At 35.8% G+C, this 72,089-nt stretch overlaps 3 protein-coding genes across 6 annotated transcripts in view; 2 read left to right on the top strand and 1 right to left on the bottom strand.

The window, feature by feature from the left end:
* The first annotated feature begins 17,893 nt into the window (after nt 1–17,893).
* Nucleotides 17,894–37,998, top strand: LOC132286864 (putative GATA transcription factor 22). 4 transcript variants are annotated; one of them, XM_059789273.1, is made up of 10 exons: nt 17,898–18,208; nt 18,300–18,402; nt 20,750–21,065; nt 21,654–21,836; nt 28,162–28,290; nt 28,376–28,489; nt 28,841–28,930; nt 31,904–31,962; nt 36,941–37,091; nt 37,186–37,998. In XM_059789273.1, the coding sequence occupies exons 3-10, from the start codon at nt 20,763–20,765 to the stop codon at nt 37,261–37,263; spliced, it is 1,107 nt and encodes a 368-aa protein (XP_059645256.1). In that variant the 5' UTR covers nt 17,898–18,208; nt 18,300–18,402; nt 20,750–20,762; the 3' UTR covers nt 37,264–37,998. The 4 variants fall into 4 exon arrangements, with proteins under 4 accessions (XP_059645258.1, XP_059645257.1, XP_059645256.1 ...); XM_059789272.1 differs by lacking the exon at nt 18,300–18,402 and having other exon boundaries at nt 17,899–18,208; XM_059789275.1 differs by lacking the exons at nt 18,300–18,402; nt 36,941–37,091; nt 37,186–37,998 and adding an exon at nt 32,545–36,934 and having other exon boundaries at nt 17,894–18,208.
* Nucleotides 37,999–39,924: 1,926 nt separating this feature from the next.
* Nucleotides 39,925–43,473, bottom strand: LOC132283023 (28 kDa ribonucleoprotein, chloroplastic-like). Its single transcript, XM_059784891.1, has 4 exons — nt 42,911–43,473; nt 42,498–42,599; nt 41,153–41,434; nt 39,925–40,299 (listed from the first exon to the last, which is right to left on the bottom strand). The coding sequence occupies exons 1-4, from the start codon at nt 43,376–43,378 to the stop codon at nt 40,234–40,236; spliced, it is 918 nt and encodes a 305-aa protein (XP_059640874.1). The 5' UTR covers nt 43,379–43,473; the 3' UTR covers nt 39,925–40,233.
* Nucleotides 43,474–69,425: 25,952 nt separating this feature from the next.
* LOC132285933 (cytochrome P450 724B1) overlaps nt 69,426–72,089 on the top strand; it is a 4,068-nt gene continuing 1,404 nt past the window's right edge. The window contains exons 1-8 of the mRNA XM_059788170.1: nt 69,426–69,721; nt 69,876–70,200; nt 70,342–70,494; nt 70,756–70,995; nt 71,105–71,191; nt 71,294–71,372; nt 71,461–71,567; nt 72,049–72,089. The exon at nt 72,049–72,089 is cut by the window's right edge and continues 78 nt beyond it. Of these exons, the coding sequence (XP_059644153.1) occupies nt 69,507–69,721; nt 69,876–70,200; nt 70,342–70,494; nt 70,756–70,995; nt 71,105–71,191; nt 71,294–71,372; nt 71,461–71,567; nt 72,049–72,089 (1,247 nt within the window). The 5' untranslated portion in view covers nt 69,426–69,506. The remainder of the gene's footprint in view (nt 69,722–69,875; nt 70,201–70,341; nt 70,495–70,755; nt 70,996–71,104; nt 71,192–71,293; nt 71,373–71,460; nt 71,568–72,048) is intronic.

The raw sequence follows: 72,089 nt of genomic DNA, 5'->3' as shown, positions 1-72,089 counted from the left end.
GTGACTGTATTTGCTAAGCGCGATCAAGCCCTAAGCCTGGAACTGACGAACAACTGAAAAATAAGAGTGGGTCAGGCCCACATGCAAGTTCTATCCTACTACAATCCATACAGAAACCCGATACGCAGATACATCCTAGATAGCTCGGCAATAACTAAAATAGTCCATGTAGATATAAATGCACACTATAGGATGCTCACTAGCCTATAGTGTAGTTCAGCCTGAATAGAAGGTAACATGTAAATCACACATTACGGTGTGCATGTGCACCTAGACCTATTAGGGAACATCAGCTATATCTAGTTACTCATCCTTGGCAATATACTCACCCTAACCATGATCCTGAGATTCAAGCTCATATCACGATACCATAAGTATATATATAAATCTTTCCTAATACAGAAAAATAAAACAAACATCCGATATGTCGTTCAACTGTTTTAGTTGACAAGACATGCATCTATGTAGGATTTAACTGTTTTAGTTAATCCATTCCGTATGTATGAATAGGTAGGACTTAGCGTTTTGATCTAATCCATTCCTAATATGCCACCGTCCCATACCGGTGCATATAATGCATATGATTCATAAATGATACACACTCTTTTGAACATCAAATACATCCAGAGACAAACATAATAGAAATCAAATATAGATAAGATCCTATTATGCATCCAATATATGATTATAATCATAGAACCTCCGTTTAAATTGCTAGAGTAATGATAAATAATTTAAACTATCCATATCCATCTAATTGACAAAACAGAATAAGCAGTTTACCAATTATAATCCAGAACAATATAATGATAATCAAAACCATTACTGAGTACATTATAATGAAATTCTTAGACGTAAATTTCATATAAATCCATACATCCAAAAATTGATGAAATCTAATAAGTTAAAACATCAATTAACTCCATATAAGCATACTACAGATTCAGATAGTCAATTATGCTTATCAAGTGCTTAAACATGATTAATACTGTTTAATCATACATAAACAAATTGCTAGAATTATACTAAGCAATTAAATTCTTTATTCCATATTCAACATGCCAGTTTACTGTTAGAACTCATGCTGTTCCACTCCTAAGTATACTAATATAACCCTGCTTCTAAGTATTTTCAAATGTCTAAAACAATTATTTAGACTCTTTACTGCAATTTAAAACAGCTTAAAAATACCCCAGACGGCCAAACAGTACCCCAAAAACCAATTTCTGTAAGTTCCGGGGCGAGAGCAGGCTCCCAAACATTGATAGCCGCCTCTACCCTCGTGGGAGCCGGCTCCCTTCATGTGGGAGCTGGCTTGTTCTTTTAGAAAGCCAGCTCTCTTCTTCTTAGAGCCGTATTCTTCAAAACTGCTCATCTTCTTCGCCTTCGACGAAGTTCATAACCTCCGTATTGTTTTATTTAACTACCTAGGGTTCAATTTATGTCCCAGAATTTATTATATGCAAGTGTCATACATCATCGACATGACTTATAACCAGTTTAAAATCAACTAAATCATGATTTAAGCAAAAACATGCATAAACCATTAAACCTTTTAATTCAATGCATTTAAATTAAATACAACCATGCTTATAAGATCAGTTTTAATGTTAATTTAAAACCCTGGAGACTACCTAGACATGCACAAAACACATGTTTAAGGGAAAGAGTTAGAATAGAGAATTGCTTTTAAGTTTCGGTTTGAAACCTTAAACCACCGTCTCTAAGTTTTTCGACAGATTCTAGACTGCCGTTCAACATCTCTGTTGTTCTTGGTTCGATCCAGAAACAATCCATTCTTAGTTCAGCCCTTATCCATAGCCAAACCCTAACTTTCCTCCCTTTATTTTCCTCTCAAACTCTCTGTATTTCGTCGCCTCCACTGCTACGTGACTTGGGTTCTAAAAACCCTTAGCAGACATATACAAGTATTCAGATAGGCTTATACAAACACAACCCTAACTCTAATTATATTAAGAGATAGAAAAAGAAAAACAATTACTTATATAGCTAAGTCGGCTACTACATAAAAATATAAAACCTATAATTATTATTAATAAAATAGTATAAATGTAATTATTAATAAATCCTTATAGTTAACTTAATCCTATACACACACATATATATATATATACATGTATATCCATCCATGGGTAATAACTGTACCTATAAAATCCCATATCCAAGCCCAACTCTGTTTTAAAATATTTAATTTAACCATTCAATTAAAACTAATAAATCAGTTAAATAAATAAAACAAATAAAACAATTTATAACATTCCACATAAACATATAATTGAAGTAAATAACAAAATCAATTAAACAAATAAATCAATTAAGCAAAAATCCAAATAATTCAAATAATTCAATAAAAATTCAATAAACACATTAATTAAACTACCAAAACTATCCTTTTAAAATTAGGGGTATTACATTTTATATTTTTTATGTAATAACCGACTTAGCTATATAAGTAATTGTTTTTCTTTCTCCGTCTCTTAATATAATTAGAACTAGGGTTGTGTTTGTATAAGCCTATATAAATACTTGTATAAGTCTACTAAGGGTTTTTAGAACCCAGGTCACGTAGCAGTGGAGGCGACGAAATACAGAGAGTTTTGAGAGGAAAACAGGGAGAGGAAAGTTAGGGTTTGGTTAGGGACAAGGGCTGAACCAAGAAAGGATTGTTTCTGGATTGAACCAAAAGCAACGGAGGTGTTGAACGGGTAGTCTAGAATCTGTCGGAAAACTCAGAGACGGTGGTTTAAGGTTTCAAAACTGAAACCGAAGGCAAATCTCTATTCTAACTACTTCCATTAAACCTATGTTTTGTGCATGCCTAGGTAGACTTCAGGGTTTAAATTAATGCTAAAACATATCATTTATACATGTTTAAACTGTATTTAATTTCGTTGAATTAAACTGTATTTAATTTCGTTGAATTAAACTGGTTTGGGATTGCTTAAAGGTTCTAACTGAATCCTGCTGTCGTTACTTGTAAGCTTTGTTTAATTGATGTCGTTGATGCATATCGATGTTTTATAAATAATTTTGGGACATTGATTGAACTCTAGAACAAGTAATAAAAACATTACAGAGGCTCTGAACATCGCCGGAGGCGAAGAAGACGAAGGAAATCAGACTACGACTCTTAAGGGAGAGAGAGCCAGCTCCCTCAAGGCAAGAGCCGGCTCCCACATGGAGGGAGTCGGCTCCCAACTCCTTAGAGCCGGCTCCCATTGTTTTGGAGCAGTCTGTCAACTCGTGAGAGCCTGCTCTCGCCCAGAAATGCGTATAAACTGTTTTTAAGGTTCTTTTTGGGCTGTATGGAGTATTATTAAGCTGTTTAAACTACACTGAATGTTGTAAATAGCTGTTATGGACTTATAAAAATATTGGGAAGCATTATTACGATAATGTATTAAGAAATGGAGCAACATAAAGTGAAAGAAAAGCCTCCAAGTGGAATACTGTTTTGTTAATTTATTTGTTTACTGAAACTTAGCAAATCTCTTGTATATGATTCAATAATATTTATTCATATTCCAATAGTGTTATAAGTGTAAGGAATTATCTGAAAATAGCTGTGCTTGAATTGGATTAAATTGATGTTTTTAATATATTATAAACTGCTTGTTCAGTAATGATTTTGATTATCATTATATTATATATTCTGAATTATAATTGATAACTGCTTGTTATGTTTTGTCAATTGTTGGATTTATTGTGTGTGTATGTACCTGATAAGCACCGAATATTGCATATTCAAGCGCCCCTTCTTGCATTAATTAAGTCCATTATTAGAGGATAATGTGAAGTTTTAATTCAATTGTGTATTTTCTTTCAGATTTCAGGTTTTGTGCCCGAGAGTGATCAAAGAAACGGTCTTAACATCATTTGTGTTGAATTGCAAGTGCCGTAACGGGGAATCACCTTTTTTATTAAGCCTCTTCTATTACCATTTTTGTGGCAACATGGCTTAGTGTTTCATAAGGGGCGTGTGTTTTCGCTCCAGCCCGAAGAAGACTGCAAAAAATTTAGAGTTGAAGTGCAGCTGCAGCCTCCACGGGCACCCGCGGAGCTCCCGCGATGCGCTCGCCAACCCCAAACTCTCTGGCCTATTTCGCGGCAACTTGCACAGCAGCTGCAGGAGCCCCCGCGGGCGCCCGCCAAACACTCCAGAGACATCCTCGCGAGTCGTAGCTTCCGCAGGCGCCCGCTGACCCTCTGCAGGCAGTTCACCTGCCCCTCTTTTTCAGCACTTTTGTTCCCTTATCTTCATTTTATGTGGTGGAGAATGAACCAGAGGGGGAAGGTCGAGATTTTCAGCATGGGGAGTAGGTTTTGAGTGTATATAGGAGGATATCTCATGATAGATGAGATATATCTCATCTTGCAAGATTTCTAGAGAGGGAAGGAGGAGGAAAAGATGGAGTTCTGGAAGCCACAACAAAGGAGCTCGAAAATAGGGATGGAGACCAAGCTTCTTCCTTCTTCTAAGGCTCCCATGGGTAACTAAACCTCCATCTAGGGAGGTGATGAAGCCCCTCCCTTGTAAACATGTCCTAGTATAGTTCTAATTTGGGGATTACAATGTATAATCTTTGGTCTTTTCATGGTCTAAAGCATTTTGCCTCTTGTAATGGATCTTCATGTATTTAAATGATTAATGTTGAGTCAATTATCTATCTTAGATGGTTTATTCCTTTAATCATATTGCTTGCACTCTCATGGTGACAATGGTAGTGAGATCATGGAATAGTTTTAATGGCATGGAGTTGGAGAACTTTAATAGATCATTGCTTAGGTGATGCCTTTGATGGTTTATGCTTATTTCTTACCTTCATGTGCTTCATCATTTTATCTAGGGCTTGATAATCTTTCATTCAAGTAAATGTGGTTAAGTTACACCTTAGTTAGGTAGTCTAAACATGTTCACCTTTGATAAATCATGCTTGCTTGAGATTTAATGTGCATTTTGTTGATTATATGCCAACTATGTGTTGCTATATATTTCTTAACCATCATATATTATTTTTCCCCCCAATTTAGCTCTAATCTAACATGTGTATAGGGATGGAGGCGGATTCACTTCCCTAGTCATCTTTACTTATATTTCATCTCCTTTAAATTCTTGTAAGCTTTTAATTTATGCACCTTAATTGCAAAGCTTAAGTGACAACCAACAAATCCTCTATGAACACCCCTATCATTCTAAAAAGACTCTAGACACTTAGGTTGCCATATATTAGCGCAGTCCCAGTGGTTCGACTTACCCGACCAATAGCCCTATTTTACAATGATTCGTGCTATTGCGAAAGTTGATTTATTATAGATCGAATTCTCAACTGATCAGTACCGATATGGGACAGTGGCATACTAGGAACGGATTAGTTCAAAACACTAAGTCCTACCTATTCTGGAATAAGTTAGATTAACTATAAAAGTTAAGTCATACTTATATATATGCATATGCACCGGTAGTGGACGGTGGCATATTAGGGACGACTTAATTCAAAACACTAAGACCTACCTATTCTGGGGATGGATTAGTTCAAAACACTAAATCCTACCTATTCTGAAATAAGATGGATTAACTATAAAAGTTAAGTTCTACTTATATTTATATCAGGTCAATAAACATTTGAATGACATACCTGGAACGGATTTATATATATATATATGCTTATGGTGCCATGATATGAGCTTGAGTCTCAGAATCATAGTTAGGGTGGGTATATCGCCTAGGATGGATAACTGGACATAATTGTTGTTCTCTGGTAGGTCTAGGTATACATGACCACGTTACATGCGATTTGCATGTTACCTTCTATTCAGGCTGAGGCTACACTATAATATAATGAACATCCTAAAGAAAGAAGACGCTAGAATAGAAAAAGATAATCCAAGATTGAAGCGTCGGTTTCGTTTCGAAACCTTCAAGCAAGTTCTTTTCTAACTTTGCTCTTAGGACCGATAAGTTTATCACCTTGAGTATCAATGTTTAAAATTAATTTATTTGTCTAAAAAAAAATCATGATTAGATTAGAATGAATAAAAGCATAAATTGTTATGGTTGATTTTGGGATTATTGGATTTTAATTAATATACATATGTGTTGCATAAATCTTATTAATCAATTTATTGGGTGATCTATGACCCAATAGGGTTAATTAGGGTTCCTAGAGTTTCTGTAATTTTTTGGGAATTTTTTGCTATTTTTATATATTTTTTAGGAATTTATTAGAATTTATTTTCCTATATTTGTTAAAAAAATTATTTATATATATACTGTGTACATACTGGGAGTGTATCGGCGCATCAATAATGATGCAATCCAGCGCGGCGTGATGCATGGTGTTACTGTGCACGCGGGTTGTGAACAGCTGAGATGGCTTGATGATGAGGCGGCAGCTCTGGTGTAGCGCGGTACATAGAGCTTCAGTGCTCCACTGATCAGAGACCGTAAGATGTGGTTTAATCAATAGATATGATCCGGTGTGATGCGGATCACCCAGGTGTGGTACACTCAAGTTTTGGAGGGTTGAGAGAATGATTCAGTGCTTCGTGGCTCACAAAAACGGAGAGAAGCAGCCAACCAAAAGATGCCACGTCATCCAGAGGAGTAATCAGGCGCGTGGGTGCTAGTGGAGGCGCGTGCAGAAGGTTTGGGTGCGTTTGGCAGCGCGTGGGGGCGCGTGAGGGGGTGTTTGAGGCCTCGAAAAGCTCTTATGGGGTCCAGCGAATTCTTAGAATTTATTTTTAAGCCTTTTTAGGGTTGGAAGCAACCATTAAAGGATGCGTTGGTGGTGTTTTGAGAGCCGTACAATATCATTACGATATTTAATGGGTTTAATCTATATTTAATTATTGAATGGGGATGGAAGGAAGTGTATATATATATATATATATATATATATATATATATATATATATATATATATATATGTATATATATGAATTAATTAATATAAATATGTATATATATATATATATATAAATAATTTTAATAGTCAATGATTATTAAGGAATGTGTTATACACACACACACACACGCACGCACATATATATATAAAATAATATATATATATGTATATATCATTTAAGATAATTAATGTTATTATTCTTATTTGGTATATCATGTTTTTCTAGGAGTATGATTGATTAAATTATAATAGATTGGGTATTAAATTTATCTTATGCATATAATATGCATGAGATGGCTATGTATGAATTAGTTTATTGTTAAGTTTAAAGTTGATACGTAGTTGAGTTGTAGGTATGGATGAGTTGTCATAGGTGTAAATATATTGCCTGAGTATTGTATGAATAAAATACATACATAGGAAGCATGGATGAGTTGCTAGTTTATTAGTATAAATATATATACTTGAAGAGGCATGGTTAAATTGTCAATGTATAAATAAATATACTTGTGAAGGCATGGTTGAATTGCCAATGTATAACTAAATATACTTAAAGGAGGCATGGTTGAATTGCCAATATATAAATAAATATATTTGTAATGGCATGGTTGATTTGCCAAAGTATAATTATACTGCTATGTGTTAGATGATTAAAATATATCATCTATGGTTATTGTATGGATAAGTTGGATTAGGATTAGATATTCTTAAATTTGAATAGTCTAATACTTACATGTTAATGTATTATTTTATACATATTAATAAAATAATACTGGTGGTAACATGGATGATTTGTCAGAACCTAAATATTGGCTGTGTGATTTAAATACTTAAAATCATTATTGGTTTTGAAATTAAATATAAGGTTCCTTTAATTATATGTTATTGTTAAATTATTAAATTGCTATCTAGGATGGAATTAAGATTAGAGGAGTTCTTCAAAAAGAAATTTGGATTGGACTAGGTGTGAAGTATTTAATCTTTGATAATGGTTTTGGAATTAATGCACTTAGCTATAGATATTATTGTTTATATATATATATATGTATATCATGGTAGATTAAGGTTAAAACTTTATTGGGTTTGGTTTGATCAGAGATGATCTACTTATTGGTTTTCAAAGGTCTGGTAGAGAAAACTTGCTCGTAGGGTTTAACCCACGATTTATTTTTCAGGTTATTAGAGGTTCCAGTCTCGAGATTGAGGATCCGCAGCTGGGAGACTGTCATTCATCTATTCATCTTGTGTATTTTTAAGTAGTATTAGATTATTGAATAATGTTTTAAGGGGTCCTTAAGTTATGGGATTCCCGAGTTGTAATTGTTGGAAAAATCATTAATTAATTTTTATTTATTAGTTTTTCTTCAGCGTATTATTTATTCTTTTATTTCATTTTGTACTCTGTGTTTGTTTGAAATACTTTAATTGTTTTGATATCCCCTGGTTTTGTGCGCAAACTTGATTAACTCGTGTTCCGAAATTAGGGGGTATCACACAGACGGTTTCAGCCTTAGAGTTTGTTCGTGCTGAGCAGAGACAGTTACTCACTTTTCAGATTATGTAGGATTTCCCTTTATGTTTTAGATTTGGATTTTATCTTCAATTATTCATTTCCAGTTAGGATTTTATTTAGGGGTCCACTAGATAGATTTCCGAGTTGTTATCTTGGAGATTTTGGATTGTCGGATTATTATAATTATTTAATTTCGAGGATTTAATATTTAGAAATCTTTTCAGCCTTTAATTTATTTCTTAATTTTTTTTGTAATCTGTGTTCATTTACATATTAATTGTTTGGTATCTCTCGGGTCTATACTAGAACTTGATCACCCGTGGCTCTAGAATCGAGGGGTATCACACTCTGCACCAGCAAAACAGCTCAGTTCAGATAAGGTTTGACAGAACGGATCAGTTGCGAGTTCAAATCCTTCATGAAGATCCCCTGGTCATTAGCCTGATGGTAGCAGAATGCATGGTTCGAAGAGTCTTGATTGATCCGGGGAGCAGCGCAAATGTAATGACAAGAGTAACGTGAAAAGCTCAAACCCACAGAAAATCCACTGTTAAGATTCGATGGGAAGCGGGTGAAGCCTATCGATATAGTCCAGTTGCAAGTACTTGCTGCCAAGAGACAATTGATGGAAAGCTTTGTGGTCGTTGAGATTCACCCATCTTATAATTTCTTGATGGGAAGAGGGTGGATTCATAGAGTGTAAGGTGTCCCATCGACTTTGCACCAGGTAATGAGATGCTTAAGTCCAAATGGAAGCAAAGTGATTAATATCCACGGGGACCAGGTAGCAACCAAGGAGTGCTACTCTGTAATTCTGAAAGCTGGCGTGAAGGGAAAAGCACCCATCCGATCTGAGAGCCCGAGATAGCAATTACAGGGGCCTCCACCCAAGGAGGTTGGGGAGGAGGAAGAGTCTTTGGTCCTTACTGAAGAACCCCTCATAGATGTGCAGATTGATCCTCTGAAACCAAACAGAACCACAAGAGTAAGGTCAAGGCTTACAGAGGAAGAGAAATGGAAGCTAATTGATTTCTTGTCTAAAAACACAGATGTGTTTGCCTGGAGCCATTCAAACATGCCAGGAATTGATCCTTCTATGTCTTGTAATTCTCTCAATGTAGATCCAAACGTCAAGCCTGTAAAACAAAAGCAGAGGAGGTTCACTCCAAAGCGCAATCTAATCATAGCCGATGAAATTGATAGATTGCTGGAGGTAGGATTCATCAAAGAGGTTCAGTACCCATCTTGGCTCTCAAACGTGGTTGTAGTGCAAAAGAAGAATGTGAACTTGAGAGTTTCCATTGATTTTACTAACCTGAACAAAACTTATTCGAATGATAGTTTCCCTTTACCAAATATTGATCAAATGGTGGACACTACCACTGGGAATGAGCGGCTAACTTTTCTGGATGCGTAAGAGTACGAGATCATGCTATGCCTGGAGAAATTACAACATTTTTAAAACCAAAATAAATAATGTGATGCAATGGAGTGCAATGCCATGCAATATCGCTCCCCATTTTCAAAATCACTTCCATTCTTAACATAACTCGTCCCACGGTGACCCCCTGGCGATACGAGAAAAAGATTAGCTACTGTCCCTGACCCTTGGTAACCCTGTGGCGTCTTTTAGGCCCAGATAGCTCAACCACGCTAGGGCAATCTCCCTAGTTCCCTCTAGGTTACATTAATGCCACGGACCCTCGGTACCCCTTGGCATTCGAGTTTTCACAAAACCCCTTTTTATCAAAACTTTCCCCCAAAGGCCTTTTTTCTTTCATTTCAAAACAATTCCCTTCTTTCATGCCTAATGATATGCATGTATGTCTCATGCTTTTAAATGTTATAACAATAAGGGGTCTTCATACTACACAAATTAACATGCTTCCATATAACAATTATAACAAGTTAATAAACATAATAGACATAGAAAATTAATACTTAAGCATGCTTTCTTATACAATATCAATTAATACACATAATCATATACCTCACATACATAATGAAGTCATTTTAAAGTAAAATCAACAATATTTAGCATGCTAGGCAACTAATCACATAGAATTAACTCACAAGGATACAAGATTGTATGGATTAGAGACCCCTACCTCACTTAAATGCAAAAACCCCAATTTTATATCCAATTTTGGAAATTCCTAGGGAGGCCAATATGGTTAATTGCTCCTATCAATGTGTAGATCTTGACAAGTTCTCCGCGTTGCCGCAAACGACACCCAAAAACTCCAAAAGATGAGAAAGTAATTAAGGATTGAAGTTTTGATTGAAAAAAAAAAAAGAAAAATAAAGAGATGAGATGGAGAGAGAGCTTTTATGGGGAGAGATAAAAGAATGAGGACAAATGGGCCTCTTGGCCACTAATTCAAGGGTAAGTGGAAAGTGGGTCCCATCATTTAAAAAAAAAAAATCTTTTTCCTTTATTTTTCCACCACAACGTGTATATATATATACATACTAACTATGTTACACCCACATAAAACACATAAAAAAAAAAAAATTGAGATGCAAACGGACCCAAGATAAAATCCCCGTGCACAACAAATCCGGTAACGGGTCCCGCCCGAAAACGAAAAAATGCAAAAATGGCAACCTTTGTATTTCAAAGAGTCTTGAACTTAATGAAATACCTCAACCAACTCTCGGACACACTTGACATACCCCACGGTGTCCGGTACGCAAAATGAGAAAAAACAAAAATACCCTTGTAAAAATAAAAAATTCCAAACAATGGAAAATAGTGAAAAACAGAAATACTACAGAAATCATATATGAAAACTTTGTTTTTTAAAGATAAAAATTAAGAAAGAGTGTAACAAGAAAAATTTATTTATTTTTGGCTAATCTTATTTTTCTCTATCAATTAAATACGTCTTTAAGAATTTACTACCTAATTAGCACCACATGAAGACCTTTTTTTGAAAGAAAAAAAAGTCAAGGAAGAGTATAACAAGAATTATTATTATTATTATTATTATTTATTTTTTTATTTTTTTTGCATCTTGTAATCTTATTTTTCTCTATCAATAAAAGTCTTCACATCCTAAAAGAGTTTACTACCTAATTAGCATCACATGAAAACATTTTCTTGAAAGAAAAAAAAATAAGGAAGACTATAAGAAATTTATTTATTTTATTTTATTTTTATTTTTTTTGCATTTGCTAATCTTATTTTTCTCTATCAATTAAACACATCTTCCCATCCTAAATGATTTTACTGCCTAATTAGCACCACATGAATTTTTTTTATTTATTATTATTTTAAAAGATAACAAGTAGAGTATATAACAGATTTTTTTTGGCAGAATATGAAGACATAATTAATTGATAGGGAAAAATAAGATTAGCAAAAAAATTAATAAATAAATAACTAAAATTTTTCTTGTTATATTCTTCCTTAACTTTTTATCTTTTAAAAAAAAAAAAAAAAAAAAAAATTTCATGTATGATTTCGATGAAAATGATATTCTTCCATTCACGGTTGGTTAATCAACCAAATCTTAAAAAGTTGTATCAAACAAAATTGATTTCCTCATATGAAATTGACTATTATTGTCATTTTACCTCAATTGTAATTAATTACTAATTCAAATAATACCAGTCTCCTAAAATAGTGCAAATATTATATTAACCGTATGATTAGATCCTGAGGCCATAATTAAAAGTGAGTATATTTTTTCCTACTCACCGGGACGCAGATGAACACAACCGACCCTCAACCGACTAGTAATATACAAAAACAAAAAAGTTAAGTTACACTAGAGTGCCTTCTTGTTTAATAAAGATGCATGAATCTTCTTAAAAATATATATATATACACGTGAGTATTGTTTTTCAGACATTTTTGTTAGATGGTGTTTGCAATAATTTTTTATTTATTTATTTATTTATTATTATTTTTTAATCTTAAATTATATACTACCTTCTATCTGCAATTCTTTATAGCACTGGGAAGAAGGGAGAACAAAAGTGACATGATCCCAAGATGACAAAAATGCCAAAAAAATATAAAAAATTGTTGTCTCTTGTTAAATAATAATAATATTTTTTTTTATAACTACTCCTTCAACTCTATAAGTTATTTAAACTTATTTATTTTGTTCCTAATAATCTTTCATCAAGGTAATAATAATTATATATATATCTATCTCAACGTGTAATCAAAGTACTTAATCTTTTTTCAAAAAAATGAATTTTTAGAAAATTAAAACAGTTCTTGGAAGAAATTATTTTTTTAACAATAGTTTTTTTTTAGCACTTCTCTTATTACACGTATAGTTAGTAAAATATGCTATGAAAGAAAAACGAATTCGAAAACATATGAGTATAATTTGATTTTCCTACAAAATTACATTATAAAAAATCGGATAAAAAAATAGGGAACCTAAAATTTCGAATACGAATACATACATGATTTATACGTCATATGAAATAAAAATTCAAGACCAAAAATTCGACTATATATACACACATTATTTATTTATTATGTATCATATCCTTGTAAAGAAAGAAAATATAACAAGTTTAACAACCAATACATTAAATAAGAAAGTGTTAGAAATAATAAAATAATTTTTTTATTTTATGCAAATTGACACTACACACTAACACAATAATTCTGGAAGATATAAACTAATTAAATATAATTAATAAATAACTATGACATCATACATTCATCACAAATTAATACATAAAATTATTATTTAAATAATCAACTATATTTATCTAAAAATAAATAAAAATTTGCTCTTTTTTTTTCATCTTTTCTTGATAACCTATATATAAAAATTCATAAGTATAATTTATTAAAATTAAAATTTTAAATTAAATTAGATTAGAATATCACATAATGCGTTTATGCACATGCTTAAATCCTAAAAGTGTTACTGACTCATTTTATCACTAAAATATATAAAAATTTCTAAAATCAAAATAAAATAAAATAAAAATCTTTATATATCACAATTACAAACAAAATTTAAAAATCTTAAAAATAATAAATATCTACACAGATTTATAAGAATTTATGTTTCACAAAGGGGGGGTGTGTGTGTATATATATTCTATTGAAGATCATTTAAATATATAAAATTAGAATTGCATTAAGAAAACAAAACTGGGATATAAAAGAGGCGTATTAAGCAGTGACTGACATATCAAAATGTTTAAAATCATTCCATTCGGCTGGTGGTAAAATTTGGATTATGTATGTGATTTTTTATTTTAGGGTAAAGTACAAAAAAATCTCATGAACTATGTTCCAATTTGTAAATAACCCCCTTAAAGTATTTATTGTGCATAAAACACCATGAACTATCACAATTAGTTGCAAAATGCCCCCATTGCCTTGACTATTTTTTTATTTATTAAATGACTATAGTACCTTTTATTATTGAATTACACTAGATCTATTTTATTGTTTAAATAAATTATGGAAAAAAAATCATACTAATTTGATGAAATATTCTCCATTGAATTTGCATAATTATGTCTTTAATTTTGAAATTAATTATTTAAATAAAAATCTTAAGTAGAATATTTTGAAATAATTTAATTAATTTTTTATTTTTTCATGAATATATTGCATAAAAAAAATGATATTTTTTATTTATGTAATTTATTAATATTGCATAAAAAATAATATATTTTTTATTTACGAAATGTACTAATTTTTCATTAATATTGTGTGAAAAAGAAGGTATTTTTTTACACTATATATATATATATATATATATATATATATATATATTTAATTTTAAAGTGAGTATAATAAGTTAATTTTTAATTTTGAATAAGAGAAAATATAATAAAAAATAATTTAATTAGAAATGACAATTTTAATAAGAAAGAGTAAAATAATCTTTTGTGATAGGTTTGTCTCTAAAGTATTTATTTATTTATTTATTTTTTTGTGCACTTTATCCTTTATTTTATTTACCATATCAACTTTCTATTGCATGTTTATATTATTTTAATTATATTTTACTCAACGCATATACCAATTATAATTTTAAAAAATTTCAATCACACAATTATAGTTTAGCCCCCTAATTTTAATTTTGATATGATTATATATTTATATTTAATTTAATATATTATATATATTTCAAATAATGGTCACGTTTATCTTTTCTAACTCCCTTTTGTTCAAATATTAAATTATTGTATGATAATACTTTTGAGAATTAATTATTTAAGATTTTATCTTTTATAAAAAAAAAATGCATTAAGTTTTTAGTACGAAGTGTAGTTTTTTTTTTTGAGCAAGATACAGCAACACCTCCTAAGAATTGCTAAAAGGACATCCAATGCAAATTACTCTATTTTAGGACAGTGACACCCCCTTATCAAATTTGCAAGCCAAATAGAGCCTTAAAACATGTGAAAAGTCAATTTTATCTTTCACTATTTTATTAATTTTAATTATAAAATATCAAAATAATTAAAAGATCAAATTATCCTTTTCATCTATATATATATATATATATATATATATATATATATATGGCAAATGTCTTGATAGTCCAGTGAATAGTGCCTCCGGTGAATTTTGAGAGTGCCAGACTTCGATTCTTTACATCTATTAAATTGACAAAAAAAAAAAAAAAAAAAATCTATATATATATATATGCGCGCGCGCGCCCCCACTGCATGTGTGTGTACACATTAACGTAACCACACACGCGTCGCCACCGCCCATCTCCTCCCCCATTGCCACTGCCCTTTTTTTTTTTTTTTATCCTCTCTCTCTACTAACGCCAGACCCACACCCCCACCTCCTCCCACCACCATCACCGACCAGAATCCCCATCACAGCCACGCCACCACTACCATCACCGCCACACCGGCAGCCGTTGAAGAGACAGTGGGTTAGAAGGTTATAGGATTGCTGAATTTGGTGACAGCTGGCACCGGTGATGTATCTCAATCTCCTCGCCGTCGACTCCGGCACCAATCCGACCCCCATTCAACGTGCCCCAGATTTCACAATAAACAATTTTCAGATCTGATAATTTCCCAAGGCATTTAGGAAAAGATCTAAATGAGGCGAAAGAAGGAAACAATTTATCTGAAACAGACAAAAGAAGGAAACAATTATTTTGGTTTGACTGCAACGGATTTTTTCCCAATTTAAACCATTGAAATTGCAATGAAGTTGGAAAGAAGTAACTGATCAAAAGGTTTTGGTTTGTTAAAGGTAACAGATTATAAAATGCCTAAAAGCTATGAAATCCTGCATACTCACAATTAACACAAATGGAAACTAATTGCAGACCTTGCCTGCCCAAGTGTTAATCAAACTGAGATTTTGTTTTTTTGAAAAGTAGAAATTGAGAATCTTGTCAAGAAATACCAAACTGGTATAGTTATCAGGGGTATTTAAGTTAATAAAAATGGTTATATTTGTCAATTTTATACCGAAGGGTAATATAGTTAATTCATCATTGTAAGGGTGTCATTGCTCATTTTATTAACGGTCAGTTTGGTGCAATGGAAAATGAAGGAAAAGGAAGGAAAAATGAGGGAGGTGATTAAAAATTTATGGTTGACTCAAATGGTTGGAAGGAAATGGAAGGTTTTGGAGGGTTAACACAAGGCTTACACAGTAAATTTTTTAACCTTCAAAAAATGGGAGGAAATGGAATGAGAGGCTTGGTGTGTGATTTCTGATGCCAAATTTGCCCTTGATTACACGTGAATTTAGTTTGCAAAACAAGAATTACAGATCTTGATTAGTTGTTTTAGAAAAAATAAAAATAAAACAAAACCCATACGTACAAGTTAGTAGTTGTAGAGAGAGAGGGGGGCAAGCTTGAGAGTTGAGAGAAAGAGGGCTAGCAGTTGAAGCTTGCGAACGGCGAACCCAAATTGGAACAGCGGGCGATGGAAACTGAAAGATCGATGGAAACTGAAAGATCGATATGGGTTTTGATTTTTTGAATAATCTGAAATGATGTCGATATGGGTTTTGAACTTTTGATTCTTGCAGACAAATATATAAACTGAAATATATGGTTTTGAATTTCTGATTCTTGTAGTAATTTGCCGTTGCACAGAGAAAGAGAGGGCAAGTTCAGAGTTGAGAACGAGAGTAGAGATGGAGGCTGAAATGATTTACCCTAAAAAAAATTTCTTTTTCTGGTGGCCGATCCATGGGCCTTTATATAGGAGACAAATATATATATATATATCTTTTAAAATATAAAAGGGCATAATAGTTAATTTATTAAAATAATTCTCTTTTATTTATTTTCTTTTCCTAAATATGATTATTATCCTTCCATTTCTTTTCCATTCATTAATCAACCAAACACGATAGGAGATTAAAATTATCCATCTATTTCCTTTCCTTTATCTTTCCCTTATAATTAATGTTATCATTCTTTTTCAAACCCACCGTACCAAACATAGCCTAAGGATTAGTTTGGTGTAATGGAAAAGGGAGAAAAGGGAAGGGAAGGTGATGGAGGGAATTAAAAATTTATATTTGGCTCAAATGGTTGGAAGAAAATGGAAGGTTTTAGAGGATTAACACAAGACTTCAACAGTAGATTTTTTAATCTCCCAAAAATGGGAGGAAACGGAAGGAAAGGGAAGGAGAGGTTTGGTGTGTGATTTCTGATGCTAAATTTGTCCTTGATTACACGTGAATTTAGTTTGCAAAACAAAAATTACAGGCCTTGATTAGTTGATTTAGAAAAATAAAAATAAAACAAAACCTATACATACAAGTTAGCAGTTGTGGAAAGAGAGGGGGGCAAGCTTGAGAGTAGAGAGAAAGAGGGCCAACAGCTGAAGCTTGCGAACGACGAACCCGAATTGGAACAGCGGGCGATGGAAACTGAAAGATCGATATGGGTTTTGATTTTTTGAACAATCTGAAATGATGCCGATATGGATTTTGAACCTTTAATTCTTGCACGCAAATATATAAACTTAAATATATGGGTTTTGAACTTCTGATTCTTGTAGTCGTTTGAGTTGGAGAGAGAGAAAGAGGTCAAGTAACGAGAATAGAAATAGAGGCTGAAATGATTTGTCCTAAAATAATTTTTCCTTTTCTGGTGGCCGATCCATTGGCCTTTATATAGGAGACAATATATATATATATATATATATATATATATCTTTTAAAATTAAAAAGGTATAATTGTAATTTTATTAAAATTATTATTTTTTCTTTTTTTTTTTCTTTCTTTTTTCCAACACGATTAATTAACTATTCATTAATTAATCAAATACGATAAGAAATTAAAATTATTATTTTTTTTATTTTTCCTTTCCATCGTAACTAGCGTTATTCTCCCTTTCAAATCTATTGTACCAAACATACACCAAGTGTGAAGGGGTGTCATTGTGTAAAAACCAAATAACTTTTATTTGTACGTACTTTTCACAAACATCAGGTGCTCAACTTTACCCTTTTTATTTTTATGTCGTACTGCTCAATTGGTACTCTCGTGTGTACCGTACCCTTTCTACGTACTCTCTTACCCCCAATCCCAAAAGGTCGGAAATAGGTCGACTTGACAGTCAAAGTTCTCTTGCTTGCTACTCTGGCCGGAGGCAGTTCGTTCTAAATCATTCCATCGATAGAAATTTATACGACAGATCAGAGACATATTCCGACTCGGCGAGGCGAGAGTTCGTCGTCATTGAATCACCGGTGTAAAAGCAGAGCCACGGAGACGGAGGCGCATGGAGAATGAATGAGCGAATCGAAACCCTAAACAACTTAATTTCATTTAAATAGGTTTGTATATATTATCGGTGCCTTTTCTTCTTGCACAATTTATTGGATTCCTGAGTTGTTTGTGATCGATTTTGTGTTTGATTAATTATAGGATCTTGGTTTAAGTTCGTTTGCGTCTGGCTTTCAATTTTTGGCACAAGGGTTTGAAATCTTGAAAGTTTGGGAGTTTGGTATTACTGGTAGTTTTCACGTAGGTGAGATATCAATCAACTTATTTTAAGCATATTCAAATGAATTTTCGAATCAATTAAAAATTTGGACGGAGTTTAAGCTCATATTTTTGTTTTCTTTTTCATTAATTTTTCTAAAATTCAAGAAATTAAACTGCAATATTAGGTTTGGAGATTTGGAGCTTACAGAGGCTGTATATGATTGATGTACTAACATATACTAGAGTTGTTGGCAAGCTTCGCTCTGGCCTCTCTTTATTGATAAAATGAGTGGGATAATGTGGTGATGGAAGAAGTCAGTGTGAAGAAGGGCTTAACTTGTGAAATTCCTGTAGCCACATTAAAATTACCTTCTGTGGAGGTACGCATGATATCCAAAAACTGCTCAGCAACAGCCCCACAAGTGGGGCATTTTGCTAGCAGTCAAAAATTTGTATCCATTTTTCATGATATTCTGCATGGATTAGATATATCATGGCGAATTCTTCAGAAAAAATTGTGTCAGTTCAAGACTATTGTCAATTCAAGACCATCCGGCCAACCATGGCCGAGGCTAATGCAAATTTGGCTTCAGCTTAGCTGAGATGTCTTGTCTGATTTATATTCTCTATTGTCACTGTCTTAGTCCACACTACCTTTATATTATCCGCATAATACTGCTTCCTTGAGCAATTCAATTTTCCAAACGAGTGCTTCTATCTATACCCATTGCATGAGTAAACCATTCAGTAGTCCTTAAATGAATAATACAAGTATTAATAAGATTAGCTTAAAAAGCAAGTACAATGTATCTTTTCTGAAATATAAGAGAGCCCCGATGGTCATGAGCAATATTAAGACCCAAAAATAACAAAGGAAACCTTAAGTAGATAATTCAAGTTTGAACGACACTTTCTACTCATTTATTAAACAAGCTCTGGCTTGTCATGGGCTCAAGGTATATGACATGCTTTATAATTTTTTCTTTCCATTTTTGCTCGTTGGTAAAACAACAATTGGTTTCATTGTGATTTGGAATGGCAAAGCCAGACTCAAGCTGGCTACCCTGAATTATTGGGAAGAAACTTTTGTTGAATTGAACAATTAATTATCATGAGATATGATCTTTTATTGGGAAATAAATGCATTTAATATTTATGATTTATAGTTGTGCTAATTAGATAAGACCGATCCAACTAAAATGGTATATTTGGTTGATTCTAGGTAATTGGGCCAGACCATTATTAGCCTTCACATGATGAAAATACGGTATTACGACTTATATTATTTTCTGATAATACATCTAGAAAGTTTTTGAGTGATCAAATTCAAATATGTACTTGGAATGGCCTTCCTGAAATGGAATAAGAAACTTGTACAGTTCACTCCAATTAAGTGGGCAGCATGATGGAGAGATCACAATTATTATTCTTGTTCTTCTGCTGATATGTTCATAAAGTTTTGTGTGTGAAAATCATTATTTTTAAAGAAGAATTTTTGTTTTTTTGTTTGTTTTTTTTTGTTCTAAACTGTCAATGTGAATGAACTTTGCAGTCTGGCCAGTGATTCTGCTGATGTTAGCTTGCTCCATCAGCTTGCTAACATTCCTCTGAAAATCTGTTCAAAAGTTATTATTTATCGTTTCCTCACGTTCAGGCACGGACCCAGTTCACTGGCAGTGGGGGCTATTGCCCCCTCTCTCTCTTTTTTTTTTTTTTTTTTTCCAAAAGTTATTATCTATCTTTTCCTCACGTTCAGGCACGGACACAGTTCACTGGTAGTGGTTTTTTTTTTTTAATAGTATTGTAGTAGCACTTTTCCCTTTTTCCGAATTATATACCTATGAAATTCCCCCCCCCCCCCCCCCCCCCCCCCCCAACACACACACACACAATTTCTTGGGTCTGTTCCTGCTCATGTTTTAGATCGCAGAAACTGAAACTGAGGTTGTCAGCTATGTGTGCAGTGGTTTACTGAAGCATTGCTGCATCATAGATTTCATTTTATATATTTATTTGTTTTCTTCTTCCTATTATGATTTTTGTTTGCTGTCCGTTCTTTGTTCATAATTTGTGAAATTTTTAGAGAGATATGAGAAGGATATAAAATCATTGTGTAGAGGGCACAAGGACTTTGAGACTGAAGATGTTTTTTGACATGTGTAAATTTTGGTATTCTCAGCATGACAATTGGAGTGCCTTGGCGCGCAACTTGTAAAATAATTTATATTTTATTCTGTGATTTGTTTTGTTTCGGCATGCATTGACCTTTTTGATTTGGAGGGAAATAGTGGAGATTGCACTTAACCCTTTCGCTGTCTTCCTAGTTTCTCCATCTGGACTCGGTTTTGTTTTACAAATCTTTGCTGATTAAATGTCGTCATGATGTGCAGATCTTTCTGCATTATGTCGGATGCTTCAAGGGGTTTGGGTGCTTCGCCTGAACACAATAGAGTAGAACCGGATTATTTTGGTTACTATAAGAGCGAAGTGGCAGATTTATTGTCTCAAGATGAGGATTTTCTTCCTTTCTCTTCCCAAAATTCTGACTTGGCTGGAAGAAGAGCATGTGACTCTCTCACAGACAAGGATCAGAGCAATAAACAATTTTGTAACAGTGTAGGAGCTGGGCTTTCTGATTTCAAAAAGGAAAGATTGAAGGCATTGCTTCAGCAGAGTGTGTTTGTTCTTACACAGGAGGTTGATGAGGTATACTTTCTAGGAATTTGAGTTTACTGAAATGGCATTTGGATTTTGTGTGTGTTGTATGTGGCATTCTCAATCCCCCCCCCCCCCCCCCCCCCCCCCCCCCCGGCGGGGCGCACATGAATGCACAGAGGAATAGACTTAAACTTATATCTGGAATTTTGGAAATTTATTGAAACTGCGATGGATTTCCACACTTGTGATTTTTATTTCAATTCACCTATTGAATCCTTAATAGTGGAGTATGTTGATTTTTTTTTTTCCTGTCCTTTTTCTTATCCTTTCATTGTTTTGGTTTATGGCTATTTTAAAGAAAAATAAGTTAATACAGACAAATGTGCCCTGTAGTGTAGGGCTATATATTTGCAATTCAAAATCAGACAAATGTTTATTTTTTTCCCTATCTAGTTGTGCAATTTTATAGTTCACGATGTAGTTGTTTGAATTATACGGTAGCAGTCTTGATCTTTCTGAATATTTCACCTTAGTTGCATATGGTGCTACCAAAGGTAACACTAAGTCTGCCCACTAATTGTGGGTTCCCAAGAACCTAAACATTGCAATGATCATTTTTAACACTTTAAAATGCAGATTCAAGATCCTGTTGCTTCTATTTGTCGGATACAATCAAATCTGAGATGCAAAAAAGGTTCAGGTGCAGCATGTGATGGAGATGCCGGGCAACATCCTCACAAGAAGCTCAAGCTGTCGTCATCCTCCTCTTTGATCAGTGCTCCTCACTCTAATCCTGTTAATTGCAGTCTCAATGAAGAGGTTTGTTTGTATTTTTTTTCCTTGGCAAGAAACTCACTCTTATTTGTCCCTAAGGTGACTTGAACACTTACATGGGGTGGCTGCTCCCAAGCTCCGCGCATGATTGGCAAGTTGGGAGCGGATTCACCCCAAATTTGTGGATTCAAATCTGAGAGTTCGTGAATTCGATTTCCAATTCGCGTATTGTGTGCGGATTACGCGTACACGCAACCTAAATGCGGCGAATTACATAGTTTACACTTACCGTGTCCACACATGGGGTCATTTAATGGGGAAAAAAGCATGCAGACAGTGAGGGCGGGAGGAATTGAATGCATGACCTATTGATTGGAACCAATTTTACTTGCCTATTAGGTTGTCTTATATTATTGATCTATTAACACACTTAAATAATATAACACTTCATACTATTAATTAATAAAGGCAATCATAACTTTTAAATAATCTTGTATTAGAAGCATTAAATACCACTGGCTACAACCCTTCTATTTTTTCATGCCATTGCTTTCCACTATTAACGAGGTCTTATTCTGTAAAAGTAAAATTTACCTTTGGTTTTCTACGTAGTTCTAAAATACATATATTTTCTAACAATCTCAATAGCTCAGATTCATTTTGAACATCCACATTCATCTGGCTCTTAAAACATGGTTTGTTTTTTATGCTTCTTGGTTTTGAATCTATGTTTACTACATGTTCAATTCATATTGAGTTCACAAGAATGATAGTGTTACGGATTTCTATGTACTAATTTGATTTTGTTACAATAAAAACTAATATTTATTACATAAAAATAACAGAGTATGACCAAATTTAAGCTGAATATTGTGTTGGCTTAAATGTGTGGATAAGTAATTTTTCTATTGATATGTGAAGACTGAAACCGTTAAACGGGATCATGCGTATTATTTTACATGAAACTAATGCTTGATTTCATCCTCACATGAACCTGAGTGTTTTTATGTTACAATTATATGAGGAACTAATTTTGAATTTTGTATAGAGTTCTAAAATAAAAATCTTTGAAGTTAAGTGTCATAAATCTTCTATTGAGTTTCCAATATTCCACATATATATATATATATATATATATTTGGGGGGTGGGGTTGTATCAAAGAAGGGTTTTCCATGTAAGTGATATATATGCTACAGGAGCCATGCTTTATGGTGCAAGATATGCAGAAACTTGTTTATTTAAGGAGTGACAAGAAATAACTTCTAAGGTGGAGGATGTTGAGATGAGATGAATGAGTGACAAGAAATAACATTAGGAAACTATTGCATTGTTTAGATGATATGACCATTAGAATTAGTGATATGATTGGGTTGAAAGGATAGATTTTAAACTCCTGATCTGGATCTTAATATCTTATGGTCCTATGATTTTACGATCCAAAAGTATTGAAGTGATCCCGATCCCAAACAAACTCCCTGAAGGGCAGAATCCTTATGGAATCCCTGTCTTCTATATATTCATGGAATGTTACTCTATTTCTTTTTGATAATTTGGGATTCAAAATCTAAATGGTAGTGCTAAATGAAGTGAAGATCAACTTAGATGTCCTAAACATGATGATTATGCCAAGATTTTCTTCTTATTTTAATTCTAGGATGCTTCTTTGAGTTTACTTTAAATTAGTCAGCTATTTAATAAACTGTTGTAGGCAATTTTATTCCTCATTTCTGTAACTAGTATGAGTTTGATATTGTTCCATTTTTTTTTCCTTCTTTTGTTTGGTTCTAACTTATAAAAAATACATCAAGCCATTGAGTTCAATCTCCATCTCTCTCTCTAAGATAAATAATTTGCTCCAAACAAATCAATCTTTTATCCACAATTTTTTTGTACGAGTAGCACGAGTATTATTAGGGAGAGCTTTTGAAGGTTCATGTCTTCTAAATACTTGTATAGATGTATTACTCCTTCTATATTTCTTTCAAATAAGTTCTAGTTTTTTTATTGTGTATTTTGTAAGAATTATTTAATTCACAAATATTATTAGGCATTCTCTTTCTCTTTCTATAGAATCGTCCCCTGATTTTAACAACCTTGTTGAAAGTCAGTCCAGGGGAAAGTGTAAATCTAAAATGAACATGGGTTTTGATGATGACAGGTGTAAATCTGAATTGGAAGGAAAACATTGTGATATGTGTGTGTGATAAAGAACAATGTTAAGAAACAATTGAATTGTTTAGATGATATGGCCATTATGATGAGTGATATGATTGGACTGAAAGTCAGTGTAATCTACAATGAACATGAGTTAGGATGGCGAAAAGTGACACGTTTTATTTAGCTAGAAACTAGAACGCTAATGCTATGTTTAGTTGGAGGGAAGGATTGAGAGGGGATGGATGAGAGGAGGGATGGATAAATATTTTCGTGTTTGGTTGGAGGGAAAGGAAAAGAGGGAGGAAACAAGGAGGGATGCTTCATCCCTCCTTCCTTTATGTTTTTCTATCTGCCCGCTTTTGGGGGAAAGAGAGGAGAGAAAGAAGGCATAACTACCTATAGATTTATAATTTACAATTTTAACCTTTTCAAAAATTTTGAAATAAATATCTACCTTTTATAATTTTATATAAAAGGGTGCATTGGTAAAAATAATATAAGAACTCTCCTTCTCTTCCTTCCAACCAAACAAGAAAAAAGTATCACTCCATTCATCCTTTCTACTATCCATTCCATTCAACCAAACATAAAATGGGAAAGACACCCTCCCTTCCCTAGGGATATCTCATCCATCCCTCCCCCTATCTCTTCTATCTATTTTTCCATCCCTCCAAACAAACGAAGCATAAGTAGAGCGGAATGGGATGAGTAGCCAACTCTTAAGTAGTTGGTTTTATCTATTAGTTTTCTTATCATCTTCATTTTAACAATTATATGTGTGCACCTAATGCCACTGTAATTGTCGTTTTTCTTTTGTGCTGAATTAACTTATCACATCTATGGATTTTAATTAAGTGTTGTCTTTGACTTTTTGTTAAGTCTGTTGACTATATTGTTTACAATGTCTGTCTCAAAATGACAAAATTTCCTAGAAGGATGGGATTCAATGCATAACAAAGATGAGATCTAACAAATTCAAGTAGCAAAAGAAGTTGGTAAACTAATTTACTATATATTTTCTTTCTCGAAGTTATTAATAACTTAAAATGTGTAGAACCAAGTTTGTTTGACTTGGAGGAAGTTACAAATTTATGTTAAGACCATTTTTTAAGGTAATTTCTTAATATTTCTTCTGGTGAGCACGGAACCTGTGATTCATTTATAGTCGCTGTTATTTTCAGAGAACTGATTTACATTTCAAGCAGTCCTATTAAAGGCTAAAGGCGCTGGAGGTCCTTTGGAGCCTAGGCGCGCGGCGAGGCGCACAATTCAATATTTAAATTACCATAAAAACATTCATATCTCATAAATCATATTAATATTCTAAAAATTAATGTCAAATATAAAAAAGTTAATCCATCAACTATACAAGCATCCAACAACCATAAAACAACACAAATTTGTTTTCTTGAAAGGCAAAACAAATTTTGTTTTTTTTGAAAGGCAAAATAGAGCACAAAAAGAAATAAATCTGTTAACAAAAAAAAAATTGTTAACAAGAAAAGAAAAGAAAAGAAAAGAATAGAGCCAAAAAGAAAAAGAAAAAGACAGAGACAGAAAGAACTAGATGAAGAGAGAGAAGTAGACGAAGAGAGAAGTAGACGAGAAGAGAGAGAAAGTGTTAAAGAAGAAAAGGAGAAAAAACAGAGCCAAAAAAAGAAGAAGAAAGAGACGGAATAGAATTAGACGAAGAGAGAGATGTAAACAAAGATGAGAAGAGAGGAAAGAGAAGTAGAGCACTTTGACTCTTGGGCTTCCTCGTTCGTCTCTGCAACAGGCGCTAGACCTGCACCTCACGCCTAGGCACGCCTTTTTTTTTTTTTTTTGATAAGTAAATTGAATTAAAAGCGTTCAAAAAGGGGAATGCGACCCAAACTATACAAAGACAAAACGGAGCCTATGAATTCAAAGAACTCATAAAGTCAACAATCTCCTCAAGAGAGGAGTAGTCTCTCCCATGACCCCAACAAAACAAATTACAAATGATAGAAAATTTTAACACCCCAATGGAGGATTCCTTTCCTTCAAAAGATCTTCCATTACGCTCTCTCCAAAGGCTCCACCAAATACAAAAAGGGATCACCCTCCAAAAAACTCTGACCTGAGCCCCCACCCATTGGCCCCTCCACATATCTAACAACTCCCAAGATGTCCGAGGCATGACCCAATGAATACCAAACAGGCCAAACATCAAACTCCAACAATCATGAGCCACAGGACAGTGCAACAAAAGATGATTCACCGACTCCCCATTAATCTTGCAAAGACAACACCTATTAACAATGATATGTCTTCTCTTCCTAAGTTGTCCAACGTTAAAATCTTACTCCAAGCTGCAGTCCACACAAAAAAGGCCACCCTAAGAGGTGCCTTAGACCTCCACACCGTCTTCCATGGGAATGAGGTACCATGAAAACCAGAAAGGCACACAAAAAAGGACCGGACCTGGAACATCCCCTGAGAAGAAGGCACCTAAATCAAAGAATCTGCCCCAGACCCCTCCACCTCCTGTCTGTAAAGAAGAGCCAAAAACCCAGTGACATCATCCAGCTCCCAATCCTGAAAAGCTCGCCGGAAACGCACATCCCAAGACAACCTTCCACTATCAAGGCGATAATAGTTAGCAACCATTGCATGTTTGTCAACAGCAATCCTAAAAAGCCTGGGAAACAAAAGGGCCAAAGGCCTATCATCACACCATGGATCCTCCCAAAACCGGATAGTTCTTCCATCCCGAACTCTGAATCTAATATGTTTGGAAAAGGCCATCCCACCCCTTACCAATGGCCCTCCACACCCCCACTCCGCCAACAGACCTGACTGATCCAGCTGACCACCCTCCTCTCTCCTCCCCAAAGCGACATGAGATAACCTTTCTCCATAATCTATGTCTTTCCTTACCAAATCTCCAAAGCCACTTACCAAGAAGAGCACAATTGAAAGTGGCCAATCTCCTAATTCCAAGCCCTCCCAACCGAATAGGCCTGCAAACCTGTTCCCATTTGACAAGATGATACTTGAACTCTTCTCCGCGACCCCCCCAAAGGAAATTACGTTGGAGCATTTCTATTCTTCCAACAATAGAGGCTGGAATACGAAAAAGCGAGAGAAAGTACGTTGGAAGGCTTGACAAAGTGCTCTTCACTAACGTAACTTTACCGCCCTTTGACAGATATTGTTTTTTCCAACCCGCTAATCTTCTCTCGACCCGCTCAATCACCGGGTTCCAACTTCCCACCCTCCTAGCCGAGTCCCCTAGCGGCAAACCCAAGTACGAGATGGGAAAGCGTTGCGTCCCACATCCTAGAACAGCAGCCAGAGTGTCCACCTCCTGAACTTCCCCCACAGGAACAATCACACTCTTTCCCACGTTAACTTTCAAACCAGAAACAGCCTGGAAGCAAACCAAGACACATCGCAGATACCTCAACTGGGAAATATCAGCCTCATAAAAAACAATAGTGTCATCCGCAAAAAGTAAATGAGAGATCTCCAACTGCTGAACTGATTCAGGGCCAATCTTGAAACCCCTAAGAAAACCCAAATCCACCGCCCTTCTCATCAGCCTGCTAAGGGCCTCCATAACAATAATAAAAAGAAAAGGGGAGAGAGGGTCTCCCTGTCTCAACCCACGAGAACTGCCAAAGAATCCCGATAGGGCGCTTTGACTTTTGTGGACTTATATGTGATAATGGGGCAGTCTCACATATGTTTTTGTTTTTACTTTTACCTTTTTCGCTTTTCCTGTCTCTTTTCCACCTTGTTTGGTAGGAATATCTGCTTGGCCCTTCTCTAAAATATTTTGTTGCTCTTATTTCTCATTAAAACTTTAGATTTGTTAATATTGATTATTCTTATTATTATCTAAACTCTGTGGTGCAAGTAACACAACAAGCTTGAGATTGTCATTTACGTGTCTAGAATCCATAAACCTATTATATCATTTCCCTCTTAGCACCAAGCATTAGCTTAAGAGTTATCTGCTCCACATCCCATTGAGAGGGTTGAGGGTCCAAATTCGAATTGGTACGAAGTGGGTGTATCTTACCTATTGACGAAAAAGAAATCAATGCTATCTCAGTGTCTCCAGGCACAACAGAGACTTCTATCTTTTTATTGTGCTTTTTGAGTAGTTCATTATATATAGACATGTTCTTGATTAGAAGAATTTGTTTTGAGCTATTTTTTCTTTTCTTCTTCTTCCTCAAATAGGATTCAGGATATGAAGACATGGATGTTGTTTTGCCAAAAAATGAAACATCCAATGGTGTCGAGAAGAAATGCGCTCAGTGCCATACGACGGAAACATCCAAGTGGAGAACTGGTCCAGGGGGGCCTAAGGTGGTTGGCAATTCTTATTTTTTTTGCATCTCTTCCACAAATTCATGTTATATTCTTTTTACATGATTGATGATCCTTTTTTCAGTCTCTATGCAATGCTTGTGGCGTGAAACTAAAACAAGGAGATGATTTTCCCGTAATGAAGGACCAAAAAACAAAACCAGGATCAAATATAGGGGCTGAAGAAGAAAATAATGAAGTGAGAGCTATTGATTCTGATTTTTAGTTCAAGATTAAATTGATTTTTTGGAAATTTAGTTATTGTTAATATAAAATGGGGCAAAGGGGAGTTGGAGGGAATTGTTATTCCCCTACCATCTCTTTATCATTTGTCGAAGTTGTGCTTGGTAAGTTTAGTTCAACTCAACATGCTTAACCATTTAGAATATTCCTCTTTGCCTCGTTGTTGCAAGTATGAAAATATTATGTTAAGATAATTATTTTTGTTTATTTGCTTGGATTTTTGTGCTTTATTGAATGGCATTCATGACCACGAAGAACTGGTGATGAAGGTGATGCATTTTTTTTTTTTTTTTTTTTCCTGTTTTAGGTCGATGATGATTTGCAGTTCCTTTTGGAGAATGATGTCTTTAAGGTCGAGGAAACAATGAAGAAATATTCTGATGAACTATTTACAACAGTAACTCTCCGAAAACCTTTCTTTTTTGAACTGCAACATGTAACTGTACCATAGTTGTTGAAAGCGCGCTTAGTTGCCAAAAGGGCACTAGGTGCATCAAGGCGCAAGCGCTACGTCCTGATGTACATGTGAGGCGATTGAAAAGAGGCGCGCGCTTTTTGCCAGGCACAAGGTGTCACAAAGGCGCACCTAGATGAAATCAAGATAATTTTATTGTTTTTGTTAATTGTTACTATATTTGATCGGCATTCGACCTCACCTATAATGGTGTTGACTACTGACCCAAAGAAAAAAAAAGTTAAAAACCAGATCAATCATCTCAACAAAGGACTTGTTTTTCTCTTCTTCTCTCGTCTTCGATGATGATAACTGCGAGCTTGTGACCACTGGACTTTGACGTCGGACAACCAATTGAACCACATGCGAACTCTTTTTGTACTCTCTCCCCTTGAAAACTCTTTTTGTACTTTTCCCCCCCCGGGCATCTTCCTATTCTTCTCCACCATAAACCGTAGCTTCTCTCTTTCTTATTTATTTATTTATTTTCTCTCAATCTCCTATAGTTTCTCCTTTTCTCATCTTCTTCCTTCTCACACAAAATTTTCTCTCACATTATTATTTTCTCGTTTTTCTTTTCTGTTATTTTTTTTCTCACAAATCTAAAGCTTTATTTCCCTTTATATAAGGTTGTATTTTCTCTAGTTTTTTTCTTCTGTTGTTGGATTGTAACTCTGTTTTTTTTTTTTTTTTTTTTTTGTTTGCTCTTCAACTCTCTTGTGCTGTGAATGCTCTGTTTTTCCCCCCTGTTGTTCATTGATGACACAAAGCTGCATGCTCTGTTTATATTGCTGTTATATATTATGCATGCATCTTAATATAAACTGCGATTTTTTTTTTTTTTTTTTTTGTCTGGCCTGTGTGGTGATATGGGGAGTTTTTTTTTTATTGTTGATGGTTTATTTTTTTACACTTGATATTAGGGATATAGTTTTTTCTCTACACTGCCATGTCATCTTTTTTTTTTTTTTTGGTCTTTCTACACTTAATAATTCTTGCACTTAATAATTTTTGCATGAACTTGTCATTCTCATGATTTATAATAGCCATGGTTTGTGATATTACATTATTTGCAATGTCATATGATATTTTTACGTGTTCTATGCACTTGCTTCACTCAAGCCCACACCTTGCCTTGCCCCTACGCTCTAGAAGACCTTTAGTACCTTAATGCGTATTGATCCTTCAACAGCTATGGATCATACTATGATGCCAAAATAGTTGTTGAAGGCTCATTAAGACACTTTTCTATTGGAGCCTGAGGAAGTGAAGTGAGACGCAAGTTGCATAAAACATGTAAAAATATAATATGACGTTGCAAAAAATGCAATATCACAAACCAAAGCTATTATAATGCTTGGTTTGGCTGGAAGGAAGGGTGATAGAGAGGAAGGATGGAAGAAGCTTCCATCGTTTGGTTGTAAGGAAGGGAAGAGATGGAGGAGGAATGAAGCACCCCACTGGCCCACATTTTCTCATCCCTCCAAAATTGGATGGAATAGAGGATGGAAAGAAATAAAAACTGCTTCATAAATATAGAATATCCTTTTTACCCTACAATTATTTACCAAATTACTGTGTTAAACCGTACTTTATATTTGTTTAAATAATGGTAGTAGGTAAAAAATAAAAATAAAAACTCTCACATCCTTACTTTCAAGTTTCAACTAAACAAATAAATGCTTTACGTCATCAATCCTTTCCATTTCTCTTCCATTCAACCAAATAAAAAGTGAGGTAGACACCATCCCATCCTTAGGGATGCCTTATCAATTTCTCCCCTCTCTTCCTATCACTTTTCCATTCCTTCTTCCAAATGGAGCCTAAATCATGAACATGACCCGTTACAACAAGAATTATTGAGTGCAAGCATTATTAAGTGCAGGAAAAAAAAAAAGCACCTTAGAAAAATATTATATCCCTAATATCAAGTGTTAAAAAATAAACTATCATAGTATGAAAATTCTCACCAAAACAATAATAAACAATGCAGTCCACATAGCCAAAGTGCAGCAACTATAAAACTATAGTTTATATTAAGTGGCATACAGTGTTTTTAAATAGCAAATATGAACAGAGCATGCTGCTTTGCATCATCATTGAACAAGAGTGAGCATTCACAACCAAAATAAAAAAAAAGTTAACTAGCACGAGGAAAAAAAAGAAGAAAACAAACAGTTGCAATTCAACAATAGAGGGAAAAAAAGAGAGGAGTAAGATACAACTTTTTATAAAGGGCTTTTAAAAAAAAAAACCCCTTAGATAAAGGGAAATGTAGCCTTAGATTTGTGAATTAATAAAATAACAAGAGAAAAGAATAATGAGAAGACAAAATTTTAGGTGGGGAGGAAGAAGATGAGAAAAAGAGAGAACCGAGGATATCAAAATAAATAAATAAAGTGAGAGTATCAGGTGGAGAAGAGGGGAGAGAGAGTGCTTACTTGGTTTAGTTGGTTGTCTGACGTCGAAGTCCGGTGGTCGCAAGCTCGCAGCGATCGTTGTCAAAGGCAAGGGAAATGAGATTCTCTTCATGCATTTAGTTAACACCATTATAAGTGATGTGGAACACCAACAAAATATGGCAACAAGTAATAAGAACAGTAAAAATTCTCTCGACTTCAACTAGGCGTGCTTTTGTGACGGCCCGCGCCTGTTGCTCCTGGCTGAAAAGCGTGAGCCTATTTCCAATCACCTTGCTTGTGCATCATTCAAGTGTAATCTGTGCGCCTTGATGCGCCTTGTGCCTCAGGCGCACCTTTAACAACTATGGATGTCAGGCTTTTGGTGGTCTCTTATCTTATTTTCTTTCCTAGTTGATGGCCTCTATCTTGGAAATATGTATTTAATTTTGAAGGTTGTTTTGATCATTTATTGCTAATTCTAAGTTAAATGTTCTTCCCCTACTTCCCTTTTCAGCTTGGGCATATGGACCAAAAACTTGAAGAAATTCTTAATATGGTAACATCAAGTTGCAGGTGTGTTTTATTTCACTGCATGAGCCATATGCAATGCAAGTTGATATATCTCTTAATGTTATACACCTCCACTACAAATTCTTATGATTTAAGCATGTCATCATCTGATTGTGGTCGGACACATGAATTTTCTTTTTCCATTATTTTCTATTACAAGTCATCTCTCCTCTAATATTTAACTATTTATAGTCATTTCTAATGACTTCATCCTATGTTTGTTTTGGGCACCCTCTCTCCCTTCTACACTATATGCAAGTTAACCTTCCTCTTCTCACTAGCGCATACCACCCTACTCTACTCTCTCTAATCTTATTGCTAATGGGTGCCACACCTAATTTCTACATCACATTTTGGTTTGTAACCTTGATCTCTTTTAGTCACTCCTATCATCCATCTTATCATCCTCATTTCCACTGCATGAATTTGTTGTTCTTTCTTCTTTTTTAATGCATAACACTTTGTGCCATATAAAATAGTTGATGTAATAAATATTCTATAAAATTTTCCTTTTAGTTTATATGGCATTTGTTTATCGCACAAAATGCCACCTCCATTTTGTCTAACCTGCACCATTTCTACTAGCTTGTCTCCCATTGCTGGTACCCAAGGCCAGGTGTGAGTAGCGCGGTGCGGAAGCTGTTGGTTGATCAAGTTGTGAATTACTACTCTAAATGACCTAGAGGGGGGGTGAGTAGGTCAACTTGCCCAATTTTGTGATTGATTAAATTACCTATAATTATGATCAATCAATCATCCACAACCACAAAAATAAATACTGTAAAGTAAAGGAAGTAAAATAAAGTTTGAGGCATGACACCGGGATTTTTAGCGAGGAAAACCAAACGGAAAAACCTTGAGGACATTCACGCTATCCAAGGCGAAATGATCCACTATGTATGAAGCAAAGTACAATGGACTTCGACTCAGGCTCACACCCCTAACTCTACCAAGAACCAATTTACTGAACGCCTTTGGCTTTGCGACTCTCCCGTCCGATAGCTCTTGACTTCAGGCATACTCCCTTGATTCCTGTAGAAAGTTTGCTGGTTAATTAACAACGCTCTATGAATGCTTTGACCCCTTCAAAGTGTAATTGAAATACCCCTCTTCTTCAAATTCTGAATTATGTGAAGGCAAATAAATCCTGCTTCTCGGAATCTCTGAATCTTTAATTATCCTCCAATTCCGATCGGATATAGAACATCACCTTAAATCACTCGTGTTTGTGTTTGCTCTCAAAAATAAAATCAGAAAAATTGGATTTGATTTTCTGAATAAAAAATCTCTCAAAAGGCTCTCTCAAAATATCAGTAAATTAAGTTCCAAAAAGCCATCCAAAACCTAGAGAGAAAAAGTTTTTATATAGATTTTAGAGAGACCAAAAATACTTGGAAACCAAGACAAATTCGTGCAAAAACATCTCCCTAAAAACTGATAAAAAAGGAAACCAAGTTGGACTCAAATTAACATATTGGTTCTAGGAGAACGCAATCGGATCCGTTTAGGCGCAACCAGTTCCCCGAGACCAGTGTGAAATTCAGCAATGTGAATTTGAAAAACCACCAGTGTGAAATTCAGCAACGTGAATTTGAAAAACCACCAGTGTGACTCATCCCGCTACGCTAGTGAGATTTTATTCAGAAACACAATTTGGGAAACAGAAAACCGCAAAGAGCAACCGGTTCCGATGTGGCAGTGCACTTTGTAAAATAAAACGTGGAAAATTTCCTAAGTGCCTAACACCAAAACATAAAGTGTCCTCATCAACATACCTTCTCTAAAATGATGTTATTTTACAAATCAAAGTTGAACGCATATTGGTGGCACTTGTTGTTCCGCTTCCGACATCGAGGCTCAAAGATAAAACAAAAATGACAACTCGATTGGACATGTTTTGACACCGAAATTCGCCAACTACAAAATTAATATCTCACACTTTTCAATTAGATGTTTGTTTAGTTATTTCATTTTAATAGCATTAAGTCTTATTAATGTTTCCCTTGAATTTCAATACATATTTCAAGGTAGAAGGGTTTTAGTGAACGTATGTTATTATTGATGGTTGACAAACTGTACAACAAAAACAACCACAAAGCCTTTTTCCAATTATTTAGAGTTGGCTACATGAATCCCATGTTTGGCCTCAGTCAATCTACATGATATTATATCTTTCTTTACTAACTCAAGGTTGACAAGCTGTAATGGTATTAGATTAATAAGTCATCGGAAGTTTGGAATATAGTAATAGATTTACAACTAAGACTTGAAATATCAGTGTTAGAAAGTAAACTTTGATTTATGCGAAGGAATTCAATAAGAAACTATATATTTAATAAGGAGGCTAATGAAAAACTGTAGAGAGAATATCATCTTCAAATGATAAATTTGGAGAAACCTTATTATTAGGTCTGTAGAGATATAAAATGGTGGATTTGAAGGAGGGGGAGGTGGGGGACCAGTAATTTATGTTTCAGCTGAGAAAATATATTCAAGACGAGGTTTCACATTGTACTCTTATTTGCTGATCATGTGGGGCATACAACACTCTTATTTGCTGATCGTGTGGGGCATACACGGGGTACTCATTTTTTTTTTTTTTTATTGATGAAATTGAGGCATGGATTTTTACTAAATTAGAGGTTAAAACGATTTTTTAATTAAGAAGAGCAATGATAATTAAGACAAAGAACAGAATATATATATATGCAATTGAAGTCTAACTTTGCAAAACTAGAAATACAAGTGGGAAGGTAGTAAATATCAAGGATCATGAGAACTTTTATCAGGGGTCTAGAGATATAGAAAAGTGATCTAGTTTGATTATTTACAGTCTCATAGAGGTAGGTTGGGTTAAATAAACGGAGGAGTGCTTCTTGCATATATAGTTTGGACCTCTAAAATTAAAACAATTGTTAGACCAACCATATTTAGTGAGAGAGTGCCAAGTAGCTAAGAATAACGTGCTCTTAAAATGAGCATTGTTATGCCTGGTAAGACAAGAAATGATAAAATTCTGACTAATTATATTTCTGAAACAGTTGAAGTGTAATAGGAGAATATGGTTTGTCCATGTGCAATGAAGGTTTAATGATTGGACCAATAACAGAGTAACATAGTCTATATTGAGGCTTTCATTGGCTAGCATATTCTTTGGACAAAGTCATCTTGTAGTGATTACCTAAGCTGTTTTCTTTTGATTTGGGAAGCCTGATGCTTTCTTCTGATTGCACTGAGAAGCTAAGTGGATCTGGCTGTATTTGTTGATGGGTATTGAAACTGCCTATGTTGGGTGGCAATTCATGTTTTCGTGTCGTATTCGTGTCATGTCATGACATGGATTTCCTGCTATATGGGTAGACATGAAGACCTGCTCAACCTGTTTCATGATGGGTGAAGACCAGACATGACACAACACGGCATGACAAGACACATTTAATTAAAATTTCATTCTATTAGGATAATTTCAAACATGAATATGACATGTTTAGTTAAATGTATCTAATCGGGTTATAAACGGGTTGGTGGGTCAAACACGATCTCGACACATTTAATTAGCATATCAATGTTGGTTGACACACAATCATGATTAAGTCAAACCCAAATCTACTTATCTCGTGTTGTGTTTGAGTCGTGCTAGTGTGCCGTGTCCAGTAATGTCTCCCCGAGTCTAATCTTATTCCAAAACATTGCTCCCTGGGTTGCTGAGTGCTCATCGCCTGTACTAATTTGTTTCCTTGGTGGGTTTGTTGTTAATTATGCATTTTTGAGCCACTTCCACTTAGTGATGACATGTCAGCATTGGAGGCAATTTTTTTTTATAGAATTATGTCTCTTTGATATGTGAGTGGAAGACCATATTTTGACTTATTAATATTTTAATATATGTATCACCATATTACTTGCGGAAAACCTCACATGATTTGATTCCTGTTACGACAAACGCAGCAAACCCAAGATAAAAGCAAGAATCACGATAGAAAATAAACAAGCCATACAAAAAGAACACAACAGAATTATACGTGGTTCGGCGGGCAAAAGTTTTCACTATGGGAGAAATAGGAGATTACAAGTTTCAGCCCCACTCTCTTTCTCTGCGATTTTCAGTGTCTCAAAAATCTCTCCCCACTTCAAACCCTAAACGCCCTTATATATTGGGCTACAAGAGAGTACTAGTTAGGTTCCACGACCCGGCACCAAATTTAGGCCACACATCACAATTCCAATAGAAAACCTGGAAAGTGTGCAATTTATTTCTAACCAACCAACACGCTCCTACCCAAATACACTCAAAACTGGAAGACGGGATGAGCTAACACGTACAAAACCAATTTCTCTTGAACCTCGAGGTGGAACAATAAAGTGACTGGCTCATGTGTATGGATAGATAATGTCTACCCCCACCCACTCATCCCCTGCTCTCCTAGCATGACTCTGTAGGTATCTTCTTTATTGTCCGACACATATTTAACTTTTTGATGTATGTGTCTTGAGATAGTCATTTTTTTTTTTTGAGAGGTCGTACCAGGCGCGATGATCAGGTGCTTATCCGCCCTCCGTAGTGGTGTGGGTTCAAGTCCAAGAATCAGCTTCTAGAAATAGGGGTAAGGCTGCCTACCAAGTACCAACTACGTTTCCCATCCCTGCTAAATGCAAGAGCCTTGTGCACTGTGTACACCTTTTGATAGATAGCAACACCAGTGCACAGCCGCGCACACACACCACACTGCTCCATGTAGTGTTCAAACTGCTCACCTCTCCTTTGGGGAGGAGAGATCATACCACCTGCGTTGGTGGTGGTCTTATGATAGTTATGTAACCATAACAACTACTGTTCTGCTTGACACTCACAAATGATATTTTCGAGTTCTAGTGGCTTCACTGATTGTGCTCCTATGTGTTATGTGGCATGTTCCGATGCTTTTCGTACAATATTTGCCTTAAAATCTGCGACGCTGAGGATTTTAATTCTACTATTCAGGCTGATGACCCTTGCTGAGAAGCAGCAGCTTCAAAAACTGATTCAGAAGCTACCGCCAAGAAATCTTGACCGTGTCGCGGAAATCATCCAGAGTAGTAAACCTCCAGGAAAAAATTCCTGTGATGAGATCCATGTCGATCTGGAAAATGAGGCAAAGAAAAAGAACATATTTTGAGTTATGAACAATTTAAATGTTCGGCCATCTGCTAAACTAATTTTGTTTATTTCTAATGGTTATTTTGCAGGATAATGTTACACTTTGGAGGTTATATTACTATGTTGAAGCAGTTGAAAAGGCTAGAAAACTCCCCCGTGTAGCTTAATAAAAAATCCTTATGATGATCATTTGAGGTGCACAATTTTATCCTGCATGCCAGTTTGGTCTATCATGGCGTTATCTCTTGTCAGTTCATGAATCATGGTCTCTCAATACCTCAAAGCAGCTGAAAAGGCTTGAACAACATTGTGGCTCACTGGGAATTTCAGAGTCTACTAAACAGTGGTAATGCATATGCATTGTGACTCCAAAATTTTATTAAGTAAACAAATTTGCTCAAGGATAGAAATTTTGTGAAGTGGTTTTGGAGTTTAGTTGGCTCTATTGGGTTCTCAGGTAGGTATTAGGTTTTAAAATTTGAGGATGTAAATGTTTGCCTACATGGTTCGTAAAGTTCTGGGCATCAAATGGAAAGGAATATTTTGTTGGCGCAGATAGGCCCATGGACGAGGTCTCTTTTATCTATTGCCAGAACACATGAACTAGATTTGACCAACCCTGAAGAAAGGATGCTTCTCTCTTGAAGTGTTCGGTTTGGATAGAGAACAAAGCAGCAGCAGCTTGCGCTTGTCTAAATTCTGGTTTTTTTGGTTACTGAATGACCTTGTTTCCCCTTGTTTATGGGCAAATATTCATTTGAATCGCTTATGTTGGCGGCGGTGGTACAGGTGTTAAAATTTTTTACATGTAATTTGATATTGCTGCCTGCCTTGTAAATGATTATGCATTCTAGGAAAGGTTAAATTGAAAATTCTAGGCAAAAATGTTTGCTCTTTTTTCATATTTGGTTGGGTGGAGATCTCATTTATAGCATCCATCATATTCTACCATTACCGTTCTTTTCTGATTCCATGTCAGTCATCTATTATGGATGATGAATGGAAAACTTTTAACTTTCCGTATTATTTAAACTTCGGGTCTTATTTTATTTTTCACAAAATGGTAAAACGCAATAACATTTTCGAAATTCACCATGAAACTTCTAGAAATTCGTCAATTATTTTATTTATAATATTTAGCCAATCCTCAAAAAACATGAGAACATGACTTCCTCTTATCAAAAATTACATGAAAGAAAAACAAAAGGTCTGATGTAAAGTATTTTATGTTGAATGTAAGCTGTTTTATACCTTCTCTGATGTAAAAATTCAGCGGAGTGAAAGAAAGTTCATGATTAATGGAGATTATACTGGTTGATAAGTAAACTTGATTAATTCTAGGGTGGCAAACGATGGTTGGGTCGGGGCAAATATGGACGGGTTGGATTTGAGTAGGGTCAAATATGGATTGTGATCCATATTCAACCCGTAGGGCAAATATGGACGGGGCAAATATGGACGGGTTGGTTTTCAGTAGGGTCAAATATGGATTGTGATCCATATTCAACCCGTAGGGCAAATATGGACGGGTCAAATTTGAGTTGTGATCTATTCTCAACCTTCAGGGCAAGGAGTGTTGGATAGGCTTTCGGTATGAATGCCTTCAGCTTTTGTTCCTCTTGTGGTCATTTGGGACATATATTAAAAGACTGCAAAGTTAAATGAAAGGCCATCCGTATATGGTGTCAATGAGAAAAGGAGCTAAGAGTATCTCCAATATAAAATGTTATTTTGACATGTCAAATCTATGTTTTGAGAGAGTTATAGTGTCAAAATGTTATATTTTAGCAATTATGTTCCAATTATGCATTTCATTCAAAATGCTATTTAGAGTGTATTATTTTCATCCACCTGCTATATTTTGAGAAACGGCACCGTATGAGAAAAAAAGACTTCTCAAATCTTTTTTAGAGCTGCTATATAGGCAATATTTTTGACATATCTCAAAATATAAGAAGTCATTTGAGAGCTCATTAAAGTATATTATTTTCATCCATCTATTATATTTTATCAGAGCCTAACCCAGTTAGAAGTGTGCCGCCGGGAATGTCGGGCCTCCAAAGGGGGTGGATTGTGATGACCTTGTGGGCGGGTGTGCCTTGGGCTGGTGCGAGACACTGACAGACTACCACGCTGGCTAGCTAAGGGTGCATAATCCTATATCGCCTGAGTAAGAAAAAAATGAAGTGTTTATATGTAAGTGTGTCATTCCAATTGGTACGAGACCTTTCGGGGGTGAAATTCAAGAGCAAAACCGTGCAGGTTCTAACCCAAAACGGACAATATCATATAATGTGATGGAGTGAGTACTTAGAAAGTAAAAGATAAATTTGAACCAAATAAAGGTTGTGAAACTGAATCTCTTATATAATAGGTGAAATATAGATCAAAATGAGTGACCTATATTCAACCCATGTAACCCTTTATAAAAATAAGTTGAACATGAATCATCCATTTTGACCCATATTTTTAAATAGTTCACCCATATCTATTTTAAATTAGGCAAACATACCTATTTTAAATTAGGTAAATATGGGCAAATTGGTGGGTCATGAACCATTTTGCCACCCCTTACAATCTCAAACCACAAAAACTTTAAAATCAAGATCATCATTGGTAATAAAAGCTATAATATCATCGTCTGGTTCAAGTCACAAACGCAATCTTTCTAAATATCCATTAACGGCTATGGGAAACATGTATAGAAATTCAACAATAGCCATGAAGAGTACAAACTTCTTAAAAATTAAAGGAAAAAAAGAAAAGGAAAAAAGAAGAACACAGCAAGTGCAGAGGGTGAGAAAAGAGACTAATAAGTCAGTTTCAAGTTTTAATAAATGCACCTTTTAAATAAATAAATTATAGTCACCCAGTGTGGTATCAAATACACAGAAACTAACAAACGGAATTGAACAATAATAGTATTACCTCATTGACAAGTTAAGAAGGAAAAAAAAACACAATGAGGAAAAAAATTTGTAGAAAAAAAAACACATTTTGAGAAACTCCCACCCTCGTAAAATAAACGTACTAGCATGAAGATATAAGAAAGAAAGAAACTGCAATTTCTACTCCCTGAAAGAATCTGCGGGACATTAAGAGTACACGTAAGCCACCAAAAAATAATCATCTTCAATTCAAAAGGAGCTACGCCTTGGTCGTTCCTCAGCTAGATTTACCCTGATCGCCCTGCCATCCAAATTCTGCAACACCAATTATACCTTAAATTAGGTGTTCGTTAAAGAGATGCTCGCATAAGTTAAATAATACACAAATGAGAAGGTAGAATGGCAAGTCTGGTGGTTTTATTAATTTATAATTATTTAGTAAAAGTAGGCCTTTACAACTACTACCTATATCGACCAAAGCAATGGTTTCCAAAATGTCAAAATTATGACTAATTGGATGACAGGTAATACACTAGGTTTGGTGTATGCCCAATACAGAATCAGTGACTAATAATAACAAGGGCGCTTCATGTAATTTTTTATTTTTTGGATACAGTAAATTAGTTTCCGAATGTGCATGCTTATGAAGGGGCTTTTATCCAGGGAAATAAAAATAAAGAAAGTACTCAAGAATGTCGAACTACATAGTTTGAGGAACTATATATGCATTACAAAACCAGAATTTGATTAAATGGTCAGTTAAATACGAAGTTACATTTTCTTTCCTGTTTGCTGATAATTTAAGGGTGTTTGGATCACACAAAAACCTCTTAAACATACTGAACTATCAAGAGTTCAGAGTTGCAATTACCCGAGTTTAGGAGGAAAACCGTAACTCCCTTGACCTCAAAAAAAATAAGGTGAAAAGAGAGATCAAATGACAACCAAAACAAAGGGCGATAGGCTTAGGAGTGACCACAAGTGTCATTTTCTAAAGGCTGCCTACCACTCCTAGCATCAGAGTAGGGATATAGTAGAGTGTTAATCATTTTAGAAGGCTAATCTATTGAGCTCAACCCAAAGACGTTTTCAGTTCTCTCAGCATGAACTTCATTTGTAAGAAACAACAGAAATTTCAGGAACAATAAACAGGTAATAAGTATATAACCTGTCCATCAAGAGCAGCAATTGCATCATTCAGTTCTGTTTCACTAGACATTGTTACAAAGCCAAATCCACGTGAACGCCCACTGTCTCGATCATACACAACCCTAGCATCCACCACCTTGCCATGTTCGCTGAAGACCTGCTCCAGCCGAGCATTATCCACTTGCCATGGCAGGTTACCGACATAAATTCTGAAAGAGGGTTCAAATGCTCTAGGAACTCTTTCTGGACGTGACCCTCTTGGAGCAGCTTTATTTACCGTTAAAAACCTTCCATTTACTTCCTGTTAAGGACATATGCAACTCTCGATCACTTGGGAAGTATTGAAGTCAACAACCATGCACATGATTCAAAAGAAGAAGTAACAAAATTTTAAGATAATAAAAATAAACTACAACAAGCATGTCCTCAAAGAGGGAGAGAGAGATGATCTGTCCTGGTTAACATTAAATAACCTTCTGTTTTTAAGTAAACATTAAGAAACCATTTTATCACATTTTCATTCATCAATGTAATGGGCTCACCCAGAAGGATGTGCAAATGCATAAGGAACTTTCAATCACTTGGGCATGCACATGGTTTATAGGAAGAAATAACAACATTTGAAGATATAAGAATTGATGATGCAACCAGAGCATCCAATTTAGTTCACCAAAGTTCAATATATGGAGTCGGCACCCTCTCTTTATCGCTGTACAATTCTGGGGATAAGAGAAATAGGGAGGGCATGAAGAGAAGCATATATCATTATTGTTGCATATAAGTTAAAAGAAAGGTCAAATATGCCACCATTACAACATATGTTATGTCGTCTGCCTTGCTTTTTCACATAATGTGCTTCAACACACTGAACAGGAGAACATGTGGGTAAAAGTCTTATTTTTACAAGGAATAAATTAGTGTAGATTAGAGTCATTGCTCAATTCTTCAATCCTTAAATGACCTGAAATTATAGAAGCATTAAAGGAAATCCTTCTCCCAATTATAGAAGTTACTAAAATCATAATATTAATATCAATTTAAGAAGAAACAAGATATAATGATTTCAGTACAGGCAAAGCAACCGAGTGTTCCTTTAAAATGAGAGGACTATGTGATTCACAAATTGCAACTATCTACTAAAATTAAGCATTCGACAAAGAAATCAAGTTTGAAATAACATTTACAAAAATAATATGTGAATTGCAAAATAACAAATGATGAGGAGTAAATTTTAATGAAACCTGAAATATAAGTTAAATTTGGGACAAGATTCCACCAAATAAACAACTTTCAACAAGAATAAGTGACCAAAATCCAAACAGAGAGAACTCAAAAGGTGGATTGAAAATAGTGGAGTAACTTACAAAACGGTGGAACATTTCCACGGCCTTCTCAGCTTGTTCTACAGTACTCATTGTTACGAATCCGAACCCTCGACTCTGTTCTGTATCCCTATTGTAAATCACCTTCAATAAAACCATGACCAAGACTTTTTAAAATTCCTTCTTTCTGAAAACCCCAAGAAGCGGGAGAGAGACATATATATATATATATATATATATATATATAGAGAGAGAGAGAGAGAGAGAGAGAGAGAGAGAGTCTAAGCATTTAACACACAGAATCAGCAAGGAGAAAATGACCTACATTTGTTAAATTCCCTATCTTCCACTCCAGAAGGAAAAATAAAAAATAAAAAATTCAAATCCAGATGTACAAACATAGAAATATATGTAGAGGGATGGGGCTCTAATAATCAAAATAAAAAAATTCATACCTCAGCAATCTCAACAACCCCGGCCTGATCGAATAATTGAGCCAATTTCTCACTATCAATATCGAAAGGCAAGTTCCCAACAAAAAGCTTAGCCTCCTCTGGTGGCTCTGTAAAAGACCCATCTTCATTCTCCCCCAAAACCCCAATCTCTTCTTCACCCTCTCCTCCCCAAGAAGTAGCACTACCCTCTGTGTCCTCTACAGTCTGCTCTCCCCACTTAAACCCTTCAACTGACTTTTCTTCCTCTTGGGCCCAATCTGACGTCTGTGCAACGAATGGGACAATACTTGATGGTGAGATCTTGTGTCTCAGAGAGACCCATGAAGGCGATGATGAAGATAAGCGAATGAGTTTGATGGGTTTTGAGGGTGGTATGAGAAATGGATATGTGGTTTTGGTTGGCACAAAGGATATACAGCATTCGGTCATTGATAGGGGTTTCATGAAAGCTGTATTTGCAGCAGACATGATGAGAGAGTGAGTGAGAGAGAGAAGAGATAGAGGATAAGGAGGGTTTAGGGCTCAACGTTCTGGGTTGGTCGTCCAACAAATGCCAAAGAATTGCAGGTCTTGATTTTTTAGTTTCAAGGAGGGAGAATCCAGTATTGAATATATATGGAGAAGTCATGGTCTGTTTATCATCTACTTAATACACGTGGCAAGAATAAGGGTAAAAAGGTACTTCGACTCTGTTTATTGACCAATTAGATCTCTGTTCTATCATTATTGGTTTAGAACATTTTAAACGGTGCCGTTTCGTTTTCTAAACGATGCCGTATCTTGTTTACGAAATTCCACCGGTCGAGATCCTCTGCGGTGACGGGTCGTGTAGTACCCGTGAGGTACATAAAAACGACGCCGTATGTAAAGTAACGTAATAAAAAAAATTGAAAATTCAAGGTTTTTAAAACTTTTCGCTCGCTCTCTCTTCCCGCTAATCCGCGATCTCCCTGTTTCTCTTTCTCAAATCATCATGCCCGATCGATCTCTCTCACTCTCCGGCGGCAAAGACACCTTCAGTCAGCATTTGTTTCAGCTATCTGTTCTATCTCTCTGTTCTTCTCATGCTTCTCATGACGATAAACCATAGTTTCACATTAATTTGATTTTCATTCAATTGTCTATATGAGCTGCTGAGTGATTCTACGTAGAACAGAGAGCATTTTCGAACCTCTGTTGCAAACATTTTTATATTGTATTCCTATTTCGACATCTATACACACGCACATATACATATACATATTTCTTTTTAATGTTTGTTCTCTAACTATCACTACATTTCAGCATTCTTCTGAATATATTTTATTTGCAGTATCAGAGGAAAATATTCATAACTAGAGTTACAAAGGAAAAGATGCTTGCAGGTTTTTATATTTTATTTATATGCTTGAAAATAATATGAATTTATGTGTGGCTCTGGTTAGTTGCAGTTTAAGTGCTCGATAAAATGTCCCCACAAGGAATTGCTCTTTGATTTTTTATTTTTTATTTTTCTTCAATTTCATGTTTCTACTATATGTAAATTTTGTAATCTGATTAGAATAATCAGATTGATCAATTACAGATATTTTGATTCAAGTAGTTGATTAGACCAAGATTATGACCTTTAACAGAGCAGAATGGCCAAACAAAGTTCGTGCGGCCAACTCCAAGTAGTTCAGAATAGGTTTTGCAGAGTTGATTAGAATACATGTCATGTAATATGTTACTATACTTCTATATATTTTGGGGTGCTCATCAGATTCCTCTCCTACCTTTTTAGTTTTGTTGTGTTAGCATATTTATATGTGTTATCTTGTCTTAGACTCTTAGTGCCTGTTCCATGTAGGAATTGGTTCTCAAAACTTGGAGGTCATGTTGATAGAAACAAAATAAATATATATACACATATGAACAATAAGAAATGTTAGTACCATCATCTTTAAACTTTCTCCTACTTTTTAGTAATGTTGCCTGAGAAATTATTAAGAAAATAAAATATTCCACCATCTTTTAACTTTCTCAAAATATTACAGGAGTTTTAGACTTCGTAAGTTTCTAAGATGAGAGAAAAACACTTGTTAATACCCTGAAGATGCTAGTTAAGTGATGACATGGCCAACGTTATAATGGTTTTAATTATGAGGTCGAATCTGAAGAGGGGAAAAAAAAAAAACGAAGAGAAAAAATAGTGACATTGTTTCCAACAATTGGTGTCATGCTTCTTTATGTTGAGAAGAATTTTAATCTCCTTTTTAAGAGTACAACAAAATTGTATCTTGATAGGCAACTGAAGATGTAAGAATTTTCTTTCTCTATTTGGACAGAGTTTCATTACACTTCAAGAAATTTTCCTCCTCCTCTCCACTCTTTTTTCCTTCTATTTATAGGCTATTTACAGTTTTCTAGAAGATTCCTAACTACCTTCTTCCATTGGGCTCATTCTCGAAGCTTTTACAATAATGGGCCTGATCATCTTCAGGGGCTTTCAGCTTTACTCTTCATCATTGGACCTGCCTTATGAAAGCTTGGTTCGGGCCCAGGTCAATTACCAGGCCCATTCTTCATCGTGTGAGTTGGATCCGACCCATGCCGCCTCTAGTACTCTCAACTGCCCCCGTAATCACTCCCTCATTAGATAGGGTGTGATTATTTACTGAACTAATGATGACTTGACAGCTCTAGGCAATCACGTGGGGCATCGATCGGTCGGCCTCGGAATCAATGTTTTTGAAATTTGAATTTCTTTAACTTCCTGACGTCTCGGTTGATGGGACCACTTTCTCTATACATATCGTTCCTTCACACCTACAACCTTCTTTGTCGTACCTATCATATCTCGCTGTCAATCCATTCACAATCCATTCTCTGCAGGCAAATCGAATCTTCTCTGGTCAAACCAAATCTTCTTCGGCCAATCCTGTGAAAGGTTCTTTATCTTCAGTTTCCTTGCAACATCTTTTGCAGCTCTCCATCCTCTCAAGGTTAGTTTCACTTCTTTTTTCTTCTTTAAATCTTTGCATATTTCCCCAAGGATCGTAGTCGTTCTCATAATGCCTATAGATTTGGATGTTCTTCGCATGAAACTCCATCTCCCTTCCGATATTCATCTTAGGGAATGCCCTAAAAATGTAAATATTAAAACTGGTGGTGGCCTTCTTCCCAGTGAAACCTTGTTTTCCCTTCACCTTCTCAACATTATTAGATTCCCTCTACACCCTTTCTTCTGTTATATGTTCAATAGGCTAAATCTTTCTCCTCTCCAAGTTAACCCCAATTTTCTTAGGGTTCTATCCGTTCTGCTGCTTCTGAACCGTGACAGAGGCCTAGATCTTGACTTAGTTGACCTTCTCCTCTGTTACAAGGTCAGCAAGATTAGGTTGGAGGACGTATATGACCACTTTTACCCTATTGAGAAGAGATCCATCTGTACGGACAAACTTAAGTCTGAGAAAGGGTGGAAGAAGGGCATTGTTAGGGTTCGGGGGGCTTGGTTCGCTCCGGTTGCCAAGGACTACCCTATTCCGAACATCTTTGGCGAATGCTCCGTATTCTCTTACAAGAAATTCAAAAGCCATAAAACGGACTGCCCTTATGAAACTGGCATCCCTCGCTTCTGTTCGTTTCTTTGCAATTCTTTGGGTATCCCGCAATATAATGAACTCAGTTTCAACGTTTGCAGGGATAGGTTCACTTATCTGAAGGACCACGTTCTGAACGACATCCCTTCTTGTTCGGAACTCCTCACGTTCGAGAATCTTAGAGATATTTCATTCCTCGGCACCACCATGAGTCAGCTTCGGATTCCTTCCTTCAGCAGGAAGAAGGATCCTCCCAGGGTCGTTGCTGCTTCCGCAGCTTCTTTTTCTCCAGCCTCGGCATCTTCATCTGCCACCACCTCCAGCATCACTCCGAACGTGGTGACTGTCAGCCTGATCATCACCGTTGCACCTGCCAACCCGAACGTTGTTCCTCAAGTTCGGAATACTTCTGCCCCCACTGCATCCGTTCAGGATAAGGAGCGAGAAAAAAGGCCTCAGCCTGATAATGAAGGCAGCCTTGATGATGTTTCTTTAGAAAGGAGGATTCGAACTTCTGGGTCGAGCTTGCCTATTCCTCCTCAGGTCAGACCAACTGCTCATTCTGGGTCCGGCACAGCCACTGCTTCCCCCTCTAGAGAGGCTCCGTGGACCCCTAGATTTGTCCGAGCTGATGGCTCGGTAGTAAGGCCGAGCGAAACCATGTTCAGAGAAAGCCCAACCGCCATGGCCTATTACAAGAACACGTGGTCTCCTAAAGACATTGAGGTTGCCAAATCTCTGTCTGAAAAGGAAGTCTTCAGTTGCTTTCCTCTGGCTGCTATGGAGGTAATTCCTTACCCTCCTCCTGATTGCATTTAAAAATGTCTTCATATTATAATTTCTCTGGACATATATTCGGCTTAATTAGTACTCATGTATTGTTTTGCAGATTCTATTTGGCATGATGGCCATGCAAAAGCATGTTGAAGCTGCCAATGCTAAGGTGTGCAAGTTCGCCAACAACCTTGACGCAGCTACCAAGGAGAATTGTAATGACCCGGATTTTTCGAACAAATTTTTTATGTTGTCTTTTCCCTTCTGAGTTTGGTTTCTTGTCGATTAGTGTCGTCTCGAGTGCTCTGGAGTGATTTCGGAGATTCTTTTCTGTGGATTGACAACTTCCTTTGAGGACCGAGTCATTATCACATTTTTCATTTTTAGACACTATTCACTTTTTGTCTTTTTCCCTATTCCGTCTTTTCCTCATTTGTCACTCTATTTACGTAACCACACTTCTTGTGTTCGGAGTTGGTTTCTGACTTCACGTATCTTCATTCCCAATGATTTCTATGAGATACGTATCTTTACTTTCGTGAGAAAGTACTCTGGTTGCTCCCGGTGTCCATAGGGGCATAAATGCAAAGTTCTTTGGAAACTTTTTCTTTTCTTGGGGTGTTTTTCATAAATATCTTTTGAAGATATTTTATTTCAGGGGTATCTAAGAAAATATCTTTTGGAAGATATTTTCATTCTGGGGTAATTTCGCAGTTTTCACTTTTTAGAGGGGTCATTGTGCAATTAATGAAAGTTATTGCTCAATGTCTTGTTTTGAGCCTGGATCCTCGTATGGGATTCATTTTCACATTTCGTCGAGTCGTGGACTCTTAGAATTTCCTCCTGGACGATGTTTTCCAGTTTCAGGGTTTTTGGCTCCGGTTTGCGCCAAACTTGTTTTGGGCATAACTCTCTGGTCGGGACTCGGTTTTCGACGCCGTTTATTCCGTTATTCATATTTTCTCATTTGTAATCTTTTTCATTCACAGAGTTTTGCCGTTTGAGCGCGTCTGCTCAGATTTCACTTTTTCGGACCCGGCGGGGCCCGTTCGAGACACTTTTTGAGTTTTTCTATAAATAGGGGGCCTTTAAGTGAAAAATCAGATTTTTGCTCTCTCTCTCCTCTCTCTTGGCCGGATCTAGAGGCAGCTATGGCTTCCATCTTCTCTCTCTTCTTTTGAGTTTCTTCCCTTCAATGAAATACCTTAATGCCTTAGTGTTTATTGTTCCCCTCGGCGAGGCCTTCGATTCCAACCGATTTGAATCTCGTTTTGGCCATTTCTTGAGTTCAGGTTTGAAGTCAAGTTGTGTTTTTGATGGGGCTTCCTTGGGATTCATGTTCGTGGTGTTGTCCCCGACAAAACCTAGGAGTTTCGTCGGATTCGGAGCCGATTTATTTTGGTGGGGATTTGAGATTTCATCTCAAATGGAGGTAGGGAATGTTTTAGGCTTTTGTGTGTGTTGTATTGAGTGTTTAGTATGATTATACAACTTATATATGTGCCTTGTATCAAATCTAGAAAGTTAATAATTTTTAATTCTTTGTATAAGATTTAAAATTCATGATGATATATAACTTTGATTTGAATTGTGGTTTGGTAGAAAATCTTGTTTTAATATGTTGGTTAACATATATTAAATTTGGATTAATTAAATAAGAATTGCTCTTTTTAATTAATATTTGTCTTTTGTGAAAGATTAAAGTTCATGGCCATATCTTGCATGAAATTGAGTTGTATTATGCTTCTAAATTAAGTTTTGGTATGTTTGTTAACATACTTTAATTTGAGAGCATTTGGTTGAGTTTGAAAATTTAGAGACTTTTATTAAAAAAATTGATTAAAATCTAATTTTGTGGTTTCATGGGCCTAATTAAGCTTTTGTGGGAATATATGTAATGACCATGATATGTCTATTAGCATATATTAAATTGGGGCCAATTGGAAATGATTTGAAATCTAGAGAGTTTAATTATTTTGATGTAATTAGATTCTATCTTGTTTATCCGTAGATTTAATCATGTTTTAGAAGGTGCTTCTATTTTAAGATCATGGATTTAGACTTGTGAAGTATTCACTTGATTGTGTTATATGTATTGAAGGACATTGTTGTTAAATTTATATTCATGAGAGTATGTTTCTATATGAATATATTGTTGCCTTGTGATTTCGTAACATTATGGATATGAAATGCTTATTATGCACAATTGAGAGTTATATTGCTAACTTGTTACTATGTAGTAGTAATATGTATAAGTTATGAACTTATTTGACTTATTTTGGAATCTTGGAACATTGTTGAGTTGAGATGGCTAGGGTTTGGCTCTAGTACGGGGACGTAAGTCCTCTAAGTTATTGAGATAGTGCGCACTTAGGGCGGTCTTCCCTGCGGGTTAATGCCCGGAATAACCATTGAGGTCTCGGCAGAATTTCGAGCGTGATGTCCAAGTCTTCCACTATTTGTTTTCGCATTCAATTCCAAGTTGACAATCATGTTTACTTTGTTGACTTGTGGTTTTGGCTATTGACGATTTTGATGTTATTAAATACATCCATACTAAATTGATATGTTTAGTTGATTTCACATTTTTAGATTTCTAGTTGATAACCTAGAGAATTTATGTCTTGATGTGTGGTATTAGATATTCTAATTATGCTAAATTGTTATATTTAGTTGATGTTGCATTTTAGACTTCAAGTAGATAACCTTGAGAATCTATATGTTGTTGCTTTGTGTAAGCATGCTCCTATGTTGTTGCTTTGTGTAAGCATGACCCTATGTTGCTAAAATTGCATGAATGAGATGATTGATGCTAGAAATGATCTTAGGTAGCTATGATGCTCCTTGAGTCTCACCTTTGACATAGACATTAGGTGGAATGAACCACAATAATTAAATCATGCAAACTTGTAAAATGTACGTCGATGCATGCTCATTTCGTACGAGTAGCTTTATGTTACTCACCCCTACGATACTGGGGCATATTTCAGGTACAAGAATTAAAGTTGAGACTTCCATTATGCTTGGATGACTTGTGGACTTGAAGACTTCCATTTTTGTGAAGGTTGGCTCGGAATGCCAATTGTAGTCTTAATTGTCAAATGTGTATATTTGATTCGAAACTTGTAATGTGTGCCTAAGCACACTTTTGATTCTCATTTTATGTATATGACATGAGGCCAAGGGCCAAATTTCTTTTAGAATAACATTTATGTCATGGATGTTGATTTTTGCCCTTAATGAGATTATATGAAATTCATGCGTTTTAGTATGCTATTTTGCACCGGCGCGTGTATTGCGTATGAAATTCGTTATCTAGAATTCATTTAATATGTATGAGGTGTGGCCAAAGGCCAAACGGTATTTTGAAGTCATTTCATAGTTTTGAATTCCAAGTTTTCATTCCAAATTACATTTTTGGCATTTTGGCCGTTGGGGGGTCATATTTTGCATCGGCCATATTTTTGGGCCATGGACAATTGTAGCACATCTTACTAGGTAAGTTACGTTTGCGTGCATGGTCGTTTCCGGGCAAAGCTTCTTTTTTGGTGAAATGAGCCTCATACGGACTCATTTTACATTTTTGTTGCATAATCTGACCTAAGGGTATTTTGGGAATTTTCTTTGAGAAATAAATTCCGTTCTTCACATGGTCACTTAGAAAATGTGATTTTAGAGGGGATTTTTTCTTCGTGTTTTTCCAGAAAATGTCGTCTTGGCATCGGAAATCAATCCCGAAGTTCAGCTTCTGATTTTCCATTTAGCAACTTTTTGGACCCTCTGGACCAGTTTTCTTGGGAGGGCATTTTAGGCATTTCAAAGTGCGTATTTTTCAATTTTTTTCAAGATTTAGGTAGAAAACTCGATTTTGAGGGGGGTTTCTTCTTTGTGTTTTTCCAGAAAATATCATCTAGGCCCTCAAATTTCCATTTTTTTCGGAAAAACCCCTGTTGCCAGGTTTTTGGGCTGCCCATTCTGCCTCCTTCACATGTAAACGGTTAGAAGGGGCTTCGTAACCGGTTACATGTGCATGGGCAGTGTTTTGGTATAAATTTTTGGTCTCCTAACCAGTTAGGAAGGCTTGGTAACTGGTTAGATGTTCTTGGTTGTCACCTTTTTGACCGTTTTGCCATTTCTTCTTCCGTTAGCCATATCTTCTTCATCCGGACTCCGAATCAAGTGATTCTTGAGTCTAAATTCATTAATTTTTCGTTGTCTTTCCAATGGTGTGCTTGGTGGCACCCACTTTTAAGCTGGAAATGATGTTTTTGCCCCTAGGTTCATTTTTGTTCGTTTTTGAAACATTGCTTACGCATTTGATTCCTTTGGGTTCCGTGACCTCGTTGAGGGTCACATTGGCGTCTTAGAGTCATGTTGTATCTCTAGAGACCGTTGTTTGTCTTTTGCTTCCTCATTTCGGATTCGTTATCGGGTTATCTTTCGGTTCATCATTGACGCATCGGGTTGAAAACCTTGGGCCGTCACAAGAATAATAGCATTGGCACCAAGAATGCTGAATTGATGGTGCAGTTGAACAAGGCTGAGAATGAAAGGGATAGTCTGAAGAAGGAAGCGGACTCCCTTCAAGTGAGAGGGACGCCCTTCAAATTGAGAAGAGCGTCTGGCAAACCGAACGCGAAGCGCTTAAGGCTGAAAGAGACAATCTTTAGTGCTTGTTTCATGACGAACAGGCAGAGCGCATGGTTTTTGAGAAGAGGGCTCTGGATGAGCGCAATGCCTTGCTCGGCGTCATCGGCAAGGTTAACGGCGGAGTAACGGCTATGTACGGTCGCTTTTCCAGGATTGGTACCCTCAGGTATGTTGAGGGGTACTGAGAGGGTTACAATGAACGTCTTCCTGCTGAAGGTCAGTGCAGTTCCAGTCCAGATAATGTTGATAAGGAGCTGGAGATCAACCCTCCTGGAATTTATGCTGACCCAGATCCTTGTCCTGCCGAAAAAATCTTTGACGAGTGTCAAGACATAGATGTTTCTGGGCTTGTTTCTACCCCTTCGGCTATCCAACCTCTGGATGTTCGTCCCTTGTCGACTGTGGTTCCCCCTCTACTAGCTGCTGAGGGTGGAACCCAACAGGATGGAGCAATCATCCAACTTGACTCTCCCCTCCAAGAAGAGAGTACGGTTGACGTTGAGCGCTGCCAAGAAACTGAAGGCACAGGCAGGACTGACTAATATTCTGCAAATATTTCTTTTCCTTCTGTATTGTATTCACTTCATTTGACCAAGATATGTAAATGTAAACTGGTTATGAATTCAATGGAATGAATGTTTTTTGACCAATTCTTGTCTCATAGTGCTTTCATCATTTCATTGCTGTCTTCGAACATCATTTGTTGCCAATTTTTTTTTTTTTTTTGAATACCCTTTACTACTTCGCTTTTCATTTATAGCAAGTGTTTGGCGTTCGGCTCATAGTGCCAGCTGCCACTTTGCTTAAGTGCCTGAGGCTCGGCTAGAATGCCACTTGCCACTTAGCTTTTTATTTATTTATTTATTTATTTTTTAGCTAGTGTTTGGCGTTGGGCTCATAGTGCCAGCTGCCACTTACTTTGCTTAAGTGCCTGGCGCTCAGCTAGAATGCCACTTGCCACTTGGCTCTTTTTTTATATTTTTATTTTTTAGCAAGTGTTTGGCGTTTGGCTCATAGTGCCAGCTGCACTTACCTTACTTAAGTGCCTGACGCTCGGCTAAAATGCCACTTGCCACTTGACTTTTTTTTTTTTTTTTTTAGCAAGTTTTTGGCGTTCAGCTCATAGTGTCAGCTGCCACTTACCTTGCTTAAATGCCTGGCGCTCGGCTAGAATTCCACTTGCTACTTTGCTCATTTTTTTTTTTTTTTTTGCAAGTGTTTGGCATTCGGCTTATAGTGCCAGCTGCCATTTACTTTGCTTAGTAAGAATAGTGCTAATCAAATCTTTTTTAACAAAACAAACTCTTTTCATGAATCTTGAAAATTTTGTACACTTGCAAACACGCAAGTCAGAACGAACATTGCTCGGAATAAAATTCTACTTTTACTGGTAGTACCTTTTCAGAGATGTGGCATTCCATGGTTTGTTGACCAATCTTCCAGCCATGGTTTCTAAAACATATGCCCCATTTCCTATAACTTCTGCAACTCTATACGGTCCTTCCCATGGTGACACCTGTAATACCCCTAATATTCAAAAGGGTAGTCTCGGCATTTTTAGTTATTGTTTTCTTTTTAATGATTATTTTAGTTCATTTTTAATTATTTTTTTCTTTTTAATGATTGTTTTAGTTCATTTTATTTGATTATTTGTTTATGTGCTTACTTTAAATTATTTGTTTTATTTAATTGTTAATAGGTTATTTAATTTTAATTAAATGTTAGTGTTTTATTTAATTGTTGTTTTTTTTTTTTTAATTTTAATTAAATGGTTAGTTGTTTTATTTAACTGTTGCTTTGCTTTATTTGTTTTAATTATTTATATGCCTGTGGTAGTTAATTAGGGTTTAATTAATAATATAAAAATAGGTTTGTATTATGTTATATCAAGTTTTGGGCCGACTAGGGTTGAGATAAGTTTTCCGTCTCTGTGTATAATTTGACCTAGGTTTAGTTTTGCCTATATATATAGGTATTAAGTTTTTTTCTAGGGTTTTAAGAACTCTTGTCACGATAGTGGAGGCAGAGAGAGAACAGAGGAAGGTTTATAGTCAGCATTCGTCGGAAACACTTAGGAAGACGACGCTGAGATTTTAAACCAAAATCTCACAGGCAAGTTCTAATCTTAACTCTTTCCCTTAGGCTTCGTGTTCTTTGCATACCTAAATAGTTCCAGAATAAATTAAATGTAAAAAACGTTCTCTGTGTTCATATTTAAAATTTAAACGTTACAGTATGTGTTGTATACTTGTTAAACTGTTTAAATGTGAAATTTGCTTGCATAGTTCTCTGTTTAAATCCATGTTAGTAATGTAATAAGGACTTAGACACGGGTTGGAACATACTGGGACTTGGTTACAGTTTCTGGAAACCTTAGCAGTGAAGTACCGGAGGTCTAGAAGATGCCGGAAAAAAAGAAGACGAGGTAGAGGAGGGAGAGAGCCGGCTCTTCCTTGGAGAGAGCCGACTCCCATTGAGTGGAGGCGGCTCCCAAAGTGTGGGAGCCGGCTCCAAGGCCATAGGAGGCGGCTCCACACTTTAGGGAGCCGGCTTCTTGTTAAATTTTTATTTATATTTCGTTTCCAGTGAGTTTTGGCTACAGTGGATGGTTTTCGGTGGTTCCAGTTGTGTTTAGGACTGTATGTGACAAGTTTAAATGAGGCTTATAGTCATATTAAGTCTTCAGGAGTCATGTTAATAAACTAATTACTTGGGGTAGCTTGGACAGTATATGGTTTAAACAAATTAGTACACTATTTTGGAGTTGGAAGATTTAAATTGCTTAATCCTTTTTGTTAGCAATTTTCTGTTAATGATAATATAATTGAAGCTTGTATCGCAACATACTATGATCATGTGTTTCAATTATGCTCTTTGGGGATGAATTGATGTTTAATGGTATTATGATTTAAATTTATAAATTCACCGGATCTTGTGGAGCAGTATGAACTAAGCATGTTTATGTATACAATTTTACTATGCTTATTATAGATTAATTGATGCTTACATTATTATTTTTAGTATTAATTGTTGGATGTATGGATTAGTTGATATTTACGTTTATTATCTGTATTATCAACTGCTGGATGGTTGGATGGTATGCACCGGTATGGGACGGTGGCATACTAGGGACGGTTTGGTTTCAAAATACTAAAACCTACCTATTCTGGAATAGGGTATGGATTAATTACATAAATTAAGTCCTACTTATGTTTGTGTCAGTTCACTAAATAGTTGAATGACACTTGGTTTCGGATGGATTTTAAATATATTGTTATGATACCACGATATGAGCATGAGTCTCAGAGTCGATGGTTAGGGAGCATATATGCATGGGGATGTATAACTAGCTATAATGGTTTGATGTGTACCCTGCTAGGTCTAGATACTCGTTCCCACTTCAGGTGCGTTTTGCATGATGCCTACTAGTCAGGTTGAGACGGGCCTGTAGTTCAGTGAGAGTCCTGTAGTGTGAATATATATATATCTATGGACTATATAGCTATTGCTGAATTGTTTAGGATGTACATGCGTATCGGGTCTCTGCTTGGATTGTAGTAGGATAGAACTTGTTCGTGGGCCTGACCTACTTCTATTTTTCAGGTATTCGACAGTTCTAGTCGTAGGCTTGATCGTGCTGAACAGAGACTATCACAGTATCACTCACTTTTCTGACGATGTAAGGTTTCTCTCCATGGTTTACTTTAGATGTGCTTTTAGTAATCTCATTTCAGTTTGGATTTTTATTAGGGGTCCACTAGAGATGGATTCCCGAGTTGTTTAATTATTGGAGGTTTTATGGAGGATTGGATTTCTGGATTTTAATTTTATTTTATTCAAGGATTTTTAAACTTTGAATTCTTTTCAGTGTATTTATTTATTTCTTCATTAATTCTTTTGTATTCTGTGCTTGTTAAATATTAATTGTTTGATATTTCCATTGGGTTTGGGCTTGGGTCTGATCAACCCATGTCTCGGATTTGAGGGGTATCACAGTTGGTATCAGAGCACTCCAGGTTCAGTGTCTCTAGGATTCTATCGTATAAGACTTCTGCGTAGCGTTTTTTCTTAATTAGAGCTTAAGTTTAAGATTCATTGTACTCCTTTACGGTCCGTATAGAAATTGTACTGATGTCTGTCTTTCTATGTTAACATTAGGGTTAATGCTAGAAGATGACAGAACATGCAAGGAACTCGAAAGGAAAGGAGAGCGGCATGTAGGCAGCAGTATTTCCTACGACGGCGACAAATAGAGGAAGAGCAGCAATTACCAGAGTTTCAGGAGGATGGTGGTCAGTTTCAGGAAGAGCAGGAGGAAGTTCAGCAGGCTCGGGATCAGGTTAGAGATCCAGAGTATCCTCCTCACATCAACGACCTCATTGCTTGGGCTATAGAAGCGGGTGTGACAGCTGCACTTCGGAATCAACCACCGGGTCAGCAGGCGTCTATACCAGCACCGGTTGTTCAGGTTGATACTTGGGAGAAGGCTAGGAGTTCTTTCACAAAGGGGAGTCCATCTGAGTTCGCAGGCTCCGCCGACACGAAAGCAGCTCATCAGTGGAAGAAGGATATTGAGCGACATCTTCGTTTAGTTCAGTGCACGGAGGTTCAGAAGCAGATGCTTGCTACATTCAAGTTGGTCGGGGATGCACTATAGTGGTGGGAGTCAGTTACCACCACAGAGGAGAGGGTGTCATTGACAAATCGGGTTTATGCAAGATCACCCTTATGGGAAATGTGGTCATAACGACTATAGGATGGGACTCGAAGTAATGTCTGAGCTTCCTCTTTGCATTTACCAAGGATAAGATTACTCGTTCGGCCTTTAAATTCCTTCTCTCTAGCTCGGTCAACGTTTTGCTTACATAGAAAACCGGGAACTGCTTACCCTCTGCACATCGTATTAGTACACCACTGGTTGCAATGTTAGAAACTCTAAGGTACAAGAAAAGCTTTTCACCTAGTTCTGGGGCATTCAAGATTGGTGGGTTCCGCATATATTCTTTCAACTTGGTTAGCACTTGTCTCTGTTCATCCCCCCAGGACTGTTTTCCGTGACTTCTGATTGTATCAAAGAATGGCTTGCATCGGTCGGATAACTTAGAGATGAATCGACTCAGTGCCGCTATGCGTCCGGTGAGAGTTTGGACTTCCTTGACAGTGCTTGGTTCTGCATTTTTTAGCAAAGCTTCTGCTTGGTCTGGGCTGACCTCAATCCCTCTGTTGTTGACCATGTGGCCAAGGAATTACGCGGATCCCACGCCGAATAAGCACTTAGTTGGATTAAGCCCCATTCCATACCTTCGTAGTACGCTGAACACCTCCTGCAAATGCTTCAAGTGATGGTCCTTCTATTTGCTTTTTATCACCATGTCGTCGATGTAAGTCTCAACCGTCTTTCCCATTTGATCCTTAAAAATCTTGCAAACCAACCTTTGGTATGTAGCTCCGGCATTCTTCAGTCCAAACGACATAACCTTGTAGCAATATATCCCTCGTTTAGTGACAAAAGAGGTTTTTTTCTCATCGCTTGGGTCCATTGGGATTTGATTATAGCTTGAATAAGCATCCAGAAAGGTCAGTCGCTTATACCCAGTGGTTGCGTCCACCATTTGATCAATCTTTGGAAGTGGAAAACTATCATTCGGGCAGGCTTTATTCAGATTGGTGAAATCAATGCAAACTTTCCATTTTTTGTTCTTCTTTTGCACTACAACCACGTTCAACAACCAGATCGGGTACTGTACTTCTCTGATGAACCCAGCCTCTAACAATCGATTAACTTCATTTGCAATGATCTGGTTGCGTTCTGGGGTGAACCTTCTCTGCTTCTGCCTCACAGGCTTGACGCTCGGATCTACATTAAGGGAATGACAAGAGACAGAAGGGTCGATCTTCGGCATGTCCGAATGGTTCCAAGCGAATACATCTGCGTTATGGGAAAGGAAATCAATTAACTGGCATTTTTTTTCCTCGGCAAGCCCTGAACCTACCTTTGTGGTTTGGTCTAGCCTCAAATGATCAATTTGAACTTCAATTAGGGGTTCCTCGGTTAACACCAGAAGCTCCTCCTCCCCGTTCGTGCTTGGGGGAGGTTTCTTTAATTGCTATTGTGTGTTAACAGATCGGATGGGAGCTTTTCCCTTTCCTGCGGCTTTCAGAGTCACCGAGTAACATTCCTTTGCTGCAACCTGATCCCCATGAATGTCAATCACCTTGCTCCCGTCCGGACTCAGACATCTCATCACTTGGTGCAGGGTTGATGGGACCCCCTGTACCCTATAAATCCACCCTCTCCCCATCAACAGATTGTAAGAGGGATGGATCTCTACAACCGCAAAGTTTCGATAAACTCCCTTTCGGCTGCCCGAACCAACAATTCTACTGTGCCGATCGGTTCAACTCGTTTTCCATTAAATCCCAACAACGGATTCCCAGTACATTTGAGCTTCTCTGGCTTTATTTCCAGCTAATCGAAGGTGACTCTAGGCATGATATTGACACTGCTTCCTGGATCAATTAGCACCAGTGGCACCAAACACTCTGCCACTGTCAAACTAATGACCAGGGGGTCTTCATGAGAAATCTGAACTCGCATCAGGTCTATTTTATCGAATCTTATCTGCGTTGATGCACTCTGCTGGTGCATAGTGTTGACACTGCCTATTCACTTTTTCATTTGTGCTTGGCGAAGATGTGTTCGGAGCAATTCTTCAGATTCTTCGGTCCATTCAGGTCGACCATGAATTGCATTTATAATCCGAACGGGCTGAGCGTTATGATGGTTCAGCTTTTGATTTCTCTTGACTTGCTCAATTGGTCGATTCTGCTCTTATGCTGGCCCTTAAACATATCCTGCAAACTCTCCCTTAGCGATCAATATCTCCACTTGCCTCCTTAGGTTCCTGCATTCATTAGTCTGGTGACCAAAATTACTATGAAAAACACAATGTTTAGATTGATTTCTCTGTTCGAGAGGTTGCCTGATTGGCAAGGGAGGGCGAAACTTATCTTTGTTTTCTTGGTATAGCCTTGCCAGCATAACCTTGAGTGGGGTAATCAACTCATCCTCTCTGGGCCTCTTCTCTGCCTTCCAGGAGGTCTGACGCTGCGACGGAGCTTGTTTTTGTCGAATCTTGGCTTTAGACTTCTCTTCTGTGGAGATAACAGATGTCTTCCTAGCGTTAGCTGCTTCTTCTTCTTCCAAACGCACGAAATCGTTAGCTCTCTCGTTCAGTTCGTCCATGGTCTCTGGTGTGTTCACCACCAGGCTTGTATGGAACGGTGTTCCACGAGTCATTACTAATTTGAACGCTTGAACTGCTGTGGAAGGATGACACTCTATCACCATGCTCTTGGTTAGGTTAAACTTGGTAAGAAAGGCTTAGAGACGCTCATCCTCATGCTGCTTCATAGTGAACAGACTAGAGATGTCTTTTGCCGGGCGCTTATTCCCATAGTACTGGCTTATGAACCGATCATACAAACTACGAAAACTGTCCACTGAGCCCTTCGGCAAGTTCTTGAACCAGTTGAGCGCCGGTCCAGCTAAGCTTGTAGGAAAACACTTGCACATCAAGGGATCATTCTCCGTGTTCAGTGCCATCTTCAACTGAATGTGATATACATGATAAATCGGATCGGTTGTTCCGTCAAACAGAATGAAAACAGGCATGGAAAACTTCCTCGGGCTCGGAGCATTCAAGATCTCGTTAGTAAACGGCGAATCAACCGTTCGTGCTACCGAACGGAGGGCCTCATTCTCTCTTTGAAAAATTGTGACGATTATTTGATCTGTAGGTTTTCTTTCCGAGCTCCTAAAATCATATGTGGCCATTGAAGGCCAATAAGGTGGATTGAATGACCTTTCCTCAGTGAACTCCTTCTTCCACGGCGAGTTAGTCTTGTGATAATCAAACTCCATATCCTGCTCGCGATTGTGCCTTTCCTGATACAGATTGAAAGCTGTAGCTTCTTCCCGCCTGATCTGCTCACGATATGGATCTAGATGTATATATCCTTCTCGATCTTTAACTCGACGAGCATTTGGCGGTAAATTCTCCATCCTGACCTCCTCGCGATGAAGATCCACGTGGTTATCTCCCTCTTGCTCACCTTGATGTGCTTCATCAGGCCGCACGCCTCTTTCACCCACCGGAGGCGGTCGCGTTGCAATCGAAACTTCTCGGCGCTCTATTCCAGCTCTCAATTTTGCAATTTCTTTTCTCAGAACTTCGATCATACTTATCAGTTCATCAAGCTTCATCTGCTGGCCATTCTCCACTGGATTCGAACTCTCTCCTCCGATCATCATTCCGGATCGTAGCAAAGTCATTAACCACAAATTTCTGATCAGATCTGAACTTCGCTAATGCGAACACACTAGATCTGGATTCAAGCTTAGCTGAATTTCGACTGTGATTGGCCGGATCTGAATTGATCCGGCAACGAAATCGCCAAATTTAGCAATCTCAACAAATCACGATTTCACCGATCTTGATTCAGCCTTCAGCGATCAAGCTTCGTCTTCACGAACTACACTGGATCGAATCAATCTAAATCAAACATCAATCAATCCTCATCGAGTTCCCACAGACGGCACCATTGAATATGCAAGAATTTTCTCTCTCTATTTTGACAGAGTTTCATTACACTTCAAGAAATTTTTCTCCTCCTCTCCACTCTTTTTTCCTTCTATTTATAGGCTATTTACAGTTTTCTAGAAGATTCCTAACTAACTTCTTCCATTGGGTTCATCCTCGAGGCTTTTACAATAATGGGCCTGATCATCTTCAGGGGCTTTCAGCTTTACTCTTCAGCATTGGGCTTGCCTTATGACAGCTTGGTTCGGGCCCAGGTCAATTACCAGGCCCATTCTTCATCGTGTGAGTTGGATCCGGCCTATGCCGCCTCTTGTATCCTCAGCAACCCAAGTAAAATTTTGCCCTTTGCAATATGATGTCTTCTAAACATGAAATGCCTTCCCACCTTTTTCCCTAACCCTTGCCCGTCAACCTACCAACCCTAAGTGTGTGTGCCTAGCAGGAAGCTGGCCTTGAATTTGCCCTCAGGGTGAAGTTACCTATACTAACAAGCCTAGTGGTTTTTGGAGAGTAGAAAGTGAAACAAACATATATTATGCATATACAAGAAAGAAGGAAGTGAAAGAAAATATGCAAAGAATATTTTAAAAGCAGGGAAATAAGTGGCTATTTTTTATTGTGGACTCCATGGTTCCCAAATAAAGTAGAATAACTCCCAAAATAGGACCTTGGACAATACAATTTTATATACTTCCAAAGCAGTGATGATTTTAAGGAGAATAAAGATGTTTTTGGAAATCCATTGACAATTGAATCTATAGAAATATAGGAAACAACTAGATATGGGGCTCAGTCTTTCTTGCAGCATTGTACTTTTTGGTGTCTCAGTCTCTAGGTTTCTTGGGTGAAATTTATTATTATTACTGTTTACTTACCTTGCTTGCTTCTGCTAAAATCATTAAGTTGCTCAAGGAAAGTTGACATACTTTGTTTTGTTACTCTTGAATTTTTGAAATTAGAGATTGTAGCAGTGCAAATTCTGCAAATAACTGAATAGCTTGTACGCTATGGAAAATACACTTGGTCATTTACTCATCGAGTTCAGTATATATGTATCAATCTGCACAAGAGTAGTCTCTATTGATCTTTCTATGAACTATAATGTCACTCGCGCACTAAATATTCCCTACTCTTAGCAACTAGATGGAGAGTTGAGAATGTCGTCTAATTATACGATGCTCTGATGAATTCTTTATGTGTTTCAATGTTCAGTGGATTCCAGAATTGAGGCATTATGCACCTGGGGTTCCAGTAATTCTTGTCGGGACAAAACTCCAGTTTGACAGAGTATGTTAAACAATTTCTTATCCATTGTGGCGTCCCGTGAACAATGTCAAAATTCAAATGTCTAAATGTACTTCGGTTTGGTTGCTTGTTTTGCAGGTAGACCCACATAAAATGAGATGAAAGCTTGGATTAGACCTACTGTTACATGAAGATAACTTAAAAAATGAGGGACATTGGGGGAAAAAAAGATGTAAATAATGTGGTGTTGCAACAAATTAGAAACATTCAGAATAGTAGTACACTTTTGTACAGTTGTATTATATTTTTAATTGCATGTAATGTTACATTGTATTCCTGATAAATGTTGCTTCATTTTAAGCGTGCTCTATTGATTAGTTTATTATACAACTTCAAATGTTCATTGTATGTTCAAAGGTGTTGAATGGTGTTGGAAAAAAAAAAAATTTAACTCAATTGTTTCATGGACCATGGTATCAATTGAAGATTTTTGTGCATTTATAATATAGATTAAAAAATTATAAATAGCTATAGCAGCCCCGCTCTATTCCCCAAACACATTTAAAAAAAAAAAAAAAAAAAAAAAAAAACTATATAACTAGAATAAATGTGTGGAAGAAATGTCGTGAGACCCAATAACAAATGTGTTGAGTAGATGGACCTAGAACATTATGGCAGAGAATTGATGGTGAGTTGAGAGGGATAAATGTGGCGACCAGGTACGGACCCAGAACATTAGATGAAGGGGGTAGAATGATTTTTTTTAATAATTTAGGAGGGTAATAGCAATATTTTAAAACAAAAATGTACCAAATAATTTAACAAAATAAATGTGTCAAATAGTCCGTGGTCACTTGATACAATATTTCACATAATAAAGCATGTTCAAACTTAAAAATAAATTCAAACCTAGAAACAAAACTGGTTGAAGAAGCTTCCCCAGGGGCATAGTAGTGTTAGCAAGGATTTGGAAGGTAAGACTTTGAGGTCTCGCTTTCAAACCGTACTCCTAACTTAAATAGTGTGTGTGTTGTGGGGCATATATGCTCTAAGAAGGAAAAGTAGCAGTACTATGTTTAGGGTGACAGAGCAAAAAGAGAGGTTCTTTTTATAATAATAAAAAATAAAAATAAAAATAAGAAGAAGAAGAAGCAGCAGCAGCAGCAGCCTCCTTCAAACGCTGCAGTATCCGGGTACGACATTTCCTGGTAATGGCAGAGGATTCAAATCCAATAGTACATAAAAATGTGACAACAATCACTTTGATCAAAGTGTTATTTGCCAGTATCAGCCCATATTTGTACACGAAATATACAACAAAGGAAAATCAGAAAGTGAACTACTTCATCGGATATATTTCCAATTAGAAATGTCCTTTATGAACACGGCAAAGTGATTTTGTAATTATTATTAATTATTTTTTTCTTAGAAGAATGAGATTCAATATAATTTAAAATATATTATGGGTTAATTAGAAAAATAATATTAAATTTAAGAAAACAAAAAAAAAAAAAACATTTTACTCTAAATTCCAACATTTAATTTTTTTTAAAGTATGCATACTGTATTTGTCACACACACACACTCTCTCTCTCTCTCTCGTAAAATTTGTGTTTGTATGATATAATGTAAGTTGATTAAACAAAAGTTTGAATGACTGAATGGGAGATGAGAACTGAGAAGAGCTAGGTAAGGAGTTTTAGAGGACTCGTCAGTCTGCTCGAAGCATTTGGAGAAGTTAACAACATAGTGAACGTTTGATAAAAGAGAGTGTATGATTATATTAGAAATTATGTATTAGATATTGTGGGACCATATATTTGTACAGCAACTTATGATTGGCCGGGACCATATTAATAATTTATAGTGATTATATAAATGGGTGGATGCCATGATGACAATTTTGTGAAGTCAACTCTGCCACAAGGAATGGTTAATCCCACTGGTACTTGCCATCTTCATCACATAAAGCCCCTGGTTCCACTCCTTTTTTGGACCAATGATTTATTTTGTAATATATGAAATGCACAACTCCTAATGTCAAATACAAGTCACAGTACCTCCAAATGAAGCTACTAAATTGGTACATTTCTCTGTATTCTGAAAAGAACTACTGCTGCGATATTACATGAAATATAGATTCATCAAAATGTTGATTCTGTGGAATAGTCTATATACCAAGGTCAATAAATGAATTTGGACTTGGCTTGAACTCATCAAACTCTTAGTGAATCAAGTTTCAAAAGATTCCATAATTACTCAGCTTAATTTAAAACAATCATGGCCGGTAAAGGATTTTCCTATTGGCAGTACTGCTACAGAAGAACATGAATATATATATATATATATATATATATATATATATATATAAAACTATTGTTACATACAACTTTTCCTCATCATAAAGAAAGAAAGGATATTAAACTATGATAACATCTTTTCCTGATGATAAATGGAGCCAAAAATTATTATTCATGATTTCATTTCATTTCATTTTGATGTGGACATGGTGCACTCATACTACATGTCCTCGGCTCTGATCATTAATCCAATTTTGGATGCCAGCAATGTGGTGCTCATTTCCTACAAGTGGACCAAAAAGATCCTCCTCTAATGGGGAAGCCAGTAAATAGGTCCATACGGACCATACAACTGTGTAAATAGATGTTACGTGGTTTATTCAAAAAATTAGAGTTACATTCACAAGTTGTAAGGGATTTTATTATTTATGAGAAAATAATATCATACAAAAGAGTTTACAACAAATAAATATCCTTATATTATATTAACTTAACAAGTGCGAAATATACCAAAATGTCTCCACAGAGTATTTTACCAGACTTCACACTTCCTGTCAAATACCCGCATCTGTTGCTTGACATTTGAAATTGGGTATGTGCTGCAAATTGTTTTGATATGTGTAATTTAAGGAGGAATGTGTGAAATGAATGTATGTGTATATATCCGCATTTAGGGGCTTTTCCTTGAATTAAAAGAAAACATATATATATATATATAGATATGTGCATCCAGCTGGTTCAACAACAGAGAAATAATGCAAACTCAAACTTGACAAAAAGCTATTAGACAAGAAAGATGATGATTTTGTTTGCACGAATGTGCAATTGGCCCTTTTTAAAACATTTTCTTGTATGATGACTTCAAAAGAATGTTTTTTATGATGCTAACCCCCACCTTAACCCCCACGGGCGTTTTCGAAGGAGGGGGCCTCCCACACACCACAATCACACACACACACACACACACACACACTAGAGAGAGAGACAGAGAAACAGAACTAGTATATAGTATCTAACTTTTTCAACTACCAGAACTCCAAAATCCAAAATTGCTGCTAATTCCAGCCCCATTTGGTTCAATCATATAACTCAAAGTCTGTTCGAAAAATATTAAATATATTTTCAAATTAATTGTAGAACGTACAGGTGGTTAATTGATTTGAAAAGGTATGTTTATATGTCCTTAAATAGACACAACCTCAATTTTTATTTATTTTTATCATTGCAAAGGCACAAAGATCAAGTCATCATGAAAGTACAAAGGTAAAAGTCAAGTCAGATAAAAATATGCAAATCTTGAAGCAAAATAAATAAAAAAAAAAAAAAAATAATGAAAAACATATTCTAAATTTGTTGAGAACAAGAGCCAAAACTCTGTAACGATAACCACAAAGGGAAAAAAGCAGCAGCAACAAAAGTGATCCAAAGGCATGCCCATCATTAAGGCAACAGTTCCAAAGTTATATCCACAAGGTGAGGCAACAGGGAAAAAATCACGCACCCAAGCCCGCACAAGATCAAATCAAATGGAAAAAATCAAATTAAGTCGGGAACAATCAAAACATAGATCTGGCCAGAGAGAAAATAGCAAATCCACTCATACTAGCCGGAAACAAGCCAAACATGAACAGATCTAACCAAACAAAAACAAAAACAGATTGAAAAACACCCATAGAATGAACTTATTGAAACACACCGAGTTTATTGAAGTCGTAGGAGGCAAAACGTTACCTCTCCACTCCCATGGAAGGAAGCTGGGAGAAAAACGAAAACAAAGGGAAAGAAAGGTTAGAGAGGGAAAGGTTTGGATTGACCCAACCCCTATTAACTTTCACAAAGTGTTACATATACATGTGTTGGTGTAGGAATTCAAGATGTATATTTTAAAATAAGACATAATTGCATAAAATGTCATTTGGATTTATCGTTTGGTAGAAATGAATGAAGGAATTGAGATTGAGGAAAAATCGAAAGGAAGAAATAAATTTCTTTGATTTTGTAAAGAGGGGGTAAGAAGAGAAGAGAAAAAAAGATGGATCAGTTATCCTTCATTCTTCATAAATTTTTATTCCTCTAAATATAGACGAAAGACCATAAGGAAGGAAAAAAAAAAAAAGAAAAAAAGAAAGAAAAAGGCAAAGCTTTTATAAAAGTTTTTAAATTACAAAACTTTTTCTATAAGTAATATTTTTTCGTTTTTTCTCTTCTAACAAACAAAATGAAGTATTATTTCATTCTCTTATCTTCAATTCAACCAAACAAAAAGAGAGAATAACACAATTCTTTTTTTGGAATATCTTGTTTATCTTTTCTTCTTTCCCTTTCATTCAATTTTCTTATTTTTTACCAAACAGAGGTGTTGTGGGTTGCAATAAATTGTACAATATTGAACTACAACACAAACCTGAGAATAATCTCTCTCTTTAATCCTCATTGCAAGAGTTTTCTAGCATTAAAGAAAACGAACTCGAGTTGCAGAGTGTATTATTTACCGGACCAAGTCCACCGATGAAACCAATCAAAATGCTCAATATGGAAGCATTTGACTAATATGTAAAATCTATTTATGATAACGGTTAATAATGAGAAAAAATTGCACAATAACTTGTTTTATAAAATTAATTTTACTAATTAAGGGTCTTATATAATATAATAGAACAGTACCTTTTCTATTTTTTAAAATGAGCAGCAAATATTCAAATTTTTATAAAAACAAATGATTGGAAAAACAAAAAAAAAACTCAACATTCTCTGAGATGCGTAGAATATACTACATTAAATTTGACTATTTATATAGGAGTATAATTTTGAAAAAAAAAAAAAAAAAACTTGCTATTATTGGTAATAATTCCTTTTGCATGCACATACATACATGCACAAAGTAAAACAGAAGTGTTGAGACAAAAAGTAAAAGTAAAAGTAAAATTGAAATGGGACATGTGGGCATGATTGCAATATTTGTGTTGAAGTCCAGCTCATTGGATCTTCTAGATGCCAACCATCCGATTGACAAATTGTGGGTCCCACTTCCATTACACGTGCACCATGCTACACCCCACAATAGTACAATGTAATTAAAATCCATTTTCATTTTTGCCTCTCTCCAGTGAAAAAGTAAGACCTATTTTTTATTTTTTTTAATATACATTTCAAACTTCTATTGAGATGAGAAAATTTTCTTTCTTTTAAAAAGAGTGGTATATACTATGTCTTTTTTATTTTTATTTTTTTATTTTAAGGACTCGAGACTAAAAACGAACTTGATGGTGGTAAGAGAGTAATACATTGACATAATTATTAAAAAGCTTGGTCGGATTTTGATTGCAAACATCTACATCAAACCCACATAAAGCAATGAATCTAATCAAAGCTTTGAAACTTTTGTTCTCTCTTGCTTTAGAATTTTAACATAGTTTGTTCCCTTTGTGCCTCTCCATTAGGGGACCAACCGTCATTCTTTAAGTGAGTTTTAAGCATCTCACTAATACTTACTTAGTGAGTGTGATTACCGCACGTAAGCTTGTAATTTTTTTTTGAGACATTCTGGCCCAATGCACTGAGCTTCTACGGAGTCGGGAGAGTAGGTAAGATATCAAAACGGATTAGAAATTATTTGAATTAAAAATTGTACTTTATTTTTAAATGTCACGTCAACACTTTTAATATGTTTTTAATTTTTTTCAGTTAATTTGGACTTCACGATATTATATGTTTGTAAGTTAGGTATGTTAACCGTTGAGTATGTTTTAAATGTTGCAAATTCAAAAATTATGAAATTTTAATATGAGTGTAGGTAAGACATTAAAACCTAAACGGGAATTGATCTAATTACTTTTTTTTTTTTAAACGTGTGGTTAAAACTTTAATATAATACACTGCATTATTTTTTCATTACAATTAATGCATTGTCTTTTTTAATATGAGTAAGAGGGCAGGTAAGATATCAAAACCTACATGGGAATTGAATTACGTGCTGTTTTCTTTAAATGTGCAGTCAAAACTTTGATATATTACTTCCTTCAATCGAACATTATTTGTTCATCACAATTAATACATTGTCTTCTTTTACAATTACTAACTTATCCTTTTAAGTTCAAACATACATTTTACCCCAAATGAAACAATTAATTTGAAACATTCAAAAATGAGACGAAATATATGTCTCTTCGATCAAAATGATAGAGATAATAAAATAATTAAAACACACCTATCAAAATTTCAGCTTCCAAGGTTTTTTATTTATTTATTTTCATCTACCAAATATATATATATTGTAATTTTCTATGAATTTGTTCTAGTGTTGCTTGAGGAAGAATTTGACTTGAAAGTTGAGAATATATTAAGTACAAGTTGCATCTCTAACACCTTTCAAAAATAAGAAAAGGTTGGCATCTTTAACACACATGAATCATGAACCAGACTCGTCTATCATACAACTCAAAATATTGATACTTTACTCTCAAAGTATTGAAACTTAAATCTCCATTTGGTTATGGAAAATTCTTTTCAGTATGGAAAACGTGACTTACTAATCAATGATAATAAAAAAAATAAGCAATGAATATTAAAACGATGACATCATATGAACTCGACATGAATTTTTTTTTTATAGTTATACTAATTGCGTTGTTTATTCGTCTAAAAGTATTTGGCTTGTATAGCATTATTATGGACCTAGGTAAGGACTAGGATCATCGCCCCCAAAATATTTGAAAATATTTCTACAAAAGAGGTGCTAATCTCCACGAGGACTAACGGGATCATGGCCCCCAAAAAATTTGAAAAAAATCCTAAAAAATAGGCGCGATATCTATAATTAGTTCCAAATAGTATTTAATTTTGGACCCCAAACATAAAGAAATCTCAATTAATTTGGACAATTTTTGACCTAAATTTTGGAACCACCTATTTGAAAAAAAAGAGTCAAATATATACTAATTAAATCATTAATATCTATCTATGTATAATTTATATAAATTAATTTTCAATATTTATGTATACATGTATATATAATATTTATTTAAAACCTAAATCAAATATATATATATATATATATTAATTAGTAAATAACTACATACTAATTATATATACCTTAATTCAAGTATAAATATATAATCCCCGCGCAAATTAATGTTTGTGGATCCGCCCCAGCGTTTAGCGGGTGGGATTGGATTTGCATTAATGCGACAAGGAATATTGTGCCTGGGATGACGCCTTTAATTCATTAATTTCCCAAAAAAAGTCACTTTTACTTCTTTTAGAAAATTAGTATTTGATTTTTTTAAAAAAAATATCATATAGTGAATGATTACGATGTCGTTATTAATTAACCAACCATATAAAAATTTCGAGCATATATATATATATATGAAAGGCACAAACGTGTACATAGAAAACAATTGCAAAGGGCAGGAGGGCAGAAAGCTGTTGGTTTGTGTGTGTGTGTTTTGAAGAAGCAAGCACTATGATGGGAGTGGGACTTGCCTCAGTAGCAATAGCTGTGTTGTTAGGAGTACCAGCTTTGGTTTTTCTTATCCTACACACTTTCTTTGCCAAACAAGACCCAACAAGCTTGCCTCGTGGAAACATGGGATGGCCCTTTTTGGGAGAGACCATTGGCTATCTCAAGCCACACAGGTCCAACACTATGGGAACATTTTTACAAACACATTGCTCTTGGTGATTCACCAAACCTTACTTCTCTTCTTTTTTCTTTTTTTCACTACTTGTTTCTATATTTAATCATATACATTTTTTTTTTAATCTAGTTTGGTCATAATCCACTGATGTACCTGTTCAATTGTTTGTTTTGTTTTGTTTTTTTTTTTATCAGGTATGGGAAAGTGTTCAAATCGCATCTTTTTGGTTGCCCAACAATTGTTTCATGTGATCACGACCTCAATACGTTCGTTCTTCAGAATGAAGAGAAGCTATTCCAGAGCAGCTATCCCAAACCTGTTCATGGCATACTGGGAAAGCTGTCAATGATGCTCGTGTCCGGTGACCTACACAGGAAGCTAAGAAGTGTTGCAGTCAGCTTCATTGCTACCTCTAGGTCCATGCCTGAATTCCTTCATAGCGTAGAGAAATTGACTATCTCGGTCATGAAATCATGGGAAGACCGTCAAGAAGTTGCTTTCTTCAGAGAAGCTAAAGAGGTATGGATCATATAAATATATATATATATACACACACACACACACACGTTAATTCATATTCATATTGTGAATGAGGGTGAGATCTCAATTGCCTATTGATTTAGATTTTAATTCTAACTTTTTTTATGTGATTAAATGCAGTTTACTTTGTATGTCATGTTGAAATATCTGCTCAGCATTGAACCAGAAGATTTAATAGCTTCGAGTATATTGGAAGACTTCCTTACCTTCATGAAGGGATTCATTTCTCTTCCATTGAATGTCCCGGGGTCCTCATATGCCAAGGCTGTTAAGGTAATTAAAACCCGCCAACCCAAAAAGTCATATGAAAGTTAATTAACTTCATTATTAAGCTCTAGGCTTTGTTATTGTCAGAGCTATTTGTTTGCTTTTTCTCGAGATTAATTGTAAAATCTCTTTCTATTCAAAATTATACTACATCTTAGGAAGGAATTACTTAATGGCATCTCAGCATTAGTCCGGACAAAGTTCCGGACACCCTTATTATCGAAGAAAGATAATAATTAATGGCAATAACACTCTGCTTCTCCTCAGGCTAGAACAAGGATCTCATCCACATTAAAAGAGGTTATAAAAGAGAGACAAAATGGGAATGGGGGGCTTGCCAAAAAGGACTTCCTAGATGGAATTTTGGTGAAAGAGAACTTGAGCAATGAAGAAAAAGTGAGTGTTCTACTCGACCTTTTGCTAGCAGGCTATGAAACAACCTCAGCACTTTTGGGTATAGTCGTATACTTTCTTGGACAGGCACCGCATGTCCTTGAACACTTAAAGGTATATATGTTTCCCCACTTTCTACACACACACATACATGTGTGTATATATATATACACACACACACACACGCACGCTCAAATGAGTACTTTTGCCAACAATTTTACAGGCTGAACACCAAGAGATAAGGAAAAACAAAAAGGATGGAGAGCCCTTGAATTGGGAAGATTACAAGCAAATGGAATTTACCTCCAATGTAATTATCATTTTTGTAATTTTGCATGGTTAATTTTATATATATATATATATATACACACACACACATACACATAACTAACAAAAGCTTGTAATGAATTAGGTTATATCTGAATCTCTAAGATGTGGGAATGTAGTCAAATTTGTGCACAGGAAAGCTCTTCAAGATGTCACATTCAAAGGCATGTTCAATTCCAATGTTAATTTTGTCTTTATATCGTTCCACAAAATCGTCTTACAAAGCTAATAATTTGATTATCATTGTTGCAGGCTATCTTATTCCCTCGGGATGGAAGGTTCTTCCAGTTCTTACTGCAGCAAATCTTGATCCATCCCTTCATGAAGATCCCTCAGACTTTAATCCTTGGAGATGGACTGTATGTAACTTTACTCAAGTTCACACACACACACACACACACACATAGCCTTGTATGAACTGCATGCTTTCATAAACATATACTCAACTGGACCCAAAAAATAAAAAAACAAATATATATTGTGTTTGCATCAATTATAGTTCTTCTTGCACGCGATGCAAGTAGAGGCTAGTCAAACCTGAGACCATATATATATATATATATATAAAAGGTTTAATTAATAGACTTGTGTATCTATACAGTTACAAACATATATAATATAATTAAATAGATTCCCATGAATTTTGTTTAATTTTTTGCTCTAATTAAATTAGTGGCTTTGACTGTCTTAACAGGATCAATATATATATATAAAAGCCTTAATTAATAGACTTGTGTATCTGTACAGTTACAAACATATACTATATAATTAAATAGATTCCCATGAATTTTGTTTAATTTTTTGCTCTAATTAAATTAGTGGCTTTGACTGTCTTAACAGGATCAAGCGATGAGCAAAAAAGTGAACCCTTTTGGTGGCGG

This window comes from Cornus florida, unplaced genomic scaffold (genome assembly GCF_030987335.1).
Source record: "Cornus florida cultivar Cherokee Brave unplaced genomic scaffold, ASM3098733v1 CherokeeBrave_3.0.0_Hap2_Chr11, whole genome shotgun sequence".
Taxonomy (NCBI): Eukaryota; Viridiplantae; Streptophyta; class Magnoliopsida; order Cornales; family Cornaceae; genus Cornus; species Cornus florida.
The sequence above is the reverse complement of the archived record's forward strand: the minus strand, read 5'-3'. Positions and strand labels throughout refer to the sequence as shown.

Bases quoted from the DNA above. Each gene is read 5' to 3' on its own strand.
- LOC132286864 (XM_059789273.1), top strand. From the start codon at position 20,763: ATGTCGGATGCTTCAAGGGGTTTGGGTGCTTCGCCTGAACACAATAGA. The intron at 21,837-28,161 runs GTTTGTTTGTAT...TTCCTCAAATAG, and splicing joins ATTGCAGTCTCAATGAAGAG to GATTCAGGATATGAAGACAT. The intron at 37,092-37,185 runs GCAAAGAAAAAG...GTTATTTTGCAG, and splicing joins ATGTCGATCTGGAAAATGAG to GATAATGTTACACTTTGGAG.
- LOC132283023 (XM_059784891.1), bottom strand. From the start codon at position 43,378: ATGTCTGCTGCAAATACAGCTTTCATGAAACCCCTATCAATGACCGAA. The intron at 42,600-42,910 runs GTATGAATTTTT...GTTTTATTGAAG, and splicing joins GGGTTGTTGAGATTGCTGAG to GTGATTTACAATAGGGATAC. The intron at 40,300-41,152 runs GTTATATACTTA...TTGGTGTTGCAG, and splicing joins TTGCTGCTCTTGATGGACAG to AATTTGGATGGCAGGGCGAT.